Raw genomic sequence first — 70649 nt, forward strand, 5'->3', positions numbered from 1 at the left:
TGTTGCTGCTGCTCGAAAATGGTTCACCCATCAGTTGGATGTTCAAAATGCCTTTCTCCATGGTAATCTAGACGAGGAAGTTTATATGTCTTTACCACCAGGTCTTCGCCGACAGGGGGAGAATACAGTATGTCGGCTCCATAAATCTCTTTATGGATTAAAACAGGCTTCTCGCAATTGGTTCTCCATATTTTCTACAACTATACAAAATGCAGGCTACACTCAGTCCAAAGCAGATTACTCTTTGTTTACTAAGAGTAAAGGTACTTCTTTCACTGCAGTTCTAATCTATGTTGATGATATTCTGTTGACAGGCAATGATCTCGAAGAAATTCAATATCTCAAGACTAGTTTACTCCAGAAATTTCTTATCAAAGATTTAGGAAATTTGAAATATTTTCTAGGCATTGAATTTTCTCGATCTAGAAAAGGAATTTTTATGTCTCAAAGGAAGTATGCTCTAGACATCCTTCAAGACACAGGTCTTACAGGAGCACGTCCAGACAAATTTCCTATGGAGCAAAATCTGAAACTTTCTTTAACTGAAGGAGAGAAGTTGAATGATCCAAGTAAATACAGACGGTTGATTGGCAGATTAATATATTTGACCGTCACTAGGCCTGACATAGCTTATTCAGTTCGTATGCTTAGCCAATTTATGCATGAACCAAGAAAACCACATTGGGAGGCAGCTCTTCGAGTTCTGAGGTACATCAAAGGCACTCCTGGTCAAGGACTTCTACTGCCATCTGAAAACAATTTAAGATTACAGGCATATTGCGATTCTGACTGGGGTGGTTGTCGAACTTCCAGACGATCTATTTCTGGGTTCTGCATTTTCCTCGGAAATTCAATTATTTCTTGGAAGTCTAAAAAGCAGACTAATGTGTCCAGATCATCAGCAGAAGCCGAGTATCGAGCTATGGCAAATACTTGTTTAGAGTTAACTTGGTTAAGATACATTCTTCAAGACTTGAATGTTTCACTGTCCGAACCAGCATTATTATATTGTGATAATCAAGCAGCATTACATATAGCAGCCAATCCAGTTTTTCATGAACGTACGAAACACATTGAAATAGATTGTCATATAGTTCGAGAAAAGTTACAAGCTGGAATCATCAAACCGTATTATGTATCGACCAAAATGCAATTGGCAGATGTTTTTACTAAAGCTTTGGGAAGACAACAATTTGACTTTTTGAAGGACAAGTTGGGTGTGATCGACATACACTCTCCAACTTGAGGGGGAGTATTAAGAGGATATTTTGCGGTGATAATTAGTTAGAATATATCTCACATATTTAGGGAGTTGTTAGTATAGATTTGATTAACCGTATATTTTATTTATTTACCAGATTTAGTTAGATATATATTTTTTCTATTTTTAGGTATTAGTTGATAGTTTGTATCCTATTTAAACGTGGTAAACATGAATGAAGATCATACTTTCGATCCCAATTCTATTTCTATTTCTCATTCTTAACAAATATCTATTATGATTTTTTTAAAATATAATTTTTTTTTTCAATCTAACTCGACCCCTCAAAAATGTGTTGAGTTGTGAACTTGAGTTACTTAGATCACCCATCCAAAACTCAACTTAAGTTGTAACGATCCACATCCACCGCTAGCAAATATTGTTCTCTTTGGGCTTTAAAGACGATCACCCATCCAAAACCCAACTCAACTTGTAATGACCCAAATCCACCGCTAGCAGTCTTTGGGCTTTAAAAACGCGTCTGTTAGGGGGAAGGTTTCTACATTTTTATAAATGGTGTTTTGTTCTCCTCCCAAACCCATGTGGGACATCACAATCCACCTCCTTTTGGGGCCTAGTGTCCTCGCTGACACTATTTCCTTCCTCCAATCGATGTGAGACTGCCGTCAAATCCATCCCCCTTCGGGGCCCAGCATTCTTACTGGCACATTGCCTCGTGCTACCCCCCTTCGGAGAACAGCAAGAAAGCTGACACATCGTCCGGTATCTGGCTATGATACCATTTGTAACGACCCAGATCTACCACTAACAGATATTGTCCTCTTTGGGCTTTCCGTTTCAGGCTTCCCCTCAAAGCTTCAAAACGCATATACTAGAGAAAGATTTCCACACCGTTATAAACGGTGTTTTGTTCTCCTCTCCAACCAATATGGGACATCACATAACTCGTGTATATCCTTATTAAAAATATTAAAAAGTATACAACATTTGTAGATTTAAATTAAATTAATATGGCAATTGAAAATAAAGAAAACAATGTTGTGAAAAGTGAGAAGAATCTGATTAAAAATGAAAAGAGGATCTAATTTTATAAGGTAAAGAAGAGGACAAAATGAGTTGGAAATTGCAAATAATTGAAAGCAATGGGAAACAGATAATCCAAAGGGTGGCCCTGTCCGGCCACAGTTACCAGCAACATATAGCGAACATCAACCACTCAGTTTGTTGCCCCAAATAATGACTTGTATGAAGATCAAATTAAATTTCCCTCTTATTTCAAATACAAAAAATTAATAAGGATTGTAGTTTTGTACATGTCCTTTTGAGCAACACACCGCATAAATTAATATGCTCATCTTCCATTCTATCGACCCATTTATCCTTTGTCACGCCCTGTTTTAAGCCTGTCTGCCATTCGCTAAGACTAAAGTGTCAATTCTTTTTAATGCTACAACATTTGTTCATGCACGAATCTTGCTACGGTGGATCGAAACGAGTCGTGGCTACATGTTTAACAAAGAGATAAATACGAGAGTAGTGTCAATCACCCACGATCTGATTCTTGGAAAGCAATTAGGATTTTAAGAAAGTGGGGTTAAGTTGAATTAGGGTCAGTTAGGTGTTTTGTAGTAGAGATGTCAACGAGGTGGGTATGAAAATGAGGAAGTATTTCAATCATCATCTCCGTGAAATTTTCCATTTATTTTTGTGACGATCAAGGAGAGAATTTCCTTTGGGGAGGAATCGAGTTCGTCACGTAGGTTTTCTTTTCCTTCTTTTTATATATTACTCTTTAAAAATATTAATTTTAAAGCAATATAGTTTCTATTAAAATAAAATAAAATAAAATAAAACATCCTAATAAATTTAATAATATTTTATGGATAAGAATAAAATATAAGAAATTTAGTTTTGAGCCTTAGTTTTAACATATATATATATATATATACAAAAATTGAACGAGGTAAGGCGAGATAGAGATTGGACATGGTCGAGAATAGGGAATCTAATCTCGTCCTCGACCCCGTTTAGCTAACAAGGTAAAATCTCTCCCCACTCCCTACCTCATTCTCCATTTAAACGAGGATTCCTCACTCATTAACATGGTCGATTTAGCTAGCTGGGCTCTACGAGTTAAATGAACATCTCTATTATTTAGCTGTCATAGTCGACTTACACCAACAAAAGGTCTAAGTTATTGTCATAAGTCGTATAGGGCGGGTTTCGTGGTCCATATCTTAATTTCACCCATAACAGCATTATGTGCAACACTAGACAAAGACAAGGAGAAAGGCAAAGATTAAAGAAAGTGAATAAAGAAGGGTTGAAAATGGGTGAATGAAGAGAGGATTTATCTTTTGTGTTATGAAGAGTTGCCGTCAGAGAGTAGGAGAGGTCGAAGGGACCTCAAACTCAATGCAGTTGGAAGTTGGCTCGAGCCGCGAATATTATTTCCCCATCACCCCCTTTGCCTATAACACACCCGTGGGGTCATCATGTTTCATAAAGCCCCAACCCTTTGGGTACACCTTACAATACAATCCATACCCTACTTCCCTCTACAACTCTAGCATCCATAGCTTGTTTCCTCTATTAAGACGTTTTCTCCAATGGTTGCTCGTAGGTCAATGAATCATAATTATGGTTGTACTCGGGTTCAGTTTGAGAATCCTTTTTGATGAACCATATGTTAGGTTGGTGACCCGAACAATCCTAATAGTTCACAACCAAATCCTCTTGAATTGAGTTGAGTTTGTTAGACGGGTTTGTTTTGGGCTTCCCCAAAATGCCTCATACCAATTGAGAGAGTATTCTTTGTTTGCCGATGTGGGACTTTCATCATCCAACACTTCCCCTTAATCGAGGCTCGACTCCTTGGGACTTTCATCATCCAACACCTCCCCTTAATCGAGGCTCGACTCCTTAGTCATTTTTTACTGCCTTCGGGGAGGCTTGACTCCTTTTCTTTTGGAGTCCTTTGTTCGATATTTGAGGATTTACCAATCTATTGGCATGACTAAGTTTTAGGGCATGACCCTGATACCATGTTAGACGAACACGACTCTCCACAATTGTATGACATTGTCCACTTTGAGCATAAGCTCTCATGTCTTTGCTTTGGGATTCCCCAAAAGACCTCGTACCAATGGAGAGAGTATTTTTTGTTTATATAAACCCATGATCATTCCCTAAATTAGCCGAGGTGGGACTTTCATCATCCAACAGAGTTATCGGTTTTTTATTACTTAAAAAAATCATACACATAACATTAATAAATAAAATCTTATTAGGGTAGTGTTGTGACTCTATTTTCGAGTTTCTAACCTAAAAAATGCTAAACCCAACCCAAATTGAGAAAAAGTTGGTTGGGTTCTTGGGTGATAAGAACGCTCCTTATCATAACTCATTTATTTCAATATTGTTCAAATTCTATGAAGAAAACATGTTATTAGATCCATTTTTTATTATTTAATTTAGAAAGTTTTAAAGTAAGTCTTGTATGTTTCAAATATATCATATGATTAGAATTAGTATAATGATTGAATTAATCAAATAAATAATAAATGTTATAATTGATTTGAAGGTGATATGAATATCTTTTCCAAGGTGGCATTTTGTCAGCTTTTTTCTTTTATTTCTTTCTTCCTTAATCATAGCACAAAATCATGATAATAATAATAGCAATAATAATAATAATATAAGTATAAAGAAGGGGCATTAAAAAAATGCATATTCCACTTCCACATGGTTGTTTATTAATCACATATTAAATAAAATAATCTTGTTACTGAATATAAAAATTCAAGTAATTATAGCTAAAAATAGTATTGCACCCGCTCAAGTTCACATCCCGCACATATGGCTGACAACATGTACACAGATATTGTTAGCTTCACAGTTTCAAAGACTACTAGAAAGAAGTTTCACACCCTTATAATAAACGTTTTAAAAAGCTACTACGAACAAGTCTTCACACCCTTATAAGAAATGTTTTGTTCATTTTTCCAACCGATGTAAAATCTTACAATCCCCTCTCTTGGGAGCCAAACGTCTCACAATCCACCCCCTTGGGAGCCAGCGTCGTCGTATTCACACCTAATAATTGTTGTGTAATCAACGTTTAATATGGGCAAAATCATGACACATTTTCTTCTGCTAGGGCTATCCCTTTAGAAAATGATATGAATGTCAAAAGGAGTGTGCTTTGAAATGATGATGAGAAGACAAGAAATGGTGGGTGGTTTGGAGAAAGGTTGAAAATGGTAAATTAAATGAAAGGAAGTTTGGGTAAGTAATTAAATTATGAGTAATGAGTGGTGAAAGGGTTTTTCATTATTACGTTTTTTTTTAACGCAAACGTCTTAATTAGGTTCTACACAGCTTTATGATTTATGATTTGAATTGGGTAGTCTAAATTGGTCGGAATTATCGAGGTCTATGAATATCCCTACTAGTAATAACCGTGCCTATAGATAACTATTAAATTTAAAATTTTAATAATTTTAAAGTTCGTAAAATAATAAATTACATTGTAGCGGTCACTTTTAATAATTTTTTTTACCAACCGCCTCTCTTGTTAAGAGTACCTATGTAATGGATGGAGGAGGAAAATGCCGACCCGTTTCACCTTTTACAAGGAAAAGATAAATCTTTTTAACTCAAAGTTTACCCTAGTATATTTGGTAAAAGAAAGAAAATAAAAATTCTTTATTTATTATTATTTTTTTTTAATTTAATCATTAGATTTGATCCAATCATGATAGGCCTAACCTTTTCGTCAAGGTCATTGGATCAAATTATGGCTCGTTTATCAAAGAAATCTTGCTTCCTCCAAGACGATCATATCAATACTACTCGTCTTTCAATCCTATCTTTTTTGGTTGGTTTACTTTTGAAATTTAAGTTGCAAAATTTCAATCATCTTTAAAAATTGTTTAAGTATTAATTCAAATAATAATAAATATAAATTTATCCACAAAAAAGAAAAAATAAAATTATTGTGAATGATGCCTATGATATTAATCTCAAGTATATAATTTAAGAACGTAATAATTGAGTAACAAGTTAGAAAGACTTTGTCGACATGAATGTTGTTGTAATACCAGATTAAATAAGAGTTACATAAATGAATCAATACCATATCTGAATTAGAGAGCAGTTCTAAATATAAGACGACTAAAAATAACTTTAAATACATATACCAATAAAGTGCACTTCTTTGTTAATGACTCTATCATAGAAGTTCTAAAGTTATTATCACCATTGTGGAGAGTCTCGTGTTCATCTAACAGAAACAATACTATGCTTAATTGCTTGAGAATAGTTAGCTCATACAATTATTGGTTTGACTTTATTGGGCTAGAAGTGGATAATATCATACTATTGTGGAGAGTCTCGTGTTCATCTACCAGAAACAACTCTGTGTAGAATAATATGCTTAATTGTTTGGGAAGAGTTAGCTCATACAATTATTGGGTTGATCTTATTGGGCTAGTGATGATATTTTAACAGTGTCGGACTATGAGATGTCTAATCCTAATCTCTAATATGAATTTCGAATGCTGATCCGAATCCTATATGGTCGAAAATTCGTATACGACAGATCTATTATATTATAAAATAAATAAAGTAAGAAAGAAGTAATGTTGGATGGGAGTTCCATGTGGCAGGAATTTGGTCCTAGTTTTGGATGGCCATTTCCGTAGGCTTTTCTTGTAAAGAACAATTGGGTATTTAGAATTTTGATGGATACGCCAATGGGTTCGCATTTTGGCCTATAATGTTCAACAAAAAGTAGATACCCACAAAATAAAGAAATAATGGAGGCCAGTCATCATAGAGGTCCCATGCATTTTGGTCAACTTTTCTATAGTGAAAAAGAAAATAAGGGGTATAAACTAAACCAATCCCGAGCATTAGTTCAAGATTAGAACTTCATTTTAGTTATCAGTTCGAATTATACAACTCAATTATTAAGAATCATTGATATGATTATAGCTACGGTTATGTCTGGTTCTTTGTTGTTAAAGCCATAAATTACGGTTCATGATCCCTTATAGTGGATAATATCGTGGGTGGGTACGGTTTATTGTTTGTTGCGAGAGCATTACACAAAGGAAGGGGTCCCAAAAGAAAACAAGGGAACCCCAATTGACAAAATGAAGTTTTAAAGACAAAACAATATGTATTACAGCCAGAGACATTAGATTTGGCTTACCCATTTGCTCTCCATATTGTGCCTGCGGACACATGGCGCCCCAACTTCTCAAATTTGTCAATATTAATGTCTTTCTTTTCTATCAGAATGCCCCTCCTAACACCCCATTGGCCAGTTGGTAAGGGGACATTGACAAACCACCTCCCCCACTCCCCACGTTCCATATATGATATGTAGCTGCCAGTTTTATATCGTTAAATATATGATATGTTCTTTCACGGGGTCGGACGATGTAGCTGCTAGTTTTATATCATTAAATGTATGAAATGTTTTTTTCTCGAGTTCGACTGTCGAAAATAATGACTAAATTATTAATTTAGATATTTTAAAAAATTTATTATTGAAAAAACGTAATTGAGCGGAATTGGGCTTGGGCTTGGGCTTCGTATTCGAGCCATGATCTGAAATTGATTGAATTGGGCTAAGCCCAACTAGTTTCGGTATGGGCCTAATGGGCTTCGTAAGGTGCGATGGTTCCAAAGCAGGAGAGAATCTTTACGTATGGCATAAAATATGAACACACATGGTGCAGCACATTTTATTTAATCACAATTAGTAGAGAATAATGTTAAATCAATGAGGTTTGCCAACTAAACTATCACTAATTAAGATTAGTTTGTTTACCTAACGATAGAAATTATACCAAATATATAATTCTTTCAATATTTATTAGTAATTTCTCAGCTAATTAATAATGATTCTATTATTTGATTCTATTTGTATTTTTTTAAATAAAATAATTCAGTTGCTTATTATCTTAATTTTTATATATATATTTTCTTTTGGATAAATTTGATAAATACGTAAATTTGTCAAGATTATGTCATAAATCCGTGTTGAATAGTTTTTAAAAATGATAATAATAATAATAATTTAATTATATTGATTTTATGATTTAAATGCAATATTATGCTAACACGTGTGAACCATGACCACGTGACAATCCTCCTGCGTCCAAAAGGTAAATTTGTTTGAAATTATAATTTTAAAATTTGTTTTTTACTTTGTAAAAGTATTTAATTAAATGATTAATTAATTATTGTTTGTGCAGATTTAACAGCTGTTCGTGGAAAATGAAATTTTAGTAATTACCGTGGGTTTTTATCATTTATAGGTAAAAAGTCAAATGGAACCAAATTTAACGACAAGTCGTCCAAGACCAATTGGGATTTGGAAAATGAGTTGACTTTGTTTAATGGGACGGTCCCATTGGAATTGATTGTATGGTGAACAATGTTTTAGACTTTTTGAAGTGAAAACGGTTCTCCTTCTCACAGCTTCCACGACCCAGCCACCGAATCTTGTGTTGGATGATGAAAGTCCCACATCGGCTAATTTAGGGAATGATTATAAATTTATAATCGAGGAATACTATTTCCATTGGTGTGAGACTTTTTGGGGAAGTCCAAAGCAAAGGTATGAGAGGTTATACTCAAAGTGGACAATATCATATCATTATGAAGAGTCTTGTTCGTCTAAAATCGAGACATAAAAAGGAAAAAGAAAAAAAAAACTGAAATTAAATAACCATATTAGGAAAATAATATAAATGACAATAAAATAAAATAAAATAAAAATAAGAAAATGTTTTATAATTGTTTTATTTTTCATCTTTCCACTAAATTTATAACTTAACTTCAAAGCTTATAAATAATTAGTTCAAAGAAATAAAAAAGTTGGATATTAATGAAAATTTAAAGTCAATAATATTTTTAAAACATTTTTAAAATTCCAAAAGTTATTTTTGAAAATACAAAAAAAAAAAAAAAAAAAAAAAAAGNAATTAAAAAAAAAAAATAATGCGTAAAGAGATTTGGGCCGAAGAGAAAAGCCCATGAAGAGGGCGGAGGAAGCAATCCGGCGTCCGCCGTCCGGAAATTGCTAATTCCGAATTAATCAAAACTTTGGGTATCAAAACGAAATTCCAAAATAGATCAGAAATTAAAAAAATAATAAATAATAATAATAAAAAAAAAAAAGGAGGACACGGTCACGACTCAGCTGGATTGAGGTCGGCTTGAGCGAGTCAAACTGGAGCGCGTGGGCCCACATCCCAAACAATCAGTATTAATATATATATATACTCACGTTATCTAACTGGAATTAGAGCGGAAAAAAAATACACCCAAAACCCATAAAACAAAAACACGCAGAATTTGGGAACTTTGGAATAATTTNTTCTTCGCTGTTGTGTTGGGTGTTCTATTTAGCCTGGAGATCTGAGTGTGGGAACTCTGAATATCATATCGAACGGCGCATTCCACTTAACAGAAACTTCAAGAATAAAATCTGCCCTAGCCGAAATGAATTTGTTGGTGTAATTTTTGAAATTTTCTCGTTATCAAAATTGCTTTGAACATCAAACGTGGAATGCCGCCGCTCCTTTGGGGGATACATTTGAGATCGTTTTTCATCTCAAATCTGATTTTCAGAAATGTTTTCTTTCTGCATGAAGAACACGACTTCATTTTTTATGCACTTTGAGAATCTAATTGGAAATTATATGTATTGGAGATTTTGAGGTTGTCTTGATCATGATCCAACCTCCGTGGACTTNGCTCCGTGGACTTCTGTTTTTCTTTTTCTTTTTCATTACCTGTTCGTGTTCAAGATATCGACCAGGCTTCTTTTGTGTATGCNCCTCCGTGGACTTCTGTTTTTATTTTTCTTTTTCATTATCTGTTCGTGTTCAAGATATCGACCAGGCTTCTTTTGTGTATGCAGGAAGCTAATCGAGTTCTGGGCATGTCTAGACTTCGCTGCATTTTTCGTGGATATGATGTGAAATCCTTTCTTATTCTTTTTGCGTTGGTGCCGACGTGCATCTTGATCATTTACCTCCATGGACAGAAGATCTCATACTTCCTACGGCCATTATGGGAATCCCCACCAAAAGAATTCAATATGATCACTCACTACTATGATGAGAATGTACCTATGGAGAATCTCTGCAAACTCCATGGTTGGAAAGTCCGTGAGTTTCCTCGACGTGTTTACGATGCCGTGCTGTTCAGTAATGAGATTGAGATGCTTACCTTGCGATGGAAAGAACTCTACCCTTACATTACACAGTTTGTTCTCCTTGAGGCAAATTCAACATTTACTGGGAAGCCAAAATCATTATACTTTGCTCGTAATCGAGATAAGTTCAAATTTGTGGAGCCGAGATTGACTTATGGCACTGTTGGAGGGAGATTTAAGAAAGGTGAAAATCCGTTTGTCGAGGAGGCATTTCAGCGAGTGGCACTTGATCAGCTTCTCAAAATTGCTGGTATCTCCGATGATGACTTGTTGATAATGTCTGATGTCGATGAGATTCCAAGTGGGCACACCATTGATCTCTTAAGATGGTGTGATGACATACCAGAAGTTCTTCATCTACAGCTTAGGAACTATTTGTACTCATTCGAGTTCCACGTTGACGACAATAGCTGGAGGGCTGCAGTCCATAGATACAAATCTGGTAAGACAAGGTACGCTCATTATCGACAATCGGATGACCTGTTGGCAGATTCTGGGTGGCACTGTAGCTTCTGCTTCCGTCGAATAAGCGACTTCATCTTTAAGATGAAAGCATACAGCCATAACGACAGAGTTAGGTTCTCTAGTTATCTGAATCCCAAAAGGATTCAGAAGATTATCTGCAAGGGTGCTGACTTATTTGACATGCTTCCTGAGGAATACACTTTCAAAGAAATTATTGGAAAAATGGGACCGGTTCCTCATTCCTTCTCAGCAGTTCACTTGCCATCATATCTTCTGGAAAATGCAGAACATTACAAATTCCTTTTGCCTGGGAATTGCGTACGAGAGAGTGGCTAATCTCTAGCTTTGATATCTACCTCCCTCTGAAGGTTAGTAGCTTGTCTGACACCACGTGGACCTTCCATCCCGACAGTCGTTGACCGGTACATGGCCAACCTTGGCGACCTTTGCCTCCAGATAAGCTAATGTTAATTCTTTTGGAAGTTGAAACTGCTTGGACAGTTGAACTAATTCCATGGGTTGGAAGTTATGTGTAGATATCTGTTTTCTTTGAGTGGTTTGGTTCAAGGAGTTTATCTATTCATTGAGTGGGTGAACTTGCTGTCACAAATGCAGCAAATTAGACAACCCCCGTGCATTGCCATTGTATTTGAGGCTCTTGTGCTTTCTTTCTTCCCCTTACTAGGAAATTTTGTATACACGACTACTATTTATATCATGTATTCATATCTACCAGGTTTCTAGTTCTCGTTCTGATAAATTGCTTATTGTTACGACTTCGGAGCCTGTTCGAAATGACTTTTCAAGCTATGTTCCTGTTATATTAGCAGTTACTGAAATCAGATTGGTATTTATTAGGCAGCCTGGTGGGTAGGTTTCCATCAATGTAGAAAGATTATGTTATCTTTTATGATGTCGACACTTTCTGTCATAGTTGGAACCAAGTGACCAAATTTACTCTTCGACCTAGCACAGGGACATGAGGTTGAGACAAATCTGGTCAGATATTTTTGGTATGTCGGAGACCTCGCAAGGTTTGTTTCTGTGGTATATAGGGGCTGTAGATACGAGAGAAGTGTCTTGTTCTTCAACTTGATTTTCCAATGAAAGAAGGCTTTTAACTTTATTCTGGCTTTTCAATGTCCTTGGATATTCCTCAACTGAATAACTTTTACCCTTGCTTTTTATGGGCTGTCTCTTTCGTGTTCCAGCTAAAATAAGAAAAAACCTTAGTGACCCTTCTCCCAAAAGAAGGTATTGGATTCAAATCTCATCCTTATGGAATGGAATTGTTCTTTATAGGCTTTTTGAGGCGTTTCAATTGTTCATTCACAAAAAAGAAGCTATCATTTTTCTTTCTCTGGCAGGTTTGTTTATCTCCTTTTGAAATTCGACGACATGGCTCCATTCCTTTTGGATATCTCCGTTCTCTGGCAGGTTACATTTCTGGCTCCACTCTCGTGACCCGAAAACGCCAGAAAACCAGAGACCTCATGTAATGTTCAGCGACGACAATGATGTCATATCTGATGTTCATGAGACAGGCGGAGGAGGAGCTCATTAGGCTGAGGACAACCACTGTTAGCTCCTGGTTCTGTATCATTATCATACCCAATGGTAAGTTAATTTTTGATTCAGAATTCTCAGTTTGTGGGTTTCATATATAACTGTTCTTATTTCTTTCTAATTTGCCAAAGGTTTCAGGTCTGTCTGAATCTCTCTCTCCCTCCTAATTTCGATCCGTTGGGTCATGGTTTCTGGGGTCAGGACAGACTCGTATCAAGATCTTCATTTAACTTACTGCCTGAAATGAGTGGCCAAGAATTTTGGGGTCCCAGAAAGATTGGATCTTTGGCATAAGGTTAAGAAATGAAGCATATAACCGGTGGAAGAATTAAATTGCCTTCATATTTGGTATATCAAATAAATACAAGAAAAGAGTTACATCTGGTTCATTGCAGATCATTCTTCAAGCTTCAATATAACGAGTACAGACAAGTTTCAAATCTTTGTGATAGAAAGAGAAAAGTAACAAACATTTGATACAAACGATGGTCGTGTCCCAACACGGCCATAGCTGAATTTCTGGTCATCATTTTGCACACCACACACACCATTTCTTGTGTTGAATGACTTCTGAACTAGATTTTTCACTGAAGAACAGAGCCCCACGCATTGGAATTGCCAGTTTTGTGACTGCCCAGCTGCTCCAAGCCATTTAAAGCTCCCTGCTTTAACTGTTCTTAGCTCTGCGTTCTTAGCTTTTACTGATGAATCCTTTTGAATTCTAAATTGATCTTCTGGGTGCTTTTAGTTAGAGCAGGAGCTTAATAGAACAGTGCAGGATTTATCTGAAGAACACTTTTCCTATGCCTAATCTTCCATTTATACAATACAAATATAAAGGGAAAGTGATGATATGGAGAGCGATAAGAGAAGAAATGTGAAGAACAAGAAGAAAAAAAAAACCCTAAAACAAAAGTATGCTTCAAAAAGCTGCAATTTAGCAGTGGATGATGAAGAACACACACTATTCAATGGAACGACAAAGAGGGCAAGTAATGTGCTTATTATCAAACCACTTAGAAAGACAAGCTTTATGAAAAAAGTGCTTGCAAGACAACTCACTAACTTCCTCATCAGCTTCAAACCCACAAAGACAAACACAGCACTCTGCCATGGCACACCTCGAAGCAGAGCCCTTCTCTGTTCCGCCATTATTGAAGCTTTGACCCAAAGATTTGAACTGGGTAATTGAGATTCTTCTTTCTCTTCCATTTTCCCAATCGAATTCTTCCTCAGAACTCGAAGGATTCCCACTCGCACTCATCATTTGTATCACAGATCTCACCAAGTTCTTCAAAAACGCCATCGACATTACAGTGTTCATCACAAGAACAGGTAACAGCAACACTCCTTCAGCTGAAGGGGGGAAATTCGAGAGACCCATCTTCAAAAATCCACAAACCTCCCAAAATGAACTCTAATCCGTTTCAGGGTTTTGGTTTGAGTTGCAGAAGAAAACGAAGAGAAAAGAAGAAATAGGTTTTGGGGCGTAAGAAGCACAAAATGTATCTATCCAAATGGTTGGGATAGGAGAGAATATACCATTTATACATTGACTGAAGTCTCTTAACCACCAATATTTAACCATGGTTTGTTTACTAACCATGGGGTTGAGGTAGCAGAAGAAGAAATCACAGGTGATACGTGTGTTGCTTTGATTGACTGTCGTAGTAAAAAAAGGAGAAAAAACAACACCTTTTCATTGGGAAAAATGAAGGGAACATCTGTACTGCCACGTGTCATAAGGAAATTGCAATGACCAATTTGGAGGTGACATGTGGCGAAGGAAGATGATGACGTTTTCAGATTTAGTGGAACTTTCCTGATTTCAGTAGCTGCATCAATCTAGAGTTTGCTGACTGTCTCATTTCAGCTTTAACAACTTCGGCTAAACTTTTGTTTATCTTAATTATTGATTGATTTTTTTATTGTTAATTATTGATTGGTTTTTTTAAACTTAATTATTGATTGATTTTTTTTATTTTTATTTTTATTTTTTTGTTATGATTTATGAACGATGACGGGTGAAGAAATGGAATACATACGTTGTTGAATGAATGATGTGTTCTATGTATAACCATACAATTAGTTGAAAATATTTTGTTCAATTTTCTAAATAACATCTTGAAGTCGATAAGATTTCAACTTTTAACTCTGATATTGAATCAAAAACTTAAATCAAACGTTGGCCAGAAATTTTTTCTAAAATTTATTAAATTTTACATAAATTTAACTTTGGTGTCGTTTTTCTTTAGAGTCTTGTTAACTTCAATATAGCTTTAGTGTTGGTATTGTGCCCCACCCCATATGGTAGACGTTGGATCATGCATCCGCTGTCTAGGACGTATGTCATAAGCTAAGATGGTCTAGCTATCATGAGACATGGGATGACATCACGATGCATGAGTCGTATTGATGGGAACCGAGATGACGATGAGATGTGACATGTCGCAGACGATTGAAAATGCACACGTGGGTAGCGTGTGTGGCCGAACAAATTTGGATTCCGCACAAGTGATATTTAGTTGACGAAGATAAACCTCACCCAAGGTCCGACAAAATCACAAAGCGAAGCGAAAAATGAGTAAGCGTGTCAAGATCATGACACCGCATGATTGGAAAAGTGTGATCGTGATAGTAGGTAAAAATTATAAAAAGAATTGAACGAACTTAGAAGATTTTATTCCTTTTCCTTTACTTTATAATAAATGAACTGTATTTCATCATTGAATTTGCCAAATAATAAAGTTGAAACTAATTTTATGAACTTTGTAAAATGCTGCCTTGCATGCAAGTGTGTAGGACATGTTACAAGTACTTAATATACTCTTGATTGGCAATAGACAAAAAAGAGAGACAGCTGTGGGATACTTGTAGCATACTCATGAATATGAATATATGCCATTACAGGAAAGCTTCTTCTTTCAGGTTATGGATCTTCCATCCTCAGTGTGACAACAGCTTGCATACGTACCAATTTTCACCCATCGTCTCATGTTCACTCATTTGTGCACCCATCGTCTCATGTTCACTCATTTGTGCAGCAATTCGAAATTAGACGATTCTAAATCATAAATCAAAAGAGAACAAAAGGATCATACACATGAATAGAATAGCTAAAGAGCTCTTAACATGTTCGAGATAATTGTGCATCTAAAATTCTTCATAAAAGTAAACTCGTAAAAATGAAATAAAGCGTTTTGAGAAAGATGGAAGATACGAAAATAAAGTAAAAGTTCTATGCATTGGCCAAAGTGAGCATAACTCAACAATGGTTGGCATGCACTATTTTCTTGGAGGTTCAAATCTTCGTCCTATTCCAACTGCTACCCCTATTGTAATAAAAAAAATCTACCTACCGAAAAATCTAAACTTAATTATTATTAATATTATTTAACGAATTTATACAACTCAGTGAGAAATGGCAAGGGATTACGGTGCTAATAATGGAAGAGAGTCTGATGGGTCCCTTAATGTTTGGCTGAATTTGAAGGATCAATCCCCAATGACTTGAAGTACGCTTTCTCCGCATTCGCTAACCGACTTTGAAACATCGTCCACTCCTTCCGACATCTTTCTCTCACCTGATAGCCAATACAAAATCCACATCACTTTTCACATTCAAATCACTTTTCACATTCATTTGTTTGGGTGATGTGAGTTCTACAACATCTAAATAATCTCCTCTCAAACAATTTTCAAACTGTGAAAGAACCATGGGAAAGAGAGATAGACAGAAAGAGTACCCCTTGCCATGGCGCTTTCCCATTTTGAGTTTCTCCCTGCACAGAGGAATTAAATTAGAACAAGAACCTGGATTAGTATTTGAAGAAAAAGATTTTCGGTTTACCTGGCTCCCGAGCGAGGGAAGGCCTTGATGAACAATCCACTGAGCGTCTACAACTCCAATCTTCTCATGTGCAGGCTGATTGGAAGAGTTTGTGTTAGAAAAAGACCAGGGCATGGTAATTATGATGATGTCAAAATATAGGAAAGGGTTCATGAAAGCTACCACTGACCTCCACACATTTTCTAATGGAAAAATCAAGACCCCACCCATGGATTAAATCGTTCTGCAAATCCATTTATAACAGGAATTAGAAAAACCATTTGAAATGGTGAAGCTAAATTTCAACAGGAATGAAGAACTCAGTTCTTACTTGAATCATATACCAGACACAGCGCCATGCATCTCGTGAGAACACTGGAGCCATGATCTCTACAAAACTGTAGAAGGAAACAAGGACAGTATTATTACTCTATCAGCTGAAAACAAACAGATGGGGCAGAATTCACATTTCTTCTTTTTCGGGTTATCTTACGCGGCACAGGGAGGCAAATTCGGCTCCGTGCACCATCCTGCCCTTTCCGAAGTATCTCTGCACAAAATTAGCCAAAACAAATAATGTTAAGACTTCCAGGTTTAATTGAGTGATTTTCACAATGCAGGTATTTAAGGAAGTGAACATAGTTGTTCCATGAGTCCTACTTATGAACTTCAAGATCATCCCTTTTCTTTGTCATCTGCCATGTCAACCCTCTGGTAGGTTCTAAACCAGGTTGTGAAATTTCCAAGCCATGCTTCTTCACCAATTTTATATATCTGTATTGAAAGTGGATAACCAAAGAATGTTAAACATTTGAATAAAGCAGTGTGTCATTTAAGCTATTCTGTAAATAACTCACTCTTCCGCATCAAAGTTCTCAACTCCCAGGTCTTCATCCCACATAAAGATGTAGTCATAAGGTGCAACGATGTCAGGGTGCAAGAATCGTTTGGCATACCACCTGAATAGGATGTTTGAAAATTTTCATTTAATATGGCTACAAAATTTTCTCGGCATTCGCTGTAATAGAACAATACATACCATTTACTCTGCTTTCGAGCACTCACGTGAATCGCTCGTTTCGACCATTCAAAGTCATCCCATTCAGTTGTTCGGCCATCGTAGTGAAACAGAAGAATTGTGAAGTTCTCTGAAAACTGTGAGGAATCATATTCAGTCTCGTATGAGCACAAAGAGAGGGGTGATAGTAGACATAGAGTTGGAGGAAGAGAGGGACCTTTTTTACTGCTTTATCAATGTTGTCTCTCTGGTTATAACCGACAGTGAAGGTCACAAGGTAATTTGGTTTCCTAGTTAAGTCCTGCAAATATTTATCTGATTAAGCACAACAATCTAGAACAAACCTGTATGTCAAGTAAATATGATACTTCATGATGTCAAATAATGAGAGTGTTTCTAAAACATAATACTCAATGTAAAGTCATATATTTGACATGACGACATTCTCAAAACTGAGTTGTGCAAAATCAAAACACACCTCACTGGGATTACCCCACAATCTACGTAGATAGAAGTCTGACTCGGCTGCAACAATTCCTGGGGCTAGTCTTTCGGCTCCTCTAGGATTTGATGGAACCCAAATCTGCATCACATCATATTTAGAGAAAGGTAAGGTGTATGAGTCTGAGGTAAATGAACTACATAAAGCAAAATAATCAAGCACCTGCTTTGCAAGTTACCAAAGACCAAATACATGCAATAGCCATATAGTGATGCAATTTTCTTTTTTTAAAAGAAGCTTGTAAAGATCAAGAAATTGAAGTAACAAATTCATAGAATGTCAATATTCTAGTGCTCCCATCATGAAGAAGAATTTTAAACAAAGGAGTCCAAACTCCAAAGCTGTGATATTCCCATACAGTCACGAATGAAATGTCTTTTTATGTGGAAGGAAAGGGAAGATTTCGAAAGGCAAGTCTGGCCATAGCTATTTAGTTCACAAGTATCCCTGCTTAACTTTAGTCATCACTCCCCTACCATGTTTCATTAGAACCTTGAAAAATTAAGCCAATAAACTATGGACCAGAGATAGGGAAAAGACGTGTAGAATTACAATTTTTAACATGATGAGATAGATGAAGGCAAGGCAGACAATGAGAAAAGGGCTTTACTACTGATATGTTAGGCCCCAAGGGGAAGGGAGTATTTTTATGGCCTAGATTCTTTAAAGGAAATTGTCAATCTTCATCCTAACCACTAGCTAATTCACCCTCTAGAGCATTTACCATTTTCATGTCGTAGGCTTGCAGCCAGCCTGTGAAATCCGTACGGACAAATATTGCAACTTAAAACAGGTGACAAAGTCGATAAAATTCATTGGAATGATCAAACCAGTAATGAGATTACTTTTCATGACATTTATGGATCTAATGCCAAACATATAATTAAGAAAAATTAAAATTTAGAAGGCCATCAGAAGCAAATAAACGCGTGCGCACACACACATGTATATATATATATATAATTCATCAAAACTTGTTAGTACGTATTGTGGAAATAGAATACCTCTGAGGTACCATTCAGATTTTGAGAATTTTTTAAGTCTCTACTACCACTCGATGGAAATCTTTTAGGTGCTTGGATAGAAGAGGCTGATTTTAGGTCAGCATTGTACATACGGTCAATTTTCGGGATAAGTCCAGAGGGGACACCTAGCTGCGAACATCATTAAAAAAAAAAGGACAAATAGGTTTCAGTTTATACCGAAGAATTGATATCAAACAGTAACCATGTTAATGCAAAGGAAAAAAAAAATTTTGACCGAGCATTAAGACTTCAACATCAACCTTTGTTAGTGATAATGTTGGGAAAGATATTCCTATAAAAAAGCCCAAAAACACTCCCACAAAAGTTACTATAATAAGCCTCATGCTGTCGTTTGGCTTTCTATTCACAGAACTGCATCAAAGTAAATGCATATTTACAGAAAACAAGTCAGTACACAAGAAATATGAAATAACACGAAAATAAATTATTAATTGTTGGATTTTCCCAATTAAATTATGACATTTGAAATAATGAACCTGCGATAAAGGATTCCCATGCTATCTACAATCCTCCAAGTTGTAAAGATAGGATCTTGCTCTCAGATGTACAAAGCGAGAATGGGTCTGCATGATAGACAAAAATACACTTACTGTTGGGTACAAGATACAAATAAGACATTCCATGAAAGAAGAGGACGGGAAATTCAAACCACATGAACAGAGATGTGTCCAAATATGCTTCAATAGAAATCCAAAATTGAACATCATACAGAAATGAAAGACAAACTTATGGCTGCAATGTATAGTCATAAGTCATATGGAAAGTAAACGAAGTACGTTTAAGATCAGAAGAACTATGGCTGCACTGCTCAAACTCACACATCAAAAGCTGAAATTGGAATGTATATCAGGTTCTGCTATAAAATTTCAAACGTACTTTATAAAGCGAGGATCTTCCCCTCCATTAAACGATTTCATTCTTTTTTTCCTACTCTTTGATGTTCAACGCATGCAACTAGACCTTAAACAAAAAAATGTACGCAACCATGTGCTCCTTCCTCGTCTAACATACACTAGAGACTCTATTAAGCAAGCAGACATGTGCTCCCTTTGAGTAAAACAATGGAAGAGAAGAATCAAGCACCCAAAATCCGGCTTTTCTGATTCAATCAATGGGAGAGAAGAAGCAAGCACCCAGAAACCGGCTTTTCTGATTTACACAACTATGCTCAATCCACACAACTTACAGAAAAAGAATGACATTGCGGTACATTTCTCAATTAATTGGGGAAAAGAAAAGAAAGAAAGAAAGAAAGAAATTAACCTTGCGTCCAATTAAAGATTGAAGGATAAACGATTTTTCTTTTTCTTAAAAAAAACCCCAAACATGAAATTAGCTCAAAACTTCAGAACCAATTCTAGGACATTCATGAATACCCAAAAGTCTCCGCGATTAAGCATAAATAAGCTCCATTCAATATTACCACATAATACGAACAGTATAGGAACTAATCTAGCAATAATTAGCTCTAGCCAACTACTCTTTCTAATTAAGCGAGTCAACGATTTAACAATAAAAACAAAAGTCGTTGAATTCCATACCTTCAAGTTGAAGTAACTTCAAGATTTTAAAATGAAGAAACAACTTGAACAGCAATCAGTTGCAGCTCATAGAACACTGATTTCTAGAAAACTTTCACCAGTCTACGTTTTCTATTTTCAATGAGAGGCAATTAGAAAAAGGAAAGTTAAGAAGCAAAAATAACAAATAGAACGCACAGGATTAAACTGAGACAAAAACAATAAGAACTTACCAAATAAAGAATCAAATACGACAAGATCTGTTCCGCTACCGCGAAATCACGATGAAAACCAGTTCCTGAAATCCTTCTCCTGAGATCGTGAAAAAGAAGTTGCAGATGAACAGAATCAGCGTGAAGGAAACGGCCAAAACAATTAACAGAGAAAAATTTCAGTAGAAGAGAAAGACGACGACTCGCTTTCAAATTGGATTGTTTGCTCTCGTATTTATTTTCATGTTAAACCTTGGTGGCGTTTTCTTATTAAGGTTCTGCTGTTACAGTAGCGGGACATCAAAGGGGTTTTTGGGAATTTTGATTTTTTTTCTTTTCTTTTTCAGTTCATTTAATCATATATTTAATGATTTAGGTCTTTTTATTTTATTTTATTTTATTTTACGTTTTAGAGGGGTACTATTGTCATCTGCCTAATAAATAAAAATAAAAATAAAAAAACAGTTTTATTTTGAAGCATAAAATGAAAAAAGAAAAAGGAGCGCCGACTTTAACCATGCCGTCACGATTTTCATTTCCTCGTGGCCGATTTTGTAAATTTGATTGTATTCAAAAATTAAAGAAAAATGTTTATAAATATATGGACAAATGTAGAATATAGAGACCGTGGTATTGAATTTTAAATAAATTAATTAAGGATGATGCAAATTCATGTTATTTAAATAATTATTAAAATATTTTAATTGACACCTGTTGACAATATATTTGATTTATTGGTAACATATATATATATATAAGAAAATAATAATATAGTAACAATAAAATTAGTAATAAATTATAACAAGTTCACATTTAATTCTTTACCCAATTGATTGTGTAGCAAAACAATCCAACCGGCCTCATCGTAGGTTATTAGACGCTATTCCACTTATGATCTTCGATCGTTTATTAGGGTGAGAAAATTATAACCTTAAACTTCTTAATCGATAATATATATATGGAAACGTGACGAAAGGAAGTCCATGGGTTTGATTACAGCAGGTGGAGGAGATTTGAAGGAATTATATAAAGCAATAAATGAAGTGGAAGGAAAAATGAGGAAATAGTTTAAAGAAGAATTGGTAATCGTCCACATGCCAGAAGGGAGAACGAAGTCGGGCATTGCGCACAATGAGGCCGATTCGCCGTTGCGGCAAGTGCCTATGACTCATTAGTCATTAATATAAAAAGAAACAAGAAATCAAATGAAGGGTGGGGTTGGGGTGGGGTTGGGGTGGGGGTGGCTTTCCACTTTCACATCTTGATTTTAAAGGAAGAGGTCAATGGGTCTCATTGATTGCACCAGATGTGGACAACCCTAAATTGAATATTACGCCCAAAGACTAGAAAAATTAGGAACAAGCAATCAATCTTGAATGAAGTTGACCTCAGATGGCATATATTACAAAAACATCCAACTAAATATCTAATTCCAAACTAAACTAAACTAAAAAGTTGTCCAATGGAAGGTTGGAGGAGACGACATTAACTCCACCGTGAATGTTTGGATAAAAACCAATACTCGGTGATAATTAATATGTACTCTTCTTGAGTTATGAAGATTTAAGATCGAAGAGGAATCGAAAGGGTCTACTTGTTTGGTAATGTTGACAATCGAAATCAAGGTATTAGGTTTTAAAAGACGCTCTAGTTACTTCCACACGCACTCCCATGGTAGAATTCACCTAACATCTACTATTTTGTTAGACTTTCGATTAAAGTTTACTGGAATCGAATAGTGTTCTCAGTTCCATAAGAGTATCACTTTACATACTATTTTGAATAACAGACATTCATTTAGAAGGTGAATTCGACCAACACAAGATTCAATGAAAACTATTGTTCTGAAGCTCAATATTAAAGTTCCAACTTTGAAGTTGATTCATGACTGTCATGCTAAACACTTTTATGCAGACACGCATATCTACCAATAGGATGAGAATCAAGCGAGCTATAACAAGTTCTGGACGCTAGTTATATTATACTATACTATACACAAACTTTTTGAAAGAATGCCTTACAGTACACTATACAAAAACTCACGTATCTCAATCTCATACACGGCACGCAACTTTCTGTATATATCCTTAGTTTCAGAGATATATCTAAAATGGGCAATTTATCTATCTACTCACTATGCCCCTGAGGTGGGAATGTCGAGATTGTGCAGTGATGTACCTGGAGTGGAAGGGAGCCAGAGTTCCAAGCGAGTTCCACCAGATCCGAGAGCTGCGTCCGAGCACCTGGGTGATATGACACGCACCACACACCCATAACTCTCAAGAATCTCACAAGCAACGGTCAGCCCTGCAACAAAGTTCCATGTCATGTTGTCTTCCACTCTTTCTTTGGATAAGAGATCTGCTCCAAATGCTGTGAGTGAATGCATCTGCGTCTGGAGTCAATTGCGCCAAAGAAGTCAGGTCTTGGTAAAGATCATAATAGAGGCATGCATGATTTAAATAAGAATGGCCAATCACTAACCATATAGTGCATGTCGGGGCCATCGTCATCTATGAATATAAGCGCACCACCTGCTGGTGCTGTAGTAGATACAATTTCTACCTTTCCTCCAACACGTGTGCGTAATAGTGCACCTTCAATCAAATTGCTCAAAGCCTGACGCAGGGAAGACTCCTCCACAGCAATTTGCATAGAACAAACCTGTTCACTTAGTTCTACTATACGTTGCTGTTTACTTGCTAGAGGTTTCACTGCCTCAACCAAATCATTCAAAACATCAGAAACGTTGCATGACCTTCCTGACATCATATTTAAAAATCGTGAGATCAGTAAACTTGATATTATAATTTCAAAATGACAGGAAACTGATTTCATTTGAGAAATGCTATCTACTAGTGATGAGCAGGTCCCGTGTATGAGAGAATTTATGTATCAGCACCAAATTATCAAATGTTTCTGCATCGTATTGCATACCGCAGAATTTTACGATAGGGATGAAACCAGCAGGAAATGAGCAATGGATGAATAGTGATAAAACAAGCAGATCTCAAGCAAACCCATTGTTGAACATATAACATAAGGGTGGGTTTTAAAAAGAAAAGTAAACAAAGAAAATGGACAATTAAACATATGCCTAAAATCTAAAACAGCAAAATTTTAAAGAACGGAGGGAATTCCTCAACACTATGACATTTGACATGGGATCTGTTACCTTATTCCTTGTCGTTGAACAGGAGCAAGTACTGTAGGTGGCATGGGCATCTCTAAGTCCTCAATCATATTTTTAGAAGAAACTAACCCACCTTGCGTCCTACTGCTGGAAGCATCTGTTGGATAGTTATCTAACTGATTCTTCACTGATTCAGACAAAGGATTCGAGGACTTGTACATTTTCTTTAGTGTTTCTTCATTATAGTGTACTATATTTGCCTAAACAACAACACAAAAGAATATTAGTCCAGTAATTACGTTTCATCAACAATATCATGGACCAGCCTTTTCACTGAGATAATCTCCTATAACTTCGGATTGCAACTTTTTGTTAGTATTTATCTTTTTGATAAAGTGATTAGAACTGTAATGCAATGGGCAAATCAGACCAAATGGTATGTGATTAAAACAATAATCATAAGAGTATCATAAACAAATATAACACTTCAAAAACATGCACAAGGTAATAGCAACAATAGCAAGAGAAAGATCAGGTACCTTAGTCAAGTAAACAGCATCCTGTAGTTGTTGAAGGGTATCTCTCATATGATTCCCTTGTACCAGTATGTCTTCTAAAATCTCATATGCAATCTGCAAAACGGTGTCATCCAAAGATAAAAACATATAAACAGAGAAAGAAGTGACCTAGCATCTACAAGAAATGAAACTCTCACCTCGTTTTTCTTCATGTGAACAGATAACATCTTACTTAAAGTTTGGATGCTAGAAAGAGAACCACGAATCTGTGAGAGAATAATATGTGAGGGAAACATTACCCTGAAACTCCTTTTTTTACAAGAACTAACGTGCTACTAAGATGTGAGAAAACAAAATAAAGTAAGATGTAGCACGCCTTACTTGGTCGACCAGATTGGTCATCCTCAAGTTATTCTGCCATGATGATTGCTGGAGCAACATTGCTTTCTGCAGAAGAAAAAAGACCCTTGTTTTTTAAATCAGGTGATAAAATTGGAAGCTAAGAAGAACAACATTTAAAATCAGGATTTATTGTCAGACTGCAAGAGTAAATGAAGTTTACCATAAATGGCAGTGTACTGAATAAAAATGATTCAACCAACCTGATCCATCACATATGCCATAGCAAGAGAACGGGAGATATGGAAGGCATTTGCTTGCCGATCTGCATTTAATTTGTACGTTCTCAACGATCCATTCGTCGTACTTTGAATTCCCTGTGTATTTGTTCCAAAGCCAGCTAATAGAGCACCAGCTTCGTGTGGTGATGAGTACGGCCATGGATCACACTCGGCACTCTGCATATCCATTTCGAGGTTTGGAAGCTCGGCAGAAAGGAAGTCCATGGGTTTGATTACAGCAGGTGGAGGAGATTTGAAGGAATTATATAAAGCAATAAATGAAGTGGAAGGAAAAATGAGGAAATAGTTTAAAGAAGAATTGGTAATCGTCCACATGCCAGAAGGGAGAACGAAGTCGGGCATTGCGCACAATGAGGCCGATTCGCCGTTGCGGCAAGTGCCTATGACTCATTAGTCATTAATATAAAAAGAAACAAGAAATCAAATGAAGGGTGGGGTTGGGGTGGGGTTGGGGTGGGGGTGGCTTTCCACTTTCACATCTTGATTTTAAAGGAAGAGGTCAATGGGTCTCATTGATTGCACCAGATGTGGACAANTTGATTTTAAAGGAAGAGGTCAATGGGTCTCATTGATTGCACCAGATGTGGACAACCCTAAATTGAATATTACGCCCAAAGACTAGAAAAATTAGAAACAAGCAATCAATCCTTGAATGAAGTTGACCACAGATGGCATATGTTACAAAAACATCGANAACCCTAAATTGAATATTACGCCCAAAGACTAGAAAAATTAGGAACAAGCAATCAATCTTGAATGAAGTTGACCTCAGATGGCATATATTACAAAAACATCCAACTAAATATCTAATTCCAAACTAAACTAAACTAAAAAGTTGTCCAATGGAAGGTTGGAGGAGACGACATTAACTCCACCGTGAATGTTTGGATAAAAATCAATACTCGTTCATAATTAATATGTACTCTTCTTGAGTTATGAAGATTTAAGATCAANGAGGAGACGACATTAACTCCACCGTGAATGTTTGGATAAAAACCAATACTCGGTGATAATTAATATGTACTCTTCTTGAGTTATGAAGATTTAAGATCAAAGAGGAATCGAAAGGGTCTACTTGTTTGGTAATGTTGACAATCGAAATCAAGGTATTAGGTTTTAAAAGACGCTCTAGTTACTTCCACACGCACTCCCATGGTAGAATTCACCTAACATCTACTATTTTGTTAGACTTTCGATTAAAGTTTACTGGAATCGAATAGTGTTCTCAGTTCCATAAGAGTATCACTTTACATACTATTTTGAATAACAGACATTCATTTAGAAGGTGAATTCGACCAACACAAGATTCAATGAAAACTATTGTTCTGAAGCTCAATATTAAAGTTCCAACTTTGAAGTTGATTCATGACTGTCATGCTAAACACTTTTATGCAGACACGCATATCTACCAATAGGATGAGAATCAAGCGAGCTATAACAAGTTCTGGACGCTAGTTATATTATACTATACTATACACAAACTTTTTGAAAGAATGCCTTACAGTACACTATACAAAAACTCACGTATCTCAATCTCATACACGGCACGCAACTTTCTGTATATATCCTTAGTTTCAGAGATATATCTAAAATGGGCAATTTATCTATCTACTCACTATGCCCCTGAGGTGGGAATGTCGAGATTGTGCAGTGATGTACCTGGAGTGGAAGGGAGCCAGAGTTCCAAGCGAGTTCCACCAGATCCGAGAGCTGCGTCCGAGCACCTGGGTGATATGACACGCACCACACACCCATAACTCTCAAGAATCTCACAAGCAACGGTCAGCCCTGCAACAAAGTTCCATGTCATGTTGTCTTCCACTCTTTCTTTGGATAAGAGATCTGCTCCAAATGCTGTGAGTGAATGCATCTGCGTCTGGAGTCAATTGCGCCAAAGAAGTCAGGTCTTGGTAAAGATCATAATAGAGGCATGCATGATTTAAATAAAAATGGCCAATCACTAACCATATAGTGCATGTCGGGGCCATCGTCATCTATGAATATAAGCGCACCACCTGCTGGTGCTGTAGTAGATACAATTTCTACCTTTCCTCCAACACGTGTGCGTAATAGTGCACCTTCAATCAAATTGCTCAAAGCCTGACGCAGGGAAGACTCCTCCACAGCAATTTGCATAGAACAAACCTGTTCACTTAGTTCTACTATACGTTGCTGTTTACTTGCTAGAGGTTTCACTGCCTCAACCAAATCATTCAAAACATCAGAAACGTTGCATGACCTTCCTGACATCATATTTAAAAATCGTGAGATCAGTAAACTTGATATTATAATTTCAAAATGACAGGAAACTGATTTCATTTGAGAAATGCTATCTACTAGTGATGAGCAGGTCCCGTGTATGAGAGAATTTATGTATCAGCACCAAATTATCAAATGTTTCTGCATCGTATTGCATACCGCAGAATTTTACGATAGGGATGAAACCAGCAGGAAATGAGCAATGGATGAATAGTGATAAAACAAGCAGATCTCAAGCAAACCCATTGTTGAACATATAACATAAGGGTGGGTTTTAAAAAGAAAAGTAAACAAAGAAAATGGACAATTAAACATATGCCTAAAATCTAAAACAGCAAAATTTTAAAGAACGGAGGGAATTCCTCAACACTATGACATTTGACATGGGATCTGTTACCTTATTCCTTGTCGTTGAACAGGAGCAAGTACTGTAGGTGGCATGGGCATCTCTAAGTCCTCAATCATATTTTTAGAAGAAACTAACCCACCTTGCGTCCTACTGCTGGAAGCATCTGTTGGATAGTTATCTAACTGATTCTTCACTGATTCAGACAAAGGATTCGAGGACTTGTACATTTTCTTTAGTGTTTCTTCATTATAGTGTACTATATTTGCCTAAACAACAACACAAAAGAATATTAGTCCAGTAATTACGTTTCATCAACAATATCATGGACCAGCCTTTTCACTGAGATAATCTCCTATAACTTCGGATTGCAACTTTTTGTTAGTATTTATCTTTTTGATAAAGTGATTAGAACTGTAATGCAATGGGCAAATCAGACCAAATGGTATGTGATTAAAACAATAATCATAAGAGTATCATAAACAAATATAACACTTCAAAAACATGCACAAGGTAATAGCAACAATAGCAAGAGAAAGATCAGGTACCTTAGTCAAGTAAACAGCATCCTGTAGTTGTTGAAGGGTATCTCTCATATGATTCCCTTGTACCAGTATGTCTTCTAAAATCTCATATGCAATCTGCAAAACGGTGTCATCCAAAGATAAAAACATATAAACAGAGAAAGAAGTGACCTAGCATCTACAAGAAATGAAACTCTCACCTCGTTTTTCTTCATGTGAACAGATAACATCTTACTTAAAGTTTGGATGCTAGAAAGAGAACCACGAATCTGTGAGAGAATAATATGTGAGGGAAACATTACCCAGCAACTCAAGATGTGAGAAAACAATATAAAGTAAGATGTAGCACGCCTTACTTGGTCGACCAGATTGGTCATCCTCAAATTATTCTGCCATGATGATTGCTGGAGCAACATTGCTTTCTGCAGAAGGAAAAAGACCCTTGTTTTAAATCAGGTGACAAAATTGGAAGCTAAGAAGAACTATATTTAAAATCAGGATTGATCGTCAGAATGCAAGAGTAAATAAAGTTTACCATCAATGGCAGTGTATTGAATAAAAATGATCCAACCAACCTGATCCATCACATATGCCATAGCAAGAGAACGGGAGATATGAAAGGCATTTGCTTGCCGATCTGCATTTAATTTGTACGTTCTCAATGATCCGTTTGTACTTTGAATTCCCTGTGTATTTGTTCCAAAGCCAGTTAATAGTGCACCGGCTTCGTGTGGTGATGAGTACGGCCATGGATCACAATCGGCACTCTGCATATCCATTTCGAGGTTTGGAAGCTCGGCGACTAAGAACCCCACAACAAAAGGGTGTTTCACCATTGGAAAGACAATGGCCTTATGCTCTGGGATAACTTCAACCTACAATTTAGACAGACTTGTGAACTTCAACAATTAACCATCTGAACCAAAAGCGTAACAGTCAGTTAACCTAAAATCCATACTTGTTGACTGGAAAAAGTGGCCTCTGCAGCACGTAAGCCAGTTGGAACGCTAAAATTTCCGACCAATATCACAACGTCAGTGACATTAACCCCTGGGAAAGATACAACACGACGCAGCTCAAGACGGTCCATTACAAAGCTACCAGCAGGTCTTACATAGACCTACAGGAAGAAACATTGAAATTCATTTCCTATAAGCTTACCAACACATAACAACCCTAATTTTGAACCGGAAGTAAATGCACAACAGGTTTAAGCAAAAGAAGGAGCACAATTTCTTCTTTCAATTCAAACAAATTAAGCGAAATAAATGTTTAAGGAAAACACAAACCGAGAGAAGGGCTTCAGGATCAACAATCCGGCGAAACAGGTCCAACTGCTCGACGCAAAGCCTCTGAAAGTCAGGGCTCGGCAGCACCAAGCCAGTAGTCTGTCTGTTCTCGATCCTATGCACAAACTCCACAGGAGAGGTGGAAGCTCTGAGAATGACAGAGGCCACAGCAGAGGCTGAGGGTACCATAGACCCATCGTCGTCGTCGTCGTCGTCGTCGCATACAGTATGATTAACGTGGCGAAGGAGACTAGGGTTTGAGATGGAGGATGTGTTGAAGGAGGAGGAAGCAGAAGTGAAGGTGAGAGGTTTGAGGCGAATGAAACTATTATGGAGTTTTAGGGCATTGTAGGAGAAGAAGGGGAGAATGGGGGAGGAAGAATTGGAGTAAAAGAGAGGATTTTTGAGAGGAGGCCATGAGAGTAGCATTGGAATTTGCAGACGACGCGACACTCAGAGAGCAACAGAGAGAACTTCGTCGGAGAGTGGATGGCAACCAACGGATTTTGCCGGGTAGATCAGATGGAGCGCAATCCCGACAGGTATTAAATCGTTTTTTTTTTTTCTTTTTTTTAATAACTTATTGATTTAATTGGTCCAAGAAATAATTGATTTCATTTTGGGCAACTTTAATCGACATGAGTCGGAAATCGAGGATCAATATATCCAGAAGGTTGTTCCATATGAACATGTTCAATAAGAATACGATTGAGGAAAGCATTCTTAACCTCAAGTTGCCGAAGAGGCCATTTATTTATGACCATAGTAGCTTTGACAACTTACTAAAGTGAGTGTTAGTGTAGTCGAGACCAGGAACTTGAGTATAACCTTTGGCAACAAAATGTGCCTAGAAACGATCGACTGATCCANAGCATTCTTAACCTCAAGTTGCCGAAGAGGCCATTTATTTATACCGCAGTAGCTTTGACAACCTGACTAAAGTGTTAGTGTAGTCGAGCCCAGGAACTTGAGTATAACCTTTGGCAACAAAATGCGCCTAGAAACGATCGACTCATCTATCAAACAAATATTTAATGCAAAACATCCATTTAGAGCCCATGATGTTGGTGTTAGCAGAGCGAGGAACCAAAGTCCAAGTGTGTTTTTTAANTGCAAAACATCCATTTAGAGCCCATGATGTTGGTGTTAGCAGGGCGAGGAACCAAAGTCCAAGTGTGTTTTTTAAGCAGCATATTTGAATCCTCTTGGCTTAGGGGATGCAAGAAGAGTAGAAAGAAGTGTAGATGAGGTCAAACACACTAAGATTTGCTGGACGACGAGTCTTGAAGATATCAGCTTTGGATCGTGTGATCATAGGATGAGAGCCCAAAGAAGAAGAGGAATAAGTAGCAGGTTCAATAGAGGGCAGATCAGAAGTCGAGAGTGGCAAAGAAGTTCTGCAAGAGAAATATCAACCTGTACAGATTCATCCACAAGGTCAGAACAAATATCACACGGAGATGAGCTGTGGATCGAGGAATGTGCGGTGAAGAAGTGGTAGAGGGGAGGGGACGAATCAATATGGTAAAGATGCAGTTCCAAGAAATTTGAAACATGAAGGGAGGAAAAAGATTGGGCCTCGGAGCCAAGGACAACAAGAAAGAGAGTTTCATCAAATTGAGCGTGGGGTGATGTATAACTTAGTGGTGGTGGGATCAAGACAACAAAACCCTTTATGAGTGGGACTATGACCCAAGAAAATGCAAGGAATGTTGCGAGGAGAAAGTTTGTAAGGCATATAATCACACAAGCAAGGATAAACACGACAACCAAAGGGATGAAAATTGTCATAATGCGGAGAGTAGTCGAAGAGGAGTTCAAATGGTGACTTACCTCCAAGAAGTAGAGTAGGTAACGAGATGATAATATAAGCTGCAGTGCTGAAGGCGTCAACCCAGAAACGAGGAGAAAAATGGGAGTCAAAAAGAAGAGCCGAGCCAAGCCAATCTTAGTCACATGTCAGTGTTTTCTCTCAGCACGATCATTTTGAGCAGGTGTGTATATGGACAATAGAGTTGATGGTGGATGCTAGAAGTACGTAAGTGAGTTTTGAAACAAGTGCTAGTAAATTACGGCACCTCCATTGCTCTGAAAAATCTTGATACGAGTAGAATATTGATTTTCCACAAAATTTTGAAATTGAAGAAAAATACAAAAGAAATCAAATTTAAGATTTAAAGTGTAGAGCCAAGTGAATTGAGAATGATCATCAATAAAAATAACATAGTAAAGAAAACTGGAATTAGTTTGACGGGGAAGGACCCCAAAGATCATAACGAATAAAATCTAATAAATGAGACAACCTACGTTCATTGCAGGAATAAGGCAATCAATGACTTTTCGCAAACTGACAGGTACTGCACAATGATGGAGAAGGCAATAAAGACGCGAGAGTAAAATTTCATATGAAACACGTAAAGATTTGTTTCTAAAGACAAAAATAAAGGAAAAATTGCTACACTCTAGCACATATAGCCCTACATCCCTTTTATGGGTTGCCACTACCCTTCCTGTTTGACGATTTTGGATTGCAAGAAGATTATTAATAAACGTAACGAACAACAGAAAATCAAAGTTAATTTACTAATTGGAAGAAGATTTTTAGTAAGATGAGGACAACCAAGACATCTAATAAATAAATATTTGGAACATGAGTAAGAGTACCGGTGGGTAATAGGGGTAGGGATGCACCATTTCATATGATCACAGAGTCCTTACCTCGTGTAATTTTTAGACTGATCCAAAATAGATTGGTTGACGGTCATATGGGCCGAAACCCCAGTGTCCAAAAACCAATCAGCAGCCTCTGGTTCAGCAATAGAACATGACGTGTTGAAGGCTTCAGCAAGGTGAGCATGAGCAGAATCAGGCCGAACATACCGTTGGTTACCGCGATCAGCATAATGGCCCTCTATGCAGCATATTTGGCAGCGAGGTGGTCGACGAGCTTGACTCGGGTAGGTTCGTCCTCGATTGGAAGAGTTGTTGTTGTGGGAATGAGAACGACCTCGTTGGTTGCTAAAGGAAGCAAGATGACTTCCATGGGTGCAACCACAATTAGTGACTGTGAATGTCGTAGGAGTAGAGTCAAAATACTCAATAGAGCGTTGAAACAACTCAAGACTTTCAGCTCTAGAGACTAAATTTGCAAAACAGGGGAGAGGGGTGAGAGCCATCTGAACAATAGAAAAAGTTGAAAAATCGGTGCTGAGCCCACGAGGGAACCAATGCAATGCACGAGCTTTCGAATGATGACTGAACATAGTCTCCAACGCGAGCCAAACGTCACGTGCAGTGGAGAGACCAACGACGACAACAATGGCTTCCTCAGTGAGAGAGGAGAGCTGGAGACAAAGAAGCCGTTAATCAGCTGCTTTCCACGCCAAATATTTGGTGCTGAGTGTTGAAGAGGTTTCTGGTTCAAAGCGAGTTGGCTTCTCAAAAAAAGAGGGAGAAGTTGGCTTTTCCAAAAAAGATAGTTGGATGAAGAAAGTTTAATGGGAGTGATATGAACTTGAGCGTTGATACGTAGAAGATGAGAAGAGGGTTCGGAAGCCATAGAGAATAAAAGATCAGGGTTGCTAAAGAGTAAATGCTCTAATACTATGAGAATATTTGCTAAAACCACCCCAACTAAATGGGGGTAAAAGTTCTCTATTTATAATCATTTACCCAATCAAATAAATTATATATGATAGGGAAAGACTAATAAATTGAAAGAGTAATAATGGATACAAGATATTTGCCCGACAAATATCCTATGGTAAGTGAGAAGATATTTGTCTTTAATAAAAAATCAACTATGATATCTATATAAAAAGTAATAATGGATACAAGATATTTGTCTATAATAAAAAGACAAATATGATACTTACCGTAAGCCGGGAGGGAAGATATTTGAACTTTAATACCGTATTGAATATGACAGGCAAATTTTAAAATCCACGAATATATTAGATATAAAATTGAAATTTCAACGTCTAAATTTATAATCTAATTTAGTCCATTAAATATCGTGTTAAATTACAAATTAGTTTGTAAATGTAACAGAACTATATTAAGTTTTTAAAATTTTAAGATCGACTAATAAATATTAGACTCGTTCGACATTTTAAAAATGAATTAAATATAATTGTCATCCTAATCTTGAACTATATATATATCATCAATCAAAAAGTAAAGGAGGAATACATAAATGAATAAAAAGCTTCGTCAGTTGAAAGTAGTGGATATTCTTTTTTAAATTAAAATTAAAATTGAAATTGAAATTATAATTATAATTGATTTTACAATAATCGCCTTACGGAGTCGAACAACCCAACTTATGCAACGTGGGCCGGGTCCGGAAATTTTGACGCCCTTGGTGGGGCGGGAGCGAGGGAATTCATGCCGCAGCTGAACCCCTTTCGACTGGCGATGGACTGACATCGGAAAGGGGTTTAACAAGTTCGAAGCTCTGCTACCCATTGTTCCGATTTCCAGTTCTACGTTCTTCGCCGCCATTTTCTTTCTCTCTCTGGTGCATGATGGAGGCTGTAAGACTGCGAGTTTCGTTCAAAGACAAGGACCTACTGACCGAGTCGCTCACGGGGTTGAGACGGAGCTGGATTGTCCTAAAGCCTCATCTCCGAACTATTTCCGACCTCTCCTCCTACATCCTTTCTGTTTTCCATCTTCATGATGCATGCCCCAACGGTCTCACACTTTCTGTAAGCTTTCTTTCTCCGATCAGGTTACCTTACTGAACCATTGTCTGCGGACGAAGATCGTGGAAGTTTCTGCCATTGAATACGCTAATTATACTGGTTTAATTGAATTATATTTACAAGCTCACTGTTGTCAGTTTCAATTTCCTGTAGAAATAAACATTTTCGCTGGGGAACGAACGAGTTTTCACCCTCTACTCTCGAGCTTTACTTTTCATTGCTTTCATTCTTTATAATGGCTGCACATTGCCTAACTCTGTTTTTATGGTAGATGGATGGCTTTGTGTTACCTCCATTTGAGTCGGTTTGTATTTTGAAGGATAAGGACATTGTCAGGTTGGTTTGCGAGTGACATTTGTTTGTGTATATTCTCTGTTCTCATTTACTCTTTTGCTGGAAACTAAAACCTTCTTTGTTGACCAGAGTGAAGAAGAAGAAAAGTAAGGCAATCAAGGAATTCAGGGAGAAGAAACTTGTTGATGAAGGAGTGAAGCTTCTGGCTGACAAGGAGTTTGAAAATGAACCTGATGGATGTGAGAGTGAATCAGAGGAAGATGAACCTAAGGCGACTTTGCCGGTGAAAGCTGCGCCTGTAGAAAAAAAAGTGTCCAAGAAAAGAAAAGCTTCGAATATAACTCCCAACTCAAAGTACGTATAGTGCATGTATTACCTGGTACATTTTGTTGTGTAGCTTCCTTTCTTCCTCCATGCTTATAAACGATAACTATTACAACTAGTTTAGTTGCTCTGGTTAACTCCAACTTCTTCTTCTCGCTTATAATATTTGCCATCAGTTGATTTATTCTGGTCCTTATTTCAAATTTAAAAATTACAGAANATCAGTTGATTTATTCTGGTCCTTATTTCAAATTTAAAAATTGCAGGAGGAAGAAAACTAAATCTTCCCGTATTGAAGAATTTCCATCTATCATAGCTGATGTTCAGCCCGCTAACAAAAAGCACGAAGAAAGAAATCATCTGAAGTCTGACCTCCCACAAAAGGTCGTAGTAAGAAAAAATGATTCATCCAGAAGTTCTAGTGAATGTCAATCGCATTCATTGAAGATCATTGAAATTGATGGAAGAAGCAACAATATCATTAAGTCAACTGCCAATGCAGAGAGGTGGTTCCTGCAGCTTTATATAATAATGGCAATGAACTTCCGAGCATTGTGAAATTTGTTTTATCCAATTCTTTGATAGTGAAGCTGCAAAGTTGAAATATTTAGCATCTTCTACTGCTTCATCCTAGTCCTTTAAGGTTTCCTTTGTTTATCTCATAGCATCTCATCAGTATTTTCATCTTGGATTGGTCTGTTAATGGGGCATGGATTTTTTGTTCATATTTATTGTCGACAATTTGTCAAACTTCACCATGTTCCTTGAACTCTGACCTTTGTGAATATGATAATTATTGTTAGAGATATCACCCTATAGGCTCTATTTTTGTTTTAAATACATATATTTTTTTTAATATTGCACTGATTTATTTTTTATCCGCCTGCTTGGTTAGAGAAATGTCTTACAAATCATAGTTGTTCAGGGTTGATCAGCTTGGAGTTGGTGGGAAAAAAGTTGAGTTGTCCGACACTGCTGGTGAAAATAAAAAGGTTTCTATTTATGGAAATTTATTGTTACTATCATCATTATATGGCTTAAAGCAATCATGATTATTTGATAGCAGTGTTTACCATTTTTAATTCTGATGTTGATTGCGCTTATAGAATATAGTCCGTTCCATATGCAGTGATTGTCTGTTACTAGGATGAGTTATACTAAAGTATTTTATATTATGATAAATTTAAGCATGAACACGTGTTGGACATGGATATGTTCAGACATGTGTCTGACATGCTAAAAAATGTGTTTGGACTCGGCTTGGGTATGGCTCTGAAAAATATTTAGCCTGAAAATTAGAAGCAAAAAAAAAAAATTCTCTTATAGATTGAATCCTTAGGATGAGCCANACATGCTAAAAAATGTGTTTGGACTCGGCTTGGGTATGGCTCCGAAAAATATTTAGCCTGAAAATTAGAAGAAAAAAAAAAAAGAGATTCTCTTATAGATTGAATCCTTAGGATGAGCCAACTAATCTTGTTATATCTTTTAAGATTCCAAATGTCGTTAATTGACTTAACTCTGTATATTCTTTGTGAAGTATATTTTGTTTTTTTTCATTAAATTTACGTATTTTATCTATAAAAAAATACTAATATATCAATATAAGCACATTTTTATATAAAAAAACATGTCCCCAATGTGTTCGTGTCCTACTTTTTAAGAAATTGACGTGTTACCATGTCCATGCTTCTTAGAATATATTATGTCCATGGTTTCATTTTTAGTTTTCTGTTTTTGGAACTTATGTTTTTTCCTCCCAATTTTTGCTACTATGGTATTTACTTTTCTTGGAAAAAAAAAAACATTTGAATTCCTAATCAAATTCTAAAAAAAATAAAAATAAAAATAAAGTTTTTGAGAACTACTCTTTTTTTTTTATAGTTTTTAAAACTTGGATTGTTTCTGAAAACATTGGTAGAAAGTGGATAACAAAACAAATAAAGTTATAGTTAGAAGTTGTGGTTGTAAACTTAATTTTCAAAAACCAAAAACCAAAGACCAGCTATCAATGTTTTTGTTTTTATTTTTTTGTTGCTGCTGCCGCTATCAAGGTATGGCTCTAGGAGAGTGAAGAGAATGAAAGAGAATATCAAATTCAACTTTGCTATTCCGTCTTGTTTGAATTCGCAACAGGGAAAGAAATGAAANAAGGTATGGCTCTAGGAGAGTGAAGAGAATGAAAGAGAATATGAAATTCAACTTTGCTATTCCGTCTTGTTTGAATTCGCAACAGGGAAAGAAATGAGATATTTTGTAACTAGAACCAAAGATTTTAAATGCTTCTAAATTAGTATTAAAGAATCAATTGCCTTTATCATCTATTCTGTTTTTGGGGTTGAATGTTCATTCGTCTAATCTTTCTCTCCCTCGTGTCCTTTTCTTTTATTGTCAGGGTCCTAGTAGAAGTACTCGCCGTAAGAAGGCAAAAAGGCAATGGTTGAGGGAAAGAGCTCAAAATGAAGAGGTATATTGATGCCACAAACGGCCGTTTTTCATTGCAAGTATCTGTATTTTGTCCTGTGGGTATAAATTCTTATTTTACTGAAAAACTCTACCGTGTTTCAATTCTATACTTTTATCATTTTGAATGTGTAAAGCAGAACTTCTACTTGGTCTGATCATACATTTATTTCATGTGTTTGTCCTTCTGAAGTTATAAATATGCTGATGTAGAATTGGAATTAGCATCGGCAAGTATGCTCATAACTGTTTGTGGTGTGGTCACCTGATTCATATATTCTTGCAGCAACAGCAGCAGTTATTTGAAACAAGTATTGATCAAGGACCTAGTCACAATGATGATGTTGATATGGATGAGGACACTGTTCCTGTGGTAGTTAAGCCAGGACACATTCGCTTTGAGCCAGTTGGAAAAGGTCCGTTGTTTTCATTTTATTTTAGACTCAGTAGGCTTGTGCAGTATTGGAACAGTATTTTGTGAGGCCCAAAAGGGGGTGGGGAAGTATCTTGCGTAGGCTTGCTTGTTATATTTTATGATTTCATACTTTTACAACATGGATAACACAATTATGAGTTCCATGATTGCTCTTACATCATTACAGTTGCGGCGGATCCGGCTGGGCAGCAAAAGCAAAACCATTTCCCTAAGGTATCCATGCTGTTCCAATATCTTATGCTGCCTCTTGAAGTTCACTGTCCCCAATTATTATTGTTTTGTTATGCTTTAGGAAACATTGCATTGGAATGGCATAACCAACAAGAAGAAGGGTCAAAAATGGGGCAAGGAGAAAACTCCATCTTGGAAGAGGAACAATTCTAACAGTTGTACAGACGAACCTCTTCAGTTACCTACTACTGAAACTGAGCAACCTACAACTCCGGCACCTGTAGTTGGTCCCATAAATTTTGATGAACTTAGACCGTGCACTGGCTTACCTCAGGTTTTGCTTTCATAGTTAACTTCATCTGCTTTCTTAATGACGTGTTTAGCTGGGCATAAATGGCTTGCAAAGTGGACTGATCAAGTCATGTTAGCAGTTCTTATTAAATTAAATGTTTATCATGTCACAAGTATCAACTTTTTCTTTAGGGCCAATTTCGTGAGTCTCAAAATTTATGTAGTTGTCTAGTTAACTCCTTTTCATAGTTACAAAAATTAGGGAAAGTTACTGAATTATCATCAAAATTTTTATNTACAAAAATTAGGGAAAGTTACTGAATTATCATCAAATTTTTTTTNCATCAAAATTTTTATTGACAATGCATGTCAAACGTATTAAATTAGCAGCGTATTGGGGCAATTAGAATTTGAGTTATATGTTAGCTTTGATGCAAAAATGCATTTATTTAACTAATAAATTTGTCACTTCATTATCAAAATAAGGTATGTGTGGCCATTTGATCTGTATGATTATGGAACATTATATCTTGAATAAGCACAATCTGATTCTTTATTGAAGGTCCTTGATGAAAGGACTGGCAACCCGTCAATTGGCTGTCAGATCAATTAATAATTGAAAACTAAAACTATGAAATAAAAAGTATAACAGGTGTTATTTACTTAATAGCAGTATTAATTGTTAAAACATTATTTTATATATAAGTTGTGTGTTATTCATGGCAGGAAGGTGATTTAGTTGCATACCGTTTGATTGAGTTATCATCAACCTGGACACCTGAGATTTCCTCCTTCCGAGTAAAATTCGTCTTCATTGTAATTTCTGTCTGATTCTTTCTTTCCACAGCCTGTGTTATTCTAGTTCCTTTTCCTATTTCAGGTTGGTAAAGTAGCATGGTACGACATTGAATCCAATCGGATTATGCTAGTACCGGTTCCAGAATACCCATTACCTGTCAAAAAGGAGATAGACGAGGATTCTGCATCACAATTAGATACAAACCCATATGGGGAAGATGGCTCTTTAAAGGTATTAGAGCCAAACATAATATTTGGTTTGCCATTATCCAATTCGTTTCTTTTCTCTCCAATTTGTTACATAGTAAGTATTTTTATATATATAAAATCTACAATCGGGCTGTAGTTTATTTATGATCACATGTGTTCTTTCTGAGCAATGGTATAGTTATTTATAGGAACCACTAATTCTAGCGTTCACATGCTTAATCTGCCTCTTATCTTCGATTGCATTGAACTGACAATTGGAGACCTTTGACAGATTGATTTTGCATCTCTTGTTGATCTTCGGCTTATCGGGCAAGGAAACTTGGATTCTTCAAGAACTGCGGTTACCCAGGAAATCACTCCTGCCAAACAAACTGCTGAAAGTTCCAAGCTTGCTCATAACAACGGAGATGCCAATGACACTAAACAAGGTATCCAGTGTAACTTGTAGGCGTACTAAGAGTAGTTTACTAATTATCAGGGAGCTGGTTACATTTAATGGGCTATTTTATGACTGGTCTTCAGGTAATGGGAAAGTAAGTGCATGGGATGAAATCAGCGATGCTCTGAGTGCGAAGAAAGCCGAACTTTCTAAGGATGATGGTTTGAATCAAGAAGAAAGTTCAGGATGGAGATCATGGTCCTATAGGGCACTCAGAGGCAGCGCCCTCGGTCCAACAATGGCTCTCTTAAGAGCTCAGAATGAACTCTAAGAAAAATCCCCTGGGTCCAAACAACGTCAATGTATATTTGCTGCTCAGAGGACTCTCAAGTCAAGGTTGTGTATGTTCGAATCTGCAGGTGCTAGTTTTCTGTGACTGCTGGCTGCAACTGTCAAGTTCAGACTCATTTGCGAAATTTGGAAGTGGCTTTCGTGGTTGGAATTGGGTAGAGTTTATATGCCAGTCCAATTAGACGTCCAACGATGGAGCCTCAATGCATGTTATCTGTAGTTTTGTCACAATGGAAAGCAGCTCTCTCATATTATATATATACACATCCGAATTTCGATAGCTCGAATGTTGTGAAACTATTTTAAATAGACTAATTATGAAATTATCTTGTTGTGTTTTCAAGTATATAGCATCTGAAAATTTACTAAAATAACAAAGGGAACCGAATCGCTAGTCTAATTGACATCAGATATTCATTTAAGATTCAAATTTTTAATCACTTCTATGTTTCTTCACAAGCAGGTGAACTCATTGATTACCGGGTAAAATTCAGCCTATTGATGGCGTTCGTCTATACATGGTCTTTGGAGGATTGGATTCTCTACGTATATATATTATATATATACATCTCTCAAGCAGATCACATCAATTGTTCTGCTCTGGATGCTACTTTTACCTCTTGGAAAGTCTACCGCCACAGTCCATCAGGTCTTCACAGACCACAGATCAACATCTTCCACTTTTTGAGGTAATGAACGGCTTAGAAGTGTAAGGAACTCCTCTGGTTCCTCCCCTTCTCTTATTATCTGCACACATACCATATTTCACGAAATGAGCTATAAGTTGATTTGCATATTTTCTAGATAACATTCACTACAAAACTGTTGAAAACATGACAAAGACAAAGGACGATTGATATATGAGGCCTATGTTGAAGGATATGGCTAGGAGTATAGAATAATTGTTACAAGAACAAAAGAACTTGTAAAATAATTGTTTACGCACCTGTATACAGGTATCTCTAGGAATTCCCTTATTGTTAGTAAATATTTGTCCAATCATCTCCCAGTGAAGACAACCACTGTCGTCAGTCATCAGTTGAGTGTCATCATTTTCATGCAAAACTTCACGCCCCAGCCAGATAAATAATTTGTTACAGCCTTTTGAACCCAAATTTGCATCTGCATCAAACAACATATACACTGATCTAGAATTAAGATTTCCAAGTTGATTGATCCCCGCTTTACTCATTGAAGGCCACTGGTAAAAGACCGGAGCTTTTGCTTCCTCAAACTTGCATTCTAATGCAGTGCTAGCCCCAAATCTATCAATATCAAAACTAATATCTTTGCTACTGCTTTTATTTTCGGATTGTCTATGCCCTGATATCTCTGACGGATCAACGTCTAAGTCGGGCAATGAAAATGACAATGATCGAACTATTTTCCTCTGAACCTTGCAGGTTTCTTCAATGGAGGGCAGCAACATCCTAGGTGGAGGATGACTCCCTCGACGCTCTGCAATTGAAGGGCAGGCTCCTCTCAATGTTGGATGATAAGAGGAAGAGGACTCTACAAAGATAGGATGAGTTTCTTTGTGGTGTAAACAAAAACTGTCTATGATCGAAGAGTTTCGAACAGCCGGATGCAATGGATCCATGTCAGATGGTGAAGGTTGCCGAGAAGACATATATGATAAGTCAGACCAATTAGACGATGATGGTGAAAGGGTAAAAGAACTTGAATTATCTGATGTAGAAGGTGAGAGTGAAGGGGATTTGGTGCCGAACTTTGGACTAATAGTACCTCCTTGAAAACTGGAAAATGAATCTGGTGACCCCAGAGGATGAATTGGTAACGACAAACGATCGTCCGGGATCGAGCTTTCCTCCTTGTTAGAATTTTCTATTTCCAGATCCAGGTTACTATCTGGAAAACAGTCAAAAGATTCAGGTGAGCCACACAAATAGGCTGTGGGTGAAAGTGGTGGTGATGCAAGATCAATTGAAGAAACAGGTGCTTCTTCTGCATAATCAATATTTGCAGATAAAGATGTGACAACATCTTTTGCAGTTTCACTTATTCTGGTTGTGTCCCACCCATTTTCTCTAGCAGGAAGATAAGTTTCCGATTCGGTATGAGATCGATCGAAAGGTGGAACGACCCCACCTGTAATCGCCCTGTGAAAAATTTCAAAATCTGGATTATACTCCTCAACTTTCCAGTCACCCACCTTCAAAAATCCTTTCCCTTCTTCAGAACTATCAGCCAAATGTTGGCTACACATAAGAGCATCCCAAAATTCCAATGGTTCGTCCCCGTCTTCGATGCTAAGGATGGGGCCTTTAGCCCTTTCGTATCGGACGACCTGTGACGCTGCAGCCTTAGCCATATTCAACATCACAGCATCACACTTCTCCCCCTTCCAGACATAGATAGCTGAAGGAATGTGCACAACAAATGCCCCACGAGAATCAAGTCCTTGAACACTTGGAGTGTTCAACATCTTGGGTACAAGATGAAGCGGATCATACGACGAATGTGGAGCCATCCTATACATCCTCAAGATCGAATTTGGGCTAGCAGGCACAGCATGAACCCGCTTCTGGCACTGCAATAATTGAATGGCGAAACCCAAGTTCGGATTAGCCACCCCTCGAGCAGCCTTTACATATTGAAAAGCATCTTGAAAACTCCATCCTTCCTTCCACATGAGGTATGCAATCACAAGAGAGGTAGACCGAGATACGCCTTGGCAACAATGCACAAAAACCCGACTGCCTTGCTCTCGAACATCTTCAAAGTAATCAAACACATTGTAGAGAATACTTGTAATATCCTCAGAGGGATTATCTTGCAACCAAAGAGTTCTGTACACAAATTCACCCTTGAAGTACTCAGGACAGACAAACCCAACACAATTCAGCACATGTGTGATCCTATTCTGCCTCAAAACTTGTCGATTCTTGGCCACAGAATCACTCCCTAAATACACATGATCCAGAATCTTCGAACATTCCTTATCGAAGAACGCAAGTTTATCCTTCTTAAACTGAAATTCCCTCACAGGCTGTTCACATTCAGAATTCTGAGACGACTTATTATGAACAATCTCTCTCGGAGTTTCTGGGTTTGGCCAAACGCCAAGATCATCAGAACCCGGTCGTGGCCACTCCTCAACTTCCCGGCGGCTGATTGAAAGCGGCTGCAGCGGCGGCAGACATGATCGAGCTTTATTACTATTAGGCACTAAGCTCCGACTATGATGGGGCTTTGACGGCGATCGGTCAGTCCAAGACGCCGACCGGAAAAACGCCTTCCGAGTACAACCGGCGACCCCACCCCTTGTTCTATTTTCTTCGTCCATCTCAAAAGTCTACAACAGCTCATTGACTCATATCCATTGGAGGCTTATTCCTAGAAAAATAAGCGAAAACCAGAGAAATTAGGAGCACAACATATATAGCTGGTATTGAAATTCAATCCATTCCCTTTTTTTTTTGTTCATCTAACACCCTTGACCATCGCCTTCCCCCAACCACCGCCGCCACCACCACCACCACCAGAATAACCCCCCCTCTTATTTCTTTCTAGAATTATTAATTCGTAGTTCAAATAGTCAAGTCTTGAAAAGAACAATAAGGATTCTGACCCAGTTCATCAAATTCCACGGAGAAATTGCAGGACAGTTTCTTTCAATCCCAAAATTAAAAAAACAGAGACACAAAGTGGAATGGAACAGGAAAAAGAGATAGAAAACTGTTGAATTTGAATCACTTACTTGAAGAATCGAAACCCCAGAATTTGCATAGAAGTGGGTTTGAAAGAGCAATAGCAACGTTATGAAACTAGGAAGCGAGGACGCCAAATCAGAGAAAAAGTAAAAGCTTTTGGGTCTTAGACGCACAAATTGGACCAAGCCAATGGCATGAGAGAGCTTTGCTTTGTAGAGAGAGAGAGAGTCAAAGAGCCACGTCGTTGTGGGATAGTCATACAATGCATGCATGTCAAGTCTTGTGATGCCATTTATTGTTACATTTTTTTTTTTTAATTTATAAATGGAAGAGAATGAATAAATAATATGGACTATTAATTTAAAAAATCTATGGTGAGAGCGATGATATGTTTACCTGACTCTTCGACTTTCTCTTTTGACCGACTGACACGTGGCGGATTTTTGTTGCTGGTGAAGAATGTCTACCGACCTCCACTTGATGGTTGCTTTTACTGATCGAACATGGTTGGTAATTTGTTATTTTTGTACACTTTACATGTGAATTTAATTATTAATTTAAAAATTATGACAATATTTTCTAATTTAAGACTTTTTGAGTAATTTTTGTAGTTTCATTGATAACACTTGCGAGTAATCTTATTAATTTAGCCACTTTATATTATAAATAATAATTATACATCTTCGACTTAAACTATGTTTATAAAATATATTTATTAATTACTTAATAATAGTTCACGTTGAACATAATATTTATAAAATAGTTCATAAGTATATTAATAAAAAGATTTTTTTTTTTTGCCCTCAAATCTTGATGACAAAGGTAACTTAGCGTCTAAGTAATTTTAATGCTAACTTTCCTGTTTATGTATGAATTTAGGGATGGGTAGATAATAAGTTATTTATGGTAACCAATTTTGGTCAATTTGAATGAATACCTTTAGGGCTTTGATATTAACTCTTACCGTTGAGTCACAGGAATCCCGTCGGAACTTTACAATTTTTTAAAAAAATAGAAAATATGGTAAGAAAAATATAAAATTATAAAAATAATAATTATAAATATCATATTATTTTTCTAAGGATTTGGATTAATCCAATTACCTTTACCCTCGAAATAAATAGATACAATTCTAAATTAAATTAAATTGAGGAGATAAAATAAAATAAAATAAAATAAAATAAAATAAAATAAAATAAAATAAAATAAAATAATATGATTAATTTGAATAATTAGTCTCGTAGTCATGGCTCCCTTATTATAATAGGCAGAAGATAGAAATATATTAATATAATATTGGAGCAGTTATTTTCTACTGTTGTTTTTTGACCATTAAAAAGAAAAAAAGAAAAAAACAATTATTTTATAGTTATTTTCCATGAAAAAAAAACATTATTTTTGGATTTGAAGTCCCTAAAAATAATAAATAATTTCTATAGCCATTGGATTTCCTTGGAATATTTTAATGTCACAAATGGACATGTTGATAGTAACAAAATTCTAATTATTTTTTAGACAACGTTGATAACATTTTTAGAAATATTTAAACTTAGATGGTGACATTAAATAACGCATACTCGACAATCTGACCAATGGGAATTATCCGTGAGTTAGATTTTTTATGTTTGGATTGAATTAAATTTTTGAAAAATTAAAAATTTAAATTGACGTTTTTTTGTAGTTGAGTCATTGACTCAGTTGAAAATAGAGTTACAATCCAACCATACTTTTTAAACTATTATAAAAATTAAGAATATTTAATGTTTGTAATTGACGTTATTGATGTATTTTAGTTTGTGAACTATTGATATTTGAATTTTAGGAAATTTTAGCTGCTACCGGTGGGAAATAGATGGGCCGTAAAATGGGCACTATGTGGACACATTGGGCCCAAAGGAAGTGTTGGGCCATGTGGGGGAAGAAATACGGCCCAATAGACAAAGCAAAGCCATAACCAATGGGAGCCCTTAGCATTCCGACCTCTTGACATGCACTCTCTCTAATATGTATCACAGACAAGCCGTGGCTGCAATCGTTTCATTGGTGTTTTGATTTGATTTGGCTGCAAGCGGCTAATCATGTGACTCACAACCTCCTGCCGCCACATACTCAACGAGTGTCACGATCAATTGTTTCTTTGAGAGCCACATAAACGCCGTGTCCTTAAAAAAGAACATGAATCCTAGTACACTCTTCCGATCATCCACGTTGCCACACCAATCACTATCGAAATATCCTTTTAGCATGAAAATTTTCAATTTTAGTGTACAACAACCTGGAGTATTCAATTGGATTCAATTCCCAAATATACGGGAAGATTCTCTTCATCGCTTTTTAGTGTTTGTAGACCGGCTCCTCCATAAATCAACTCACAACTCTAACACTATACAAAATATTCAGCCTCGGTGACATCCACTCGTTCTCCACCATCATACTTAGAAAGTTTCGCTCCAGGGTCCATTGATGTTGATTAGAGTTACGTTCAATCCGCTATTTTATTCCTCTTCAGAAGTTTTTTTGTCTTGAAATATTCGATCAATAAGATAATCCAAATCTTATCATTTGATATCAGAGTCTTCCTTTGGATTAATTCCTTATCGAAAAATCTACTCGACATAAACTTAATTCCAAGCAAATTTTGGAAAGGCCAAATCTTAGTTTATTGGATAGTCTTAGGGTGGGGTTAGATTTATTTGATAGATATATAATGATAATATTAAAATTATTTAATATTTGGTATGTGTACGAGAGATTTCAAAATATCTTGAAATGAGAAAACACATCTCTTTATCTAAAAAGATAAGATAGATTCGAATGTCGATAGAATTCTCCTCATATTCCATTAAAAGTTTACTGTGCTTCAATAATTTAAACACGTCTAAATAAAGCTAATCATTTTCTTTTTTCGAGGTTTGATCAATTTTGGTTGTTTCCATGGAAAGATCTTTCGTACAACTGGATATATTTGCTTAAAATTTATAAGTTGAACTTATGCTATCTTTGAAATATGCGTTAAAATATCGCGTCAAACCAATAATTATATGAGTTTATTATATATTTATTTTAGAAAAATGATTTAGGTACGTTAGGAATACAAATACATAGATATTTTACTATTTATATATTTTAGGAATAAATATACCTATTATTTTAAAGAAAAAGATTGAGATATTTTAAGAAAGGGAGGAATTTTAAGAATAAATTGTCTGCCTCTACTGTAAATACCTCCCCACCCTAGCTAGGTTTTCATCCCAAGCAATATAGAGTAGTATTCTATATAGTGTCTTGTAATCTCTTTGATTGGTTTTAATAAAGAGGCGAGTGTTTCCCACAGAGAGTTGCGTTCAACAACTTGGTATTAGAGCGTTAGTGTTGGTTTTCTGATCTCTTGGAATTCTTAGTATGCTCTATGTTGCAGCTCTATCTGATGTTCCACATTAGTAACGACTTCTTGAGATTATTAGTGTGTGAGTTTCTCTTGTGTCGTGAGTAGTTTTTGACTCTACAAGTCTTGTGTCAAAAGAGCTTGTTTGGTATTATTGAGATATTACCAACACGATGGGTGACTTCCAAATCGTTGGATGAATCAAGAAACTCAACTACAACAACTACAACACGTGGGCAACATGCATGATGTCCCATTTACAGGAACATGATCTTTGGGAGATCGTTGGCGGGAGTGAAACTATGCCGCTAGAGGAGAATTCTAATGGTGTCTTGCGCAAATGGAGAATAAAAGCAGACAAAACAATGTTTGCATTTTAGAGCATATTTGGGCATGGAACACGTTCATGTTAGAGCATATTTGGGATGACAAGACACTGAAAGAAGCATGGAACACGTTCATGATGCTCTTCTCAAAGAAAAACGATACGAGACTACAACTTTTGGAGAACGAGTTGTTGTCAATTTTGCAATGTGACATGATAATTGCTCAATACTTCCACAAAGTCAAGTTGATCTGCCGAGAGATTACTAAACCAGACCCAAAGTCCGCAATTGGAGAAGATCGAATGAAGATGATCATTATTTACGGATTGCGACCAGAATATAGAAGCTTTATTAAGGATGACCACTCAACTATCACTTGTAGAGTTCAAAAATTTGTTAGCTAACCTAGAAGCCATGACTAAATAGATGGGAGGATCACATTGAAGGGTGAAGAATAAGCACTCTACCAAACGTAGATACAAAAACGTTGACAAAGAAAGAAGCCATCAAGGAACTATAGAACCTGAGAGAACTCAGAAGAACGACAACCAAAGTTCTCAAGGAAAGAGATTTGAAAGTATTTGCTACAATTGCGGGAAGAAAGGCCACATGTCCAGAGATTGTTGGTCCAAGAAAAAGTCTTTCGAAAGCAATGTGGCATCCTCTAACATGGCGATGGAGGATGAATGGGATGCAAATGTACTGTGTCTCATAGAAGAAGATGAGCTAGCACTCATGGTGATGATGGGAGAACATATCGATTACGAGGATGACTAGGTCATTGATTCAGGATGCTCAAACCACATGATTGACGATCAAAGTGGTGCAATGGAAGAGAGGTGGTCCTCAGAGAAGGAAGTATTAACAGGCTTAGACAACATTGAAGAAATTCTTCCACAAGAGACGAGGGAGCAAACTGAAGAAATTCTTCCACAGAAGATGGGGGAGCAAACTGTAAACATTTGCTCAAGTGCTGATATGCTTGAATATCCAAGTGACACTAATGTTGGTGAACAAGAAGTGACTCAACCAAGCGAACATGGAGAAAAGGAAAAGGCATCTCAACGACTTAGACGGCCAGAAACAATCCAGAAGTCAAATCCAAAGTATGTCAAGTTATTATAGAAGACGAAGTTAAAGAGCCAGAGACGTATGAAGAAACATCACAAAATACCGCTTGACAACAGGCAATGGAGGAAGAAACTATAGCTTTGGAGAAAAATCAAACTTGGGAACTAGTGCCAAGATCAGGAGATGTTAAATCTATCTTTTGCAAGTGGATTTACAAAATAAAGTATACCCCCGATGGATCAATCGCAAGATACAAAGCAGGACTGTAGATCCAGGTTTCTCTCAACAATATGGACTAGACTATGATGAAACGTTTAGTCCAATGGCAAAGATCACTATCGTACAGGTTCGTCCAGTACTTGTGGTAAATAAAGATTGGAAACTATGACAAATGGATATAAAGAATGCTTTCTTGCATGAAGAGTTGGATGGGGAGATCTACATGAACCAACCAAATGAATTTGAAAATGAAGTTGGAGTCATTAATCAGTATAGGCAAAGTCCAAAGAAGCTTCATTTGGATGCGGCTTGACGAATCTTGAGATATGACAAAGGTACAATCAATTATGATTTTTTGTACAAAAGAAGCAAAGACCTCAAGCTAGCCAGATACCGTGATGTTGACTATGATGGATATCACGAAACTCGAAGATCAAGCACTGGGTATGTGTTCAAGCTCGATTCGAAAACAACTTCTTTGTGTAGGAAAAGACAACAAACAATATCATTGTCAACTAGAGAAGTAGAGTACAAAGCAACGACTAGAGCAGCTTAGAAAAGTACATGGCTGAAACTCTTGATGGACGATTGACACTAGAAAATTAACTATCCAATACTACTACATTGCGACAACCAATCTGCGATTCACTTAGTAGAAAATTCGGTGTTTCATGCTAGAACAAAGCATACACTACCACTTTATTAGAGAGAAAGTCCTGAAGGAAGAAATCGAGATGCAACATATCAAAACAAATGACCAAGTGACAGACTTGTTAACCAAAGGGCTGAATACTGGAAAACATAAGAGCTTTCGCTGTTAGCTCAACATGGTGCAACAAATTAGGACTAGTGCTGAGACCGAGTGTTAAAATATCATCACTAGGTCAATAGGGTCAAACCCAATAATTCTACGAGCCTATTATATATTTATTTTAGAAAAATAATTTAGGTATTTTAGGAATACAAATAACCCGATATTTTAGAAAAAAATGATTTAGGTATTTTAGGAATAAATATACCTAATTATTTTAAGATATTTTGTGGAAAAAAAAGAAGAGAAATTTTAGAAATAAATTGTTTGTCATCTACCACCTAAGTTTTCATCACAGCAATACAAAACAGTAATATTATAAAGAGTGCCTTGTATAAAGACTCTAAGTATTTCCCACAAAGAGTTGTGTTCAATAATATGTGGCGGTTTCTATTGCTTCACAAAATCTAATTTATGAATAAGAAATATGGATAAAAATGAGAGAATTAGCCATAAGATAATGTTTTACTTTATTTGAGTACCTTGATTACATTGGATAAACCTAAGCTCCAAACTTAAAATTAGCTAAAAGTAAGGGACTGGAATAAGCATAAGGGGTGATTTCTTGGCAGCCCCAAGACCAGCCGCCTCCTCCCTATCAACATCTTCTTCTTTCATTCCATCCGGAAGTTTCCAATCAAAACACAGCAATAGGTTAGCCAGTGCCAACTCCACCATAACTGTTGCCATATTTATCCCAGCGCAAATTCTTCGGCCGCTTCCGAAAGGTATTAACTCGAAGTTCTGTCCTTTATAATCGATATTACTTCCTATAAACCTCTCCGGAAAGAACTCTTCTGGGTCAGTCCAAGATTGCGGGTCTCGTCCAATGGCCCATACGTTAATGTGAAGATGAGCCTTAGGGTCGATATCGTAACCGTTGAGCTTAAAAGGGGAGATGGTTTCTCTTGGAAGTAGAAGTGGGACGGGTGGATGCAATCTCAATGACTCTTTCACTACCATTTTTAGATACTCGAGCTTTTCCAAGTCGATCTCTTTCACTGAATCTTCTTTTATGCAACTTCTAATCTCGTGTTGGAGCTTCTTCATCACTCTTGGGTTCTTAACTAGCTCTGTCATAGTCCAAACAATGGTGGTTGCCCCGGTTTCTACTCCGGCTAGAAAAATATCCTAGAAGCGCACACAACCGAAAATAAAACATGGTTATATCAAAGGAATCATAAGAAATTATGGGCTTAACAGTTTGCTATTTTTCAAAAGAGTATAGGTTACCATGATGAGTGCTTTAACGCAATCTTGGGTGACTTTTAGTGCATCAGATTCAGAGCTTTCCCTCTCCATTCTCAACAAAACATCAACAATGTTTTCTTCATTCTTAGAACTCTCCTTGAAGTTGATGCGATTGTCGACTACATTTTGAAAAAAGGCATCCATCTCACCAAAGCTTTTCTCCAGCCTCCCATGAACACCATTTAACCGATCAATAATCCAACCGAAAGAAGGAATGAAATCAGTCATGGAGAAGCTTCCAATTGCTGCAACTGCTCTCCTCATAACATGTTGAAGATTTTCATTATCTAATTTCCCCCCGCTGAAGATGCTGCCAAAAGCAATTCTTGTTGTTACATTTGCAGTGAGAGAATACGATTTCTTACTCAAATCGATTGGAGCTGAAGAAGAAGAGGATTGAGAGATGGAGTTTACAAGCCGACCCACTTCCTCTTCTCTAATTTCCTGAAAAGATTGAACCCGCCGAGCAGTGAAGAGCTGAAGCATACAAATCTTCCGAAGTTCCCTCCAACGTTCACCGTAGGGGGAGAGATTTAGGTCCAAGAAGTTGTAGGAAAATCTTCCACTACCCGTTAAGAGAGGGCGGCTGCAAGAAGCAAGGTCATGAAATTTAAACAACTCTCTTGCAGCAGCGGCAGAGGAGATCACGATGGTTGGGACAGAGCCCAGTTGGAGAAGCATGACGGGGCCATATTTTTTTGAAAGCTTAGTAAAAGAGCGATGGGGGAGAGAGCCAAGGAGGTGCAAATGGCCCAACAAAGGAAGCTTTGGAGGGCCTGGAGGAAGAAGCTTGTTGTTGGGTTTTGAGTGTTTTCTTATGGTTTTAAGAAGCAACAGAGAAGAACAGAGGAAAAGCAGAGGAACCCAGATGAAAAAATCATTAGTAGGCATCATTGTATCAACGTTAAGCATTTCCAAGCTCTACCATGAGATATAAAGAGTAGAATGTGGAATGAGTAATATTTGTCGGTAGAGTGATTGAGCTATTTTGGGCCACAGAGACTGCAATAATTGTTCATTTACATTATCATATGGATATGTATTAAAAGGGATGGCTTCAAAATTGGTATCCATATTTTATGGATGCATTTCTGTTGTCGTTTTTAGAATTGGTCTATTGTGATGCAAATGTTCTCTCCACTATTCCTAAAGATTGCCAGAGCCAGAAGTGATAATGTGTGAATTATATTGAAAGGATTTGATCAAATTGTCCAAGATCGAAAGATGTATATCGAAACAAATATCTGAGGTGAGATAACAATTTGAGAGGAGAGCTTCTGAATAAAGGAACAACACATATGCTTTATTAATTCTTTTTTTTTGTTGTCGTTGAAATAACATACATCTCTAAGTATTTATAGTGGAGATTGCATGATCAATCTCCTATACTTTCAAATCAATAACTACTAAATCCTCATCCTTAAATCGGTTAATAACTTCTTTTGGTAAGTCAAGCTTATTAACTCATATTCTCCTTAGTAAGCTTGACATTGCTCGAGATTCTTCACTTTTGAGAAACTCCTGCATGTCTGCAACTTAAACCCTTGAAAGGGTATTGGTGAGAATGTCTGTACGTTGCTCTCTAGGTTCAACTTTGTATCGTCATGTTTACATCTAGAAAATTCTAGTCACTACCCTTTGTTTTTCAACCTTCTTTTTAGGCCTATCTCTAGGTTTCTTTGGTTGAGATGACAAGCTTGAAATCTCATTTTTCTTTGGCACTGGTGGTCTTTCTCTAGGTCTTCTTGGTTGAGATGATAAGTCTGATGGAATACATCGACTTATATGTTACACTTCGCTGATTGAAGGATCCTTTGGTTGCGTTTTGAATCTATTTTTCGATTCCTTTTTCTCCTAACTTATTGGTTTTTTCTTCACTTTCTTGCTGTTAACGCTAATGGACACTTTTTGAAAATGTTGATGGTTTTTCAATAGTATCTTATACAGGCGGTTTCGCGATCGTCTTACCTTCATTAACACTGTTCCGTTTCTGTTGTATATCTTGAGAAACGAGCCGACTATCTCCACTCTGCTACCTTATTCTGTCATTTGACAAAGGCTAATACTAGTGATCTTCAAACTTGGAATATAATACACCTTATTCAATAGATGTTGATTGTCGTTCTTACATTGGAACAAGATAGATCATTTGCCTTGGAATGGTACAATTCATCTATCGCAAAGCTTCACGTTTCCCATGAACTTCTCATCAAACTCCTTGAATTTTGCTCGATCTCCGGTCATGTGGTTGCTCTCTCTGTTGTCTAGGTACCACATGCTAGTCTCCACTTGGTCTTCTCCATCTATGAAGGGGTTCGCCATGACCTTCTCTTCATTGAGCATCAACAGGTTGGGCATTTCCTCAGCCAATATCAATGTGGGCTCTTCATCGTCCGAGAACATGAAGTTTGTCTCCTCATCACACTCCTTGTTGCGGCACTCTGTCGTATAATGCCCATATTTTCCACCAGAGTAACACTTGACCATACTCGTCCTTCCGAGGGTTGCCATTCTCATGGGTTTATGAGGTATTGTCACGACCTTCTTTGTCACCACATCTGCGACCACGTCCATGACCTCTTTTTTTCTTTGTTATGGTTGCCATGTCCGCTCCTACCTGAGAAAGAATAACCATCTGCATCTTTCTTTTTCGTTCGTGGGAGCCACCCCTCATGTGTGAGTAAGAGGTATTTCTCCTCCTCTTTGTCTTTGTAGCCACGATGTCTCTCCTCATGGACCTTAAGATGACCAACGACCTCCTCAATCGACATGTTCTTGAGGTCACCGAACAGCTCGATGGAGGTAAAAATCTGCATGAATATTGGGAGAAGTACTCAAATGAACTTCTTGACAACAGAGATCTCCTCCACCACGTCGCCTAATGAACGGATGCCGTTGACGATCATTGTCAACTTCATAGCAAATTCGTTTATTGACTCACCGTTCTTCATGCACCGTTCTTCATGCGGATAGCCTTGAACTCACTCTTCAAGGTCTGCACCTTTGCTTCCTTGACACGTTCTACACCCATATGCATTGTTTGCTGCGTCTCCCACGCTGCCTTTACCGAGTCCTTCTCTGCCAACATGAGAAGAACGTCTTTGAGACTGTTTAGTAGATGGCGACAAGATCCATCTTGTCCTTACGCTCTTCAACTTCATCACCATGCTCGATGGCGTCCCACACGCCCTGTGCTTGTAAGTTAACACGCATCCTTATCGACCATGCTGCGTAATTATTCTTCGTGACTAATAGGTACTGGACCATTACACACCCCTGCCTTCCACTCCTTATCGTTGTCACATCTCCTCTGGCAACTTTGTGTGGTGACGACATTTGTTTCGACATCCTAGCTCTGATACCAAATATTGGAAATTACCCGAAATATGTCGAAACAAATAATTGAAGCGCCTCGAGGGGAGAGATTTTCTGAATAGAAGAACTTTAAGCACGTATGCTTTATTATTATTATTATTTTTTGAAATAGCATACATCTCTCATGACTATTTATGGTGGAGATTGAATATTCAATCCCCTAAACTTTAAAATCCATAACGGCTAAATCTTCTAATCCATCTCCTAAACTTTTAAATCAATAACTATTCAATATTTGTGATCGATCTCCTAAACTACTAAATCTTACTAATTGATCTTCTACCTTTCAAATTAATAACTACGGAATCTTTATCCTAAAATCGCTTTAGGTTAATAACTTTTTTTGCGTCAAGCTTATTAACTCACATGTTATATATAAATTTGGTAATAGCACCTCAAAATGACTAATACTATCCTTTAAAAGATGATAAAAAGAAAAAGTGGCTTGAGAAAAAAAAAAAACTTTTTGAAGAATGCGTTTCTTTATTGAAAAGACGAGCCAAATTCATAAAAATTTAACATCGTATGCCATGAAATTGACAAATTGACGAGTATTGATTATAACTGTGTTTTGTGCTTCTCATTATTTGTTCTAGAGATTTTATTATTTTACCACATGCTTCTCATCATTTGTTNTTTTTTTTTTTTTTTTTTTTTTTTTTTTTTTTTTTTTTTTTTTTTTTTTTTTTTTTTTTTTTTTTTTTTTTGTCAATTTCTTGGGTATAAGACTTATGATGTTAAATTTTTTAAATTTTAGGTTTAGANGCCTTTACCGAGTCCTTCTCTGCCAACATGAGAAGAACGTCTTTGAGACTGTTTAGTAGATGGCGACAAGATCNAGAACTTAAGAAATTAAAACAAGAAAAGAGCTCTTAGAAATTTTCAATAGTGCATCTTTACAAAATAACAAAAAATGAACCATGGTATTTTTTTCTTTACAAAATAACAAAAAATGAACCAAGGTATTCTTTAAAAAACAAAAATAGTTCAAGAAAAAACTGGATGTTTTTTAGAATTTTTTTTTTTTTGTTTTTTTGTTTTTTTTTTGTTTTTTTTGTTTTTTTGTTTTTTTTTTTGTTTTTTTTGTTTTTTTGTTTTTGTTTGTGTGTGGTAAGTTTTGAACAATATCTTAAAAATTTCCCAAGAAATCGGGGAGCAAACTATTTTAGAAATTTGCAACTACNTTTAAATGGATCAATGGTCTTTAGTGGTGGAGTATGAGTTTGTTGATATACCCAAACCTACCCTTTAAATGGATCAATGGTCTTTAGTGGTGGAGTATGAGTTTGTTGATATACCCAAACCTACCCTTTAAATGGTTCAATGGTCTTTAGTGGTGGAGTATGAGTTTGTTGATATACTCAAGAAACCAAGAAGAAAGATACCAAATTTTTTTTTAATTTTTTATTTTTATTATTATTATTATTATTCAGCAAGCAATTCACGAGACTATGTTCTCACAATTGCAGACTCTCATGCAACAATTGCAGACTCTCATGAATTGCAGCAACAACACTTTAAAGCAAGTGTCATTAATTTTGCAAAGGAAATTCAAACATCGTAACAATAAAATTATAATATCTAAAATATGATTTTGAAACTTTGCTGAATGGGGAATCGATTTTGATTTTTTATCACGAGCAATGACAATAGCCAAATGTGTGCCTAGGATGAGCATGTTTCAGATGAGTCAATTGTTGCAAAGGTATTGAGAAGTTTAATTTCAAAGTTTGACTATGCAATGACCGCTAAAGGAGTTAAGGATCTATTAGTACTCCCTGATGATGAACTAATGAGCTTTCTTCAAGCTCATGAGTCAAGAATCTATAAATCATCAAAATCGAATGAAGAGAAACACTTCAACTGAAAGGAGACAACCACCAACCTATGAAAAAATATTCGTTAAGCAAGAGATCGTGGAAGAGGAGAATTTCGCTGCAACCATTGTCGTAGTAATATGAGTAGTTGGAGAAATGATGGACAAAGACATTTCAATGATCAAAGTAACATGAGGAATGTCATTTAGTGTTACTATTGCAAAGGATATGGGCATGTAAAACTGATGGTTGGTGTAAAGATCAACAAACAAATTTTGCATCAAAAAAATGAAGAAAAAGAAAAGCTTTTTATGACTTGGATTGATACTAACCTAAAACAAAGGAATATATGGTTTGTTGATAGTAGATGCTCGAACTATATGAGAGGCACTCCAAGAGCTTGATGAGACACAAAAAGTTTAGGTGCAACTTGACAATAAAAGAAAGATGCAAGTTGAACGGAAAGACATGCAAGTTTAAACCAATCATGTCCCAGTAAACTATTGGATAGTGTTCTATTTGTGACGTATTTAATATACAATCTTTTGACTGTTGAGTAATTGATGATTGGAGGACATTTTGTTCTATTTGATAACATCACCTGTACCATTACAAATAAGAAATGAAGCCTACAAGTTCCAATTCACATGAATTCAAATAGATGTTTTTAGCNTGATGTTTTTAACGTGAGAAATTTTGCTCTTACTACTTGAGCAAAAGATGACTTGACGCTATGACATTTGAGATATGAGCATCTGTACATGAAGGACCTGAAATTAATCAATGATAAAGATATGGTTTTTGACTTTGATACAATTAGTTTATGTGAAGGATGCAATTATGGTAAGCAAACTCGAAAGTTTTTTCTGGTTGGATAAGCTAAAAGAGTTTCAAACGGTTTAGAACTAATTCAGGTTGATTTATGTGAGCCAATGCAAACTAAATTCTTGAGTGATAGTGTTTATTTTTTTACTATTTACGGATGACTGTCATATGAGTTGATTTTAGTTCCTATAACATAAGTCAGAAACTTTTGAGAAGTTTTAAAATTTTAATGCTATGGTAGAGAACTGAAGTGGATGCCGCGTTAAATTTCTTTGCATAGATTGAGGTGACGAGTTTATGTATAAAGAACTCAATCTATTTTGTGAAGAAGAGGGCATCCAAAGAGAGTTAACAACTCTTTACCCTCCAAAACAAAATGGAATTGGTGAATGAGCATTCCAACTGTTGTGAAGATGATAAAAATTATGTTACAAGTAAGGAGGCTTTCAAACCAATTTTGGATAGAAGCGGTAGCAATATCTGTTTATCTATTAAATCTTTCACCTACAAAGTCTAATGAATTGATCTCCTTATGAAACATGACATGGAAGGAAACCATATGCAAGTCATTTACGAGTATTTGACTATGTTGCTTATGCATTGATAAATTCTCAACTTCAGTATCACCAAACAACTCTTTTCTTGAATTTTCTTTGAATGAGACACCGCCAAGAAAGTATAAACTTTTAGGTGACATATACGCATCGTGACAATTTCCTCTTATTGTTTCAAACTCTATAAGTTAAAGAAGAAGTAGCTAAAAAAGAAAAGTAGCAGAAAGCCATGGTAGAAGAGTCGTAGATAATTAAGAAGAATGAAACATGGGAGATAGTTGATTTACCAAATGGAATGCAGTCAACTTAAAATCGGTGTTAAGACGAAATTTGCACCAGATGAAAGCATACAAAGCATAAAGCTCGTGTTGTGGCAAAAGGATATGCACAACACGATGTGGATTTTGAAACATTCTCTTTGGTAAGTCACTTTGAAACTGTAAAACTATTCTAACATTAGGAGGAGAATTGCGGTGGCTTGTTTATCATTTTTTTTTAGGATATTCAACCTTAAGTTATAGTTTAACATATTTATTATAATTGACCAAATATCTGGTATGATTTAAGATATTTAATCTTCTAGTTTAACATATGTATCATATTTGTCTTCTTATTATAGGTAAATATATTGCATCAATATATTGCTCTTTCAATTTTCTTTATAATTTATTTCATTCTATAGATGAATAAAGAACTTTCACTACTATTTAACTGTATCGTTTTAACAAATATTTTCATGGTATTTGAACCCTTTTAGTTTAGCAACCCCGATCATTTCTTCACCATGGCTTCTAAATCCTGTTCTCATCTTCTTCCTTTCAATATTCTAATCCATATGATCACCATCAAACTTTCTTCATCCAATTATTTTTTTTTTTTTTTGAAAAACCAACTCCTCCCTTGAGAATCAAGACATGTTGAGCTATGTTGATGGAACTCTGGTTTCACTCCTCCACTTTAAACAAGAAATCTCCTCAACACTTAGCACCAAATATTTGGCGTTGAAAGCAGTCAATCATCGGCTTCTCTGTCTTCCACTCTCCTCTCTCACCGAGGTTTCTCCACTGCACATGACGTTTGGCTCGCGTTGGAGACTACATTCAGCCACCGTTCGAAAAATCGTGAATTGAGACTCAAGGATGACTTGCAACTGATGAAACGCGACACCAAATCTGTTGCTGAGTAAGCCCGCACATTCAAAACAATCTATGACCAACTTCATGCCATTGGTAGACCCGTCAAGGATATTGATAAATTTCGCTAGTTCCTTCGTGGATGAGGCACCACTTTATTTATTTATTTTTTATTTTATTTTATTTTTAACTTTTTCTACTGCTTGAATTTCCAGCGCTTTCTTGAGTCTTACAGCGCTTTCTTGAGTCTTGTGACTCCACTCCTACGACATTCACAGTCACTAATCGTGGTTGTACTTAGGGAAGTTACACTACTTTCTTTAGCAGCCAGCGAGGTCGTTCTCATTCCCACAACAACTTTTCTAACCTAGGATTAATCCACTCGGGACAGGGTCGTCAACCACCTGGCTGTCAAATATGCCGCATGGAGGACCATTATACTAACCGTTGCAACCAACGGTATGTTCAGACTGATTCTGCACATGCTCACCTTGCTGAAACCTTCAACACATCTTGTTCTATTGCTAGGTCCGAGGTTGCTAATTGGTTTTTGGACACCAGGGCTTCGACCCTTATGATTGCGACCCATCTATTTTGGATCAGTCTAAAAATTATACGGGTAAGGACTATGTGATAGTAGGAAACTGTGCATCCCTACCTATCACCCACACTAATATTCTCCCTCCTATTCCAAATATTCACTTATTAGATTTTTTTATTGTCCTCGTCTCACTAAAAAATATTCTTTTAATGGGTAAATTAACGTCGGATTTTTTTCTCTTCGTTACATTTGCTAATAATCTTCTTACCGTACAGAATCATTAAATAGGAAGGATAGTGGCGACAGATAAAAGGGATGGAGAGCTATATGTTCTAGAGCATGACAAATCTACTTGAGAAAGGCATTGTACATATGAAGCTTAGTATAACAAAATTGATGGGTATTTTCAAATAAAAAATCTTTAGGGTTCTCTGTCTCGCCCATCAGCTTTTTTTTTTTTAATATTTTTTTAAAACTTTTTCTACTGCTTGAATGACGGTCAGTCTTCTCCTCTCTTTTGCAAATTTAGTCTTTAAACTGAAAATTTTGAGTTGTTCCAACGCTTTCTTGAGTCTTCTGACTCCACTCCTACGACATTCACAATCACTAATCGTGGTTGCACTTATGGAAGTTACATTGCTTTCTTTAGCAGCCAGCGAGGTCGTTCTCATTCCCACAACAACAACTCTTCTAACCGAGGATTAATCCACTCGGGACAGGGTCGTCGACCACCTTGCTGTCAAATATGCCGCATGGAGGACCATTATACTGACCGTTGCAACCAACGGTACGTTCAGACTGATTCTGCACATGCTCACCTTGCTGAAACTTTCAACACATCCTATTCTATTGCTAGGTTTGAGGCTGCTAATTGGTTTTTGGACACCAGGGTTTCGACCCTTATGACTGCGACCATCTATTTTGGATCAGTCTACAAATTATACGGGCAAGGACTATGTGATAGGAGGAAACTGTGCATCCCTACCTATCACCCACACTAATATTCTCTCTCCTATTCCAAATATTCACTTATTAGATTTTTTTATTGTCCTTCGTCCCACTAAAAAATATTCTTTTAATGGGTAAATTAACGTCGGATTTTTCTCTCTTCGTTACATTTGCTAATAATCTTCTTACCGTACAAAATCATTAAATAGGAAGGGTAGTGACGACAGATAAAAGGGATGGAGAGCTATATATGTTCTAGAGCATGACAAATCTACTTGAGAAAGGCATTGTACATATAAAAGCTAAGTCCCTTGGAGCTTAGTATAACAAAATTGATGGGTATTTTCAAATAAAAAAGAAAGATGAAAAGTTAGAATGAGACTTCTTTGCATATAAGGTAGAATGAGATTTCTTTATATGTGAAGAAGATATAATTGATATTATCTTTATTTGTCTTTAGGTGGATGATATCATTTATACTATCTCCTCTCAACTTTATTGTGATAAATTTAAGTGAATTTATTATCTCGCATAGGAGAGGTCAGCTTGCTTCTAGCAAGGTCGTGAAATGTAAACAAGTCTCTTGCAGCAGCTGCAGAGGAGATTACGATGGTTGGGACAGAGCCAGCTGCAGAGCATTTCTGTTGTCCTTTTTAGANAATCTTCTTACCGTACAAAATCATTAAATAGGAAGGGTAGTGACGACAGATAAAAGGGATGGAGAGCTATATATGTTCTAGAGCATGACAAATCTACTTGAGAAAGGCATTGTACATATAAAAGCTAAGTCCCTTGGAGCTTAGTATAACAAAATTGATGGGTATTTTCAAATAAAAAAGAAAGATGAAAAGTTAGAATGAGACTTCTTTGCATATAAGGTAGAATGAGATTTCTTTATATGTGAAGAAGATATAATTGATATTATCTTTATTTGTCTTTAGGTGGATGATATCATTTATACTATCTCCTCTCAACTTTATTGTGATAAATTTAAGTGAATTTATTATCTCGCATAGGAGAGGTCAGCTTGCTTCTAGCAAGGTCGTGAAATGTAAACAAGTCTCTTGCAGCAGCTGCAGAGGAGATTACGATGGTTGGGACAGAGCCAGCTGCAGAGCATTTCTGTTGTCCTTTTCAGAANGTTGGGACAGAGCCAGCTGCAGAGCATTTCTGTTGTCCTTTTTAGATTGGTCTATTATAATGCATATTGTCTCTCCACTATTCCTAAGGATTGCAAGAGTTTTGACAGCCACTATCTTTTTGAGTGGAAGAAACTAGAAGTGATAACGTGTGTGAATTATATTGAAAGGATGGGAATATCTGTACCTTTATGTATAAATTAGCGTGTTAGAAATCAAAATGACTAATAATATCATTTTAAAAATGATAAAAAAAAGTGGCTCGTGTCGGAAGGTCAAGGAAGTTAGTGACTTGATGCTAGGGGAGTCGGCAATCGAAGACCCGGTAAACGGCGGCCGTAACTATAACGATTCTGAGGTAGCGAAATTCCTCGTCGAGTAAGTTTCGACTCGCATGAAAACCGTAACGATCTGGGCACTGTCTCAGACAAAGGCTCGGTAAAATAAACATGTTTGTAAAGATGCGGACTACCTGCACCTGGACAGAAATACCCTATAAAGCTTCACTGTTCCCTGGGATTAGCTTTGGACCTTTCCTGCGCAGCTTAGGTAGAGAGCGAAGAAGACCGCCTTCCAAGAGGTCCGAGCTATCAGTGAGAGAGAAACTTTTTATTTTTTATTTTATGAAAGTATCTTTTATTGAAAAGATGAGTCAAATTCCTAAGGATTCAACAACATCATATGCAATGAAATTGATAAATATTTCTATACGATTTAAAAATTTTTAACATCCTAATAACACTCATTTGACAAACAAAATAAGTTGGCCATGTACTCCTATGGAAATGACCCAAAAATAGCTTCGAGNTTTTTTTTTTTTTTTTTTTTTGTTGTTGTTGGTGTTGTTGATAGATTTCATCAAATTTAAACATTTATCACAAAACTATCGAAAATTATTGGCTGTAACTTAATTTTTCATCTAATGCTTTAAATGGCCCGAATAAAGTTTTTTTTTTCTTTTCAAATTTATGTTGTAAGGTCTCGTGTATGGCTACAAGTTCTTTTTTTATCCTCATTTTAGTGTTAGTGCAATCGAGTGAATATAGTATGAGACAAAATAAATAAATAAATAAATAATAAAAAATGAGAAAAATGTTTTTCTAAATGACTAAATTGCACTTGTTTAAGAAACTAAAAAAAGCTGCTAATGGTACTTCTATGGAAAATGGCCAAGAAATGACATGTGAGTGAAACCACTTTGGAGTGTCCTACTGAGTGTGTACGTTAATTTCATCAAACTTGAATAGTCCTCACAAAATTATCGAAAAATATTCACCGTACACAAGTTTTTAACCTAATGCTACAATTTTTTGTGTTTGAGTTTGAGTTATAAGGTCAAGTGCACATGACTACAGGTTTTTTGGGTCCTAATTTTAGTCTTAGTACGATCACGAGTGAATATAGTAAGAGACCAAAATGTGAAGAAAACTTTTCTAAATGTTCAAACGAGACTTGTTTGAGAAACAAAAAAGTCACCAATGATACTTCTATGAACAATGGACTAAAAAACATCTCGGGAGTGAAACTATTTGAAATATTTTTCTATTGCACATATGTGTCAATTTTATTAAATGTGCGGTGTAAAGATGTATATCATATTTTAATCATAACAAATTTGATCTTCCTTCTTTAGAGACTTGACCACATAGTTTTACTCGAATACACGTGTTTGATAAGAATTGTTGGAGTCTTACATTGACCAATTAAGAAGAAGAAGATTCGGGCGTGTAAGTAAGAGATACTATCTTTATTGGTAGGAAACTTTTTTGAGAACCAAAAGCAAAATAATGAGAACTTTAAAGATGACAATATCATACTATTGTAGAAGTTCGTTGTTCAATCTCTAGCATCAGTCATACTTTTATCTACGGGTGTACATGGTCCGGGTTGGGTCAGGTTGGGGGATTTTTTTGACCCAACCTAAAAGTTCGGGTTGGTTGGATTGGTAACCTAACCCAACCCAAAATTTTTCACAACCCAACCCAACCCAACCCTCTATTTTCGGTTGGGTTCGGGTTGGGTCCGGGTTGGGTTGTCAAATTTTTTTTTAAGTTTTATTTATCCCCAATCTATAATTAATTCAACTACAATCTTAAATAAAATATATTAAAAGTNAAAAAAAAAATCAATAAAAAATAACGAGCGAAAATTGTAACAAATTAACATAGTTCAATATTGTCATAAAACTAAAGACAACTAAATACCGACATTTTTTAGAATTGGTTAAAGTAACAAAAATACAATGGTAGATCATGAAAGGAATAAGTTAGTTATAGTTTATTATAATGTGTTTTAAAAAGAGTATGAAATATTAAGGTATTTTAAAAAATATATATATATATAAATAAAATTAAACAAAGACAAAAAATTAAATAATAAAATAATATAAACAAAACAAAGAAATTAAAAATAACAAAAACCGAAAACATACTATGTAAATGTTCATGAACTAACCTCAGTACCACTCTCGCAAACCCATTAATATAAAAGAATCTTCATAATAATTCTATATATTATATTTGGCTCGGGTCAACTTGAGCGTTTTGCTCATGAACCCGAAATCGAACCGATTCAGTTCGGGTTCAGAAAAATGAACCCAACCCTACCCGAAATGCTAATCCAACCCAACCCAACCTGATATGAACCAAGAGACATCAATCATACAATATACTTCAATGAAGATGTGAAGAAAAGATTGTCAAAATTATCAAAAAGATGTTTCAATTCATGCTACATTGAAGAAGAATGAAGTTTGATTGTTGTAAATTTTGGGTGGGTTACAATTTAGAGTAATTTAGAGTTATTGTATTTTAAGACATTTTATTTAATTTCGGTTACATTTACATAATGGCTAATTATGGCCATTAAGTATGAATGTTACAACTTTTGGAATGCCTTTAATAGTTTCATTTTGAGGCTATATAAAGCCATGTATGTTGTATTTGTAAGGTAGACTTGGAAAATATATAAAAAGAAGCATTTGTGCTTTTCTTTAGCCAATGGCTAAGTTTCTTTGCAATTCTATGTAGTTTAGATTGCATGTAGAATCATTCAAGCTCGACATGATCAATCTTGCTTGTGGAGTGATTCGAATCTCAAACAAGTGTTTGAGATATTTGATCAACAAGAGTCATTCAAGCTAGACATGATCGATCTTGCTTGTGGAGTGATTCGAATCTCAATCAAGTGTTCTTGCCTTGAGATATTCGATCAACAAGGTAATCCGAATCTTATTCCCCTTTAATTGATTCCTTATCTTATCATTTGGTATCAGAGCTTCAGGCTCAAGATCGGATATATGTTTCCTTTGCGTTTCTTCTCAATTTGATTTTTATTTATTTTCATCTTTTTAGTTTTTAATCGACCCAGAGTTCAAAATTCAATCTTTGCTCTATTTAAAATTTTGAGAGGTGAGAATGAGAGCTTCATTTGTGTATCTGAGTGTAAAAAGAGTGTCCTAAAATTTCCTTGAGTGTATACTCGTGAGGAGAGTGTTGTGAGTTCCTTTGTATTTCCATATCTTATTTTTTGCAGCAAAGTTTCACAAATAGATTCGAGGACGAATCCTCTTGAAGAAGTGGAGTATGATATGAACCAAGAGACATCAATCATACAATATACTTCAATGAAGATGTGAAGAAAAGGTTGTCAAAATTATCAAAAAGATGTTTCAATTCATGCTACATTGAAGAAGAATGAAGTTTGATTGTTGTAAATTTTGGGTGGGTTACAATTTAGAGTAATTTAGAGTTATTGTATTTTAAGACTTGTTATTTAATTTCGGTTACATTTACATAATGGCTAATTATGGTCATAAAGTAGGAATGTTACAACTCTTGGAATACCTTTAGTAGTTTCATTTTTGAGGCTATATAAAGCCATGTATGTTGTATTTGTAAGGTAGACTTGGAAAATATATAGAAAGAAGCATTTGTGCTCTTCTTTAGCCAATGGCTAAGTTTCTTTGCAATTCTATGTAGTTTAGATTGCATGTAGAATCATTCGAGCTCGACATGATCAATCTTGCTTGTGGAGTGATTCGAATCTCAAACAAGTGTTTGAGATATTTGATCAACAAGAATCATTGAAACTAGACATGATCGATCTTGCTTCTGGAGTGATTCGAATCTCAAACAAAGTGTTCTTGGCTTGAGATATTCGATCAACAAGGTAATCCGAATCTTATTTCCCTTGTAGTTGATTCCTTATCTTATCACAACCCTTATAGTTCGGGTTGGGTTGGTCCGGGTTGTCGGGTTGCCGGGTTGAATGTACACCCCTACTTTTATCTTAACTAAACCATGTGAATTGAATTCTTAATCATCGGATAAAGAAGTTGTGTGTCTTGAAAATGTAATTATAGTGAAGATCTATGGTAGAGCTCTATTAAACTAGCCATGTGTTCGAGAGAAGAGGAATAGTCTAAATTTCTTATATGGGCTCCATCGATGACAATGTCCAAATTCCTTCTACCATCCACTATATCTTGGGGTTCGTGCACATGACAAAAGTCAAGGTATTTTCGTTGTTATTCATTAGATTTAATATTGTTGACAAAAGGTTATCAAAATTTTCAATATTAAATGCATATTGTTATCTCTTACTAATGCATTATTTAGATAGGTAGGTATTCGGTTGCATCACTGAATACTATTGTATTATTTTTCCATAGCTTATGTAAGATTGTATTATTTTTCCATAGCTTATGTAAGAGTTATTCATAAAGTATCTAGATATTGGATATCCATTAATTGAATTCATTAATTTTTTGGTAAAGTTCCATTGATATGATTTTGTACGGTGAAACATAGAAAAGGTAGAATTCGATTTGAGAAACTTGGATTTCATTGGGTCACTGTAAACCAATATCCTCCGCTACCTTGGTCACCGCGGCAATTGGGTCACTGTAAACCACCACAGTGCCAACCTCCAGACCTACTTGGGAAGGCACCACGTTTGAAGAAGCAGCAACATCAAGTTCCATATGCGGAGGCTGGGCATAAAATTACCGGACCAAAGTGTGCATCAATCACGTCCTAGAGTGCAAATTCAAGAGCTGTCTCATAGATCATAGTCCGGTTAAATAAAATTGTTCGAAAATATTTGCACTCTTTATTAATGGAGAAAAGTTTACAAGACATGCAATACTACTACACTTTATTGTGTTTAAAATTTATTGGGATAAACACTTTGGTAAGGTGAGGAATATTTATAATAGGGGGGACAATTTATTCTGGAAATATTTATAATAAGGTTAAGGAAGTTGGTGACCTAATGACTGGGGAGTCGGCAACCGAAGGCCCGGTGAATGGCGGCCGTAACTATAATGATCCTAAGGTAGCAAAATTCCTTGTTGGGTAAGTTCCGACTCGCACGAAAGGTGTAACGATCTTGGCACTATCTCAGACAAAGGCTCGGTGAAATAGACATGTCTGTGAAGATGCAGACTACCTGCACCTGGACAGAAAGACCCTATGAAATTTCACTTTTCCTTGAGATTAGCTTTGGGCCTTTCTTGGGCAACTTAGGTAGAGAACGAAGAAGGCCGCCTTCCGAGGGGTCCGAGCCATCAGTGAGAGAGAAACTTTTTTTTATTTTATGAAAGTATCTTTTATTGAAAAGATGAGTCAAATTCCTAAGGATTCAACATCTTATGCAATGAAATTGATAAATATTTCTGTACAATTAAAATTTTTTTAACATCCCAATCACACTCATTTGAGAAACCAAATAAGTTGGCCATGTATCCCTATGGAAATGACCCAAAAATAGCTTGGAGAGTAAAATTTTTAGAAGTGTTTTTTTTTGGGTACATTTATCACAAAACTATAGAAAAATATTGGCGGTAACTAATGCTTTAAATGGTAAGGTTTTTTTTTTTTTTTTGTTCAAATTTATGTTCTAAGGTCTCATGTGTATGGCTACAAGTTCTTTTTTGATCCTCATTTTAGTCTTAGTGCAATCTAATGAATATAGTGTGAGACGACGACAAAAAAACTAAGAAACGAAAAAAGCCACTAATGGTACTCCTATGGAAAATGGCCCAGAAATGGCCAAGAAATGACCCATGAGTGAAACCATTTTGGAGTGTCCTACTGAGCGTGTGTTAATTTCATCAAATTTGAATAGTCGTCACAAAATTATCGAAAAATATTCACCATAACACAAGTTTTGAACCTAATGCTACAAATTTTTTGTGTTTGAGTTTGAGTTATAAGGTCAAGTGCGCATGACTACAGGTTTTTTGGGTCCTAATTTTAGTCTTAGTACAATCACAAGTGAATATAGTAAGAGACCAAAATGTGAAGAAAACGTTTCTAAACGTTCAAAGGACACTTGTTTGAGAAACAAAAAAAGTCACCAATGATACTTCTATGAACAATGGACTAAAAAACATCTCGGGAGTGAAACTATTTGAAATATTTTTCTATTGCACATATGTGTCAATTTTATTAAATGTGCCGTTTAAAGATGTATATCATATTTTAATCATAACAAATTCGATCTTCCTTCTTTGGAGACTTGACCACATAGTTTTACTCGAATACACCTGTTTGATAAGAATTGTTGGAATTAAGAAGAAGAAGATTCAGGTGTATAAGTAAGAGATACTATATTTATTGGTAGGAAACTTTTTTGAGAACCAAAAGCAAAATAATGAAAACTTTAAAGATGACAATATCATACTATTGTAGAAGTTCGTTGTTCTATCTCTAGCACCAGTCATACTTTTATCTTAACTAAACCATGTGAATTGAATTCTTAATCATCCGATAAAGAAGTTGTGAGTCTTGAAAATGTAATTATAGTGAAGATATGTGGTAGAGCTCTATTAAACTAGCCATGTGTTCGAGAGAAGAGGAATAGTCTAAATTTCTTATATTGGCTCCATTGATGACGATGTCCAAATTCCTTCTACCATCCACCATATCTTGGGGTTCGTGCACGTGACAAAAGTCAAGGTATTTTCGTTGTTATTCATTAGATTTAATTAGATTTAATATTGTTGACAAAAGGTTATCCAAATTTTCAATATTAAATGCATATTATCTTACTAATGCATTATTTAGATAGGTATGGTATTGGGTTGCATCACTAAATACTATTGTATTATTTTTCCATAGCTTATGTAAGAGGTATTCATGAAGTATCTAGATATTGGATATCCATCCATTGAATCCATTAATTTTTTGGTAAAGTTCCATTGATATGATTTTGTAGGGTGAAACATAGAAAAGGTAGAATTCTATTTGAGAAACTTGGATTCCATTGGGTCACTGTAAACCAATATCCTCCGCTACCTTGGTCACTGCGGTAATTGGGTCACTGTAAACCACCACAGTGCCAACCTCCAGACCTACTTGGGAAGGCACCACGTTTGAAGAAGCAACAACATCAAGTTCCATATGCGGAGGCTGGGCATAAAATCACCGGACCAAAGTGTGCATCAATCACGTCCTAGAGTGCAAATTCAAGAGCTGTCTCGTAGGCCATAGTCCGCTTAAATAAAATTGTTCGAAAATATTCGCACTCTTTATTAATGGAGAAAAGTTTACAAGACATGCAATACTACTACATTTTGATGTGTTTAAAATTTATTGGGATAAAAACTTTGGTAAGGTGAGGAATATTTATAATAGGGTGGACAATTTATTGTAGAAATATCTAATCATTTATTTTTAAGATACCTAAATCTTTTACTTGGAGTAAGAATATTTATTCTTGAAATACCTAAATCATTTCCCTACAATAGTAAAGAACTAGAGAGTTGAGAAGAAAAAAAAGCGACCGCCTGGAAAAACCATTGTTGAAGTTCACTCATGAGCAATGTTGACATGCAAGGATCCACCTTCGAAGGAGAGGGAGGTTTTGAATGGTTGGAGCCCATTTTCTGTCCAGAATCGAGAAAAAACCTGTGAGGTAAGATTTTGAATGTTCATCCTCATATTTGAGTTTGTTCTAGCAAATTGAGTTATGAAATTCTAATATGTTCATCTAGGAAGGTTATTTCACAGATTCCGTGAAGGAGATTGGCCGAGACCCAATCGAAAGTGGAGCTTCGAGAGTTGTTCAAGAATGGTAAAGAAAAGGAATGAACCTACTTCGAACACTCCTAAATTACTCTGTGTTTGGGTAAAATTTGAGGGGGGAAAAAAAAAACCTAGAGGTATTTACAACTTTACGGAAGAAATTGTATTGATTTGAGTTCTAAATCCAATAATACAAAACAATGAAGTTTAAGAAAAACCTAATCCAATATGTGTTTGCAACGACAGAAGGAGTGATAAAATTTTCGGTGAGCCATGTGTCAACCGGCGTCAGGATCATTGTGTACCAATGAGTTCTAAATCCAATAATACAAAACAATGAAGTTTAAGAAAAACCTAATCCAATATGTATTTGCAACGGCAGAAGGAGTGATAAAATTTTCGGTGAGCCATGTGTCAACCGGCGTCAGGATCATTGTGTACCAATGAGTTCTAAATCCAATAATACAAAACAATGAAGTTTAAGAAAAACCTAATCCAATATGTATTTGCAACGGCAGAAGGAGTGATAAAATTTTCGGTGAGCCATGTGTCAACCGGCGTCAGGATCATCGTGTACCAATGAGTTCTAAATCCAATAATACAAAACAATGAAGTTTAAGAAAAATTTAATCCAATATTTGTTTGCAACAGCAGGAGTGATAAAATTTTTGGTGAGCCATGTGTCAATTGACGTCAGGATCATCGTGTACCAATCACAAGGAGGACATACATTGCTCATTATGTGGAGAGGATCTTCGTGTACCAATCAGACGGAGGACATGTGTCGCTCATTGTGTAGAGAGGATCATTGTGTACCAATGAGACGTAGAACAATATCATACCACTATGAATAGTCTGTCCATCTAACATTAGTCATCTTCATCATATTTGAGCGATATAAATCTCTTATTTGGGGAGAATTTGGTAGAATTGGCTCTAGAATTTTTTAACGAAATGGTTGCGAAAGGAAGGGAACCTGATGTTGTAACATATAGCTGATAGATTGTGCAAAGCCAAACAATATGACAAAGCTGTCGAGTTCTGGTGTTGTATGGTTAATAAGGGGCTTAGCCCGGACATGAAAGCATGTACAACCCTCGTTGTTGGGCTCTGCGATGGTGGGAAGGTTGATTTAGCCTATGATCTTACGGGTAAGATGCAAATTTTATTTTATATTTAGTTAGTTTATATTTTTTCATATTTTTAGGTATTAGTTGGTAGCGTGTATCTTATTTAAATGCCTGAATATTAAGGAAGATTGTACTTTTGGATTCCAATTCTATTTCTCATTTTAACCTTCTCATTTTAACCTTGAGAGTATCCATCTTAGTATTCTTAAATATCAAAATTTCTTCTACAGCGTAATCAGTCAAATCCAGCTTCAAAATTTCGATTGTTGATTTAACACAATCTTATTATATTATCACTCCGATCAAATTAAGCTAGGATACTCACTTGTTCCAATCAAATTAAATGGAACAAAAAATTACCAATGGTAAATTAGTTATGCATGTTTTTATTGCGAAAAAAGAAAATTGGCTTATTGATGACACAATTAAAGAACGGTCTCAAGATGCAAATTCAATCGAATTTTAACCAAAGTGCTAAGTTTCTTTGTAATTCTATATAGTTTAGATTGCATATTTAGAATAATTCAAGCTTAACATAACCGATCTTCTTGTGGAATGATTTGAATCTCAAATAAGTGTTATTGTCTTGAGATATTCCATCAACAAGATAATTCGAATCTTACTTCCCTGGTAGTGATTCTTTATTATTTAATATCACAACTTTCTTTT

At 36.2% G+C, this 70649-nt stretch overlaps 7 protein-coding genes across 12 annotated transcripts; 2 read left to right on the plus strand and 5 right to left on the minus strand.

Moving 5' to 3' along the window:
* Positions 1–7471: 7471 nt before the first annotated feature.
* On the plus strand, positions 7472–12051 carry LOC111809899. The gene is made up of 2 exons (XM_023696371.1): positions 7472–7553; positions 10051–12051. The coding sequence occupies exons 1-2, from the start codon at positions 7472–7474 to the stop codon at positions 11259–11261; spliced, it is 1293 nt and encodes a 430-aa protein (XP_023552139.1). The 3' UTR covers positions 11262–12051.
* A 758-nt stretch (positions 12052–12809) lies between these two features.
* On the minus strand, positions 12810–14053 carry LOC111805935 (probable E3 ubiquitin-protein ligase XERICO). Its single transcript, XM_023691239.1, has one exon. It carries the CDS (start codon positions 13873–13875, stop codon positions 13456–13458), a length of 420 nt encoding a protein of 139 aa, XP_023547007.1. The 5' UTR covers positions 13876–14053; the 3' UTR covers positions 12810–13455.
* A 1588-nt stretch (positions 14054–15641) lies between these two features.
* LOC111780139 lies at positions 15642–20867 on the minus strand. 5 transcript variants are annotated; one of them, XM_023660449.1, is made up of 16 exons: positions 20640–20867; positions 20428–20538; positions 19363–19449; positions 19126–19237; positions 18845–18994; positions 17817–17921; positions 17556–17639; positions 17360–17475; positions 17178–17279; positions 16981–17094; positions 16814–16870; positions 16652–16718; positions 16511–16564; positions 16342–16416; positions 16238–16273; positions 15642–16075 (listed from the first exon to the last, which is right to left on the minus strand). In XM_023660449.1, the coding sequence occupies exons 3-16, from the start codon at positions 19380–19382 to the stop codon at positions 15962–15964; spliced, it is 1206 nt and encodes a 401-aa protein (XP_023516217.1). In that variant the 5' UTR covers positions 19383–19449; positions 20428–20538; positions 20640–20867; the 3' UTR covers positions 15642–15961. The 5 variants fall into 5 exon arrangements, with proteins under 5 accessions (XP_023516217.1, XP_023516225.1, XP_023516232.1 ...); XM_023660457.1 differs by lacking the exons at positions 20428–20538; positions 20640–20867 and adding an exon at positions 20150–20296; XM_023660464.1 differs by lacking the exons at positions 20428–20538; positions 20640–20867 and adding an exon at positions 19970–20076.
* A 1576-nt stretch (positions 20868–22443) lies between these two features.
* Positions 22444–29874, minus strand: LOC111801676 (chloroplast sensor kinase, chloroplastic). 2 transcript variants are annotated; one of them, XM_023685771.1, is made up of 10 exons: positions 29329–29874; positions 28998–29159; positions 28819–28914; positions 24872–25078; positions 24651–24716; positions 24467–24535; positions 24291–24383; positions 23794–24011; positions 23103–23376; positions 22444–23013 (listed from the first exon to the last, which is right to left on the minus strand). In XM_023685771.1, exons 1-10 carry the CDS (start codon positions 29755–29757, stop codon positions 22753–22755), a joined length of 1875 nt encoding a protein of 624 aa, XP_023541539.1. In that variant the 5' UTR covers positions 29758–29874; the 3' UTR covers positions 22444–22752. The 2 variants fall into 2 exon arrangements, with proteins under 2 accessions (XP_023541539.1, XP_023541547.1); XM_023685779.1 differs by lacking the exons at positions 22444–23013; positions 23103–23376; positions 23794–24011; ... (2 more) ...; positions 24651–24716; positions 24872–25078 and adding exons at positions 26217–26786; positions 26876–27149; positions 27567–27784; ... (1 more) ...; positions 28240–28308; positions 28396–28461 and having other exon boundaries at positions 28615–28914; positions 29329–29757.
* Positions 29875–33663: 3789 nt separating this feature from the next.
* Positions 33664–40094, plus strand: LOC111800301 (coilin). Its single transcript, XM_023683931.1, has 13 exons — positions 33664–34037; positions 34306–34370; positions 34458–34682; positions 34919–35158; positions 35578–35644; positions 37048–37119; positions 37402–37531; positions 37718–37764; positions 37844–38056; positions 38740–38811; positions 38894–39043; positions 39293–39449; positions 39544–40094. The coding sequence occupies exons 1-13, from the start codon at positions 33852–33854 to the stop codon at positions 39729–39731; spliced, it is 1812 nt and encodes a 603-aa protein (XP_023539699.1). The 5' UTR covers positions 33664–33851; the 3' UTR covers positions 39732–40094.
* A 49-nt stretch (positions 40095–40143) lies between these two features.
* On the minus strand, positions 40144–43738 carry LOC111800293 (protein-tyrosine-phosphatase MKP1-like). The gene is made up of 3 exons (XM_023683918.1): positions 43473–43738; positions 40698–43108; positions 40144–40498 (listed from the first exon to the last, which is right to left on the minus strand). The coding sequence occupies exons 2-3, from the start codon at positions 43056–43058 to the stop codon at positions 40397–40399; spliced, it is 2463 nt and encodes an 820-aa protein (XP_023539686.1). The 5' UTR covers positions 43059–43108; positions 43473–43738; the 3' UTR covers positions 40144–40396.
* A 5945-nt stretch (positions 43739–49683) lies between these two features.
* On the minus strand, positions 49684–51497 carry LOC111802410 (cytochrome P450 71B26-like). The gene is made up of 2 exons (XM_023686764.1): positions 50471–51497; positions 49684–50368 (listed from the first exon to the last, which is right to left on the minus strand). Exons 1-2 carry the CDS (start codon positions 51398–51400, stop codon positions 49763–49765), a joined length of 1536 nt encoding a protein of 511 aa, XP_023542532.1. The 5' UTR covers positions 51401–51497; the 3' UTR covers positions 49684–49762.
* Between the last annotated feature and the right edge of the window lie 19152 nt (positions 51498–70649).

Source organism: Cucurbita pepo, chromosome LG01 (genome assembly GCF_002806865.2).
Source record: "Cucurbita pepo subsp. pepo cultivar mu-cu-16 chromosome LG01, ASM280686v2, whole genome shotgun sequence".
Lineage (NCBI taxonomy): Eukaryota > Viridiplantae > Streptophyta > Magnoliopsida > Cucurbitales > Cucurbitaceae > Cucurbita > Cucurbita pepo.

Bases quoted from the DNA above. Each gene is read 5' to 3' on its own strand.
- LOC111805935 (XM_023691239.1), bottom strand. From the start codon at position 13,875: ATGGGTCTCTCGAATTTCCCCCCTTCAGCTGAAGGAGTGTTGCTGTTA.
- LOC111780139 (XM_023660449.1), bottom strand. From the start codon at position 19,382: ATGGGAATCCTTTATCGCAG. The intron at 19,238-19,362 runs GTTCATTATTTC...ACTTTGATGCAG, and splicing joins ATGGGAATCCTTTATCGCAG to TTCTGTGAATAGAAAGCCAA. The intron at 18,995-19,125 runs GTTGATGTTGAA...TGATGTTCGCAG, and splicing joins CAACATTATCACTAACAAAG to CTAGGTGTCCCCTCTGGACT.
- LOC111801676 (XM_023685771.1), bottom strand. From the start codon at position 29,757: ATGCTACTCTCATGGCCTCCTCTCAAAAATCCTCTCTTTTACTCCAAT. The intron at 25,079-28,818 runs ATGGATATGCAG...CCAAACCTCGAA, and splicing joins CCGAGCTTCCAAACCTCGAA to ATGGATATGCAGAGTGCCGA. The intron at 23,377-23,793 runs GTAACAGATCCC...GATGTCAGGAAG, and splicing joins GTTCAACGACAAGGAATAAG to GTCATGCAACGTTTCTGATG.
- LOC111800301 (XM_023683931.1), top strand. From the start codon at position 33,852: ATGATGGAGGCTGTAAGACTGCGAGTTTCGTTCAAAGACAAGGACCTA. The intron at 37,532-37,717 runs GTCCGTTGTTTT...ACATCATTACAG, and splicing joins CTTTGAGCCAGTTGGAAAAG to TTGCGGCGGATCCGGCTGGG. The intron at 37,765-37,843 runs GTATCCATGCTG...GTTATGCTTTAG, and splicing joins AGCAAAACCATTTCCCTAAG to GAAACATTGCATTGGAATGG.
- LOC111800293 (XM_023683918.1), bottom strand. From the start codon at position 43,058: ATGGACGAAGAAAATAGAACAAGGGGTGGGGTCGCCGGTTGTACTCGG. The intron at 40,499-40,697 runs GTGCGTAAACAA...GTATGTGTGCAG, and splicing joins CTAGAGATACCTGTATACAG to ATAATAAGAGAAGGGGAGGA.
- LOC111802410 (XM_023686764.1), bottom strand. From the start codon at position 51,400: ATGCTTAACGTTGATACAATGATGCCTACTAATGATTTTTTCATCTGG. The intron at 50,369-50,470 runs GTAACCTATACT...GTGCGCTTCTAG, and splicing joins GCGTTAAAGCACTCATCATG to GATATTTTTCTAGCCGGAGT.